This window comes from Pongo pygmaeus, chromosome 7, assembly GCF_028885625.2.
Source record: "Pongo pygmaeus isolate AG05252 chromosome 7, NHGRI_mPonPyg2-v2.0_pri, whole genome shotgun sequence".
In the NCBI taxonomy this organism is placed as follows: domain Eukaryota; kingdom Metazoa; phylum Chordata; class Mammalia; order Primates; family Hominidae; genus Pongo; species Pongo pygmaeus.
Genome location: NC_072380.2, coordinates 84,169,221 through 84,241,309, shown reverse-complemented (window position 1 = coordinate 84,241,309; position 72,089 = coordinate 84,169,221). Strand labels below are relative to the sequence as shown.

Below are 72,089 nucleotides of genomic sequence, written 5' to 3'. Positions count from 1 at the left end.
AAAATTGAGTCTTAAACCTTACAAGGTTGACATCCCCATTACAAAAACATCCATAGACCTTCTTGCTTTCCTTTCTTTCCATTCCTTCATGAGAACCCATGTTGCAATTTCTTCATTTCACCATCCTCTTTCCCGTCTGTGATCTGCACATGCTCTTCCATCTATGATGATCTTGCTCGCATTGGTTTTCCTTTGCTACTCCAATATTCTCCTGGTTAGTTCCCAAACACCAAAATCAACACAATATGGACGTCCCTTTCTTCAGAGAGCCTTCCCTGACCAACCCTCACCCATAGCTGTGGTCCCACAGCACCTGGAATATTGACAAATGTGTTTCCTCTTTCTCCTAGGAACTACACTTTCCAGCCTCCCTTGCAGTTATTGTAGCTACATGACCACAACAGACCTGATCCAAAACAATGTCCCCAGAACTGCTCTGTGCTCTTTCCCTTTCATGGTTCAGTACAAGTGAACATGACAACATAGAAAACCATGAATTGAAGATGAAAGAGGTACTCTGTGGTAGAATGCTTGGTCTCTGAACCACCAGTTGAAAAAAGTCTCTGGCTGATTAAGAATACTGTTTTGGACTTTGCATAATTGAGATACCAACCCTTATTGCCACAGTTAGTGTACATATTATACTCTGCACATTCTGCTGCAAATATCTACTTTCTTTTCTTTCTTATTAACCTGGGAGTTTCTTGGGAGATCCTAATATACCACGTCATATATAGTTACTAGTCAATAAATGTTTCTGAATTAATAATTAAGAGTAAATAAAAATGCTTAGGGACAGAAAATAGAGAATGCATTAGATGAGGCCTTTTCAATCGAGTTGTCATATTTGATGTCTAAAGTTAGCTTGATTTAGTAAAACATTACAGTTTTCACAAGATAATTTGTTAACTACTTTCTTTAGAAGTTTATGCTTCCTTGAGTCATATCTCTGGGAGACACAGATACATGTTGATGGTATGGGAATTTGCCATATTTTATTTTGGTACATTCTCTTGGATAGTTCAGGTTTGTCTTCAATTTACTGACGCATAGCAGATTTTAAGGAGTAAATGACAATGCTGCAATTCTTCATTTTCTTTTCTTGATAATCTCTCTTTTATTCAGTAGGAGGATGGCAATTAGTTTTCCACAAAGGCTATGTAATTCTCCTATGACTACTACTGTTAACTATAGTAGTCATCCTTTTTCTGAGATTTCACTTTCTGCAGCTTCAATTACTGTGGTCAACTGCAGCCCAAGCATAGGTGAGTACAATGAATAAGATATTTTAAGAAAAAGCACATTCACATAAATTTTCTTATACTATGTGTTGGTAATTGTTCCTTTTATTATTTTTGTTGTTAATTTCTTGCTGTGTCTAATTGATAAATTAAATTTTATCATATGTACATATTTATAAGGAAAAGATAGTATATATAGGGTTCAGTACTATCTGAGTTTCAGGCATCCAGTGGGGGGTCTTGGAAAGTATCTCCCATGGATAAGGGGAAACTACTGGACTTTGGTTTGTGGTTTTGCATTACAAAGGAGCCATGGTAGGTGAAACAAACTTGTAAGCAATAATTAAATTAAGTGATTGGTTTCAAGTAGACAGTAATCAAATTTCAAAGTTCAAATTATGAATACATAGTGATCACCCACCATGTAGTCTAATAAAAAGGCATAATATTGACTCTTAGAATGAACCACCCCTTATATAATTATATGGGACCATAAAAGTGGGTGCAACCTATTGCCTGTGTGAGGAAGGGAACACTTCTACACTTGATTATTTATGCCTGCGTAACATCAGAAACAGGATGTCAATTTCCATGAAGAAAGGTAAGCATACCTTTTCTTCAATATCTTGTAACTTTCCCATTTTTAAATGATAAGGCATGTATTTCACAAGATGAGTACAGGTTTCTGATATATAAAATACATATAATTATTATACTAACATATACATCTGAATGCCAGTTCAGATTTTAACTGTAAAAAGAAAGTTCTCATTTTATACTTAATATTATTTTGTTTCAGTCTGACATAGTTACCACCATGAACTAGATGAGGTAAAAACTTTTATACATCTAATTTTGTTTGAATTTTTTGAGCTATGGTTGTCTAGAATTCACTGAGAAGCTTATGTCTTAGAATCCTAAAAAGGTTTCCTCTAGACTGGGATAAATTAATATATTTTTGAAACAGTCAAAGAAGAATGTCTTTATAGACTGAAGACAAACTTTGAACTAAAGATATTGTGTTAGCTGCTTAAGATAAATACAATAAAATATTTTTATATAATAAAGTAGCTCAGTATTCTAAAGGTTCCACATATAATAAAAGTATTAAAATAAATAGCAAAGATTCTTCATGAGACAAGAGCTTTTTTTGTGGTCTTACTGGTGTGGGTCGTGGTGTGAAATGATCTGGGTATAAATTAAGTGCATAGCAAGGAAAGTTGCACCATAGATTTTTATAATTAATAAGTACCTTAAATGGTACTTCCAAATCCTATAAAGTATTACTTGTATTTAGAGAAATCTACTATATCTCTCATTCACTGGCAGATATCACGGAAACATTTTACATTTTGGCAACTGTTTCAGGTTAAATAGTTAGAATTAAAAATTCACAACAGAAAGATTAAGTTCATCATCTGATTAAGTTAAGTAATAAAATATGTGCACAGTCACAAGAATTTAATACAAATAAGATACATGTATACATCTTATTCTATTCTAAAATTTGAAAAACGATTTGCTATAAAACAAATGACTTTTAGCAAGATTTCCTTTGTCTGGAGGCCAACTTAATTAGCTTTTTTTATATCTCACATTTTAAATAATCTTATCAGATTTGGCTTTTTATTAATTGCTTTAATAGTCACTGTAGATCATGGTTGCCAAGAGCCCTGGGAATGGTGCTGCTTTGGATAACCTGTGTATATCAGTTTGTCTTCTGGGGAGTAGAAAGAGCAAGATATGCTTAGGTTTCTCTATAACAAAGTACGTTAAGTTTCTCTGATTACCAGTAGAAAAGAGCATTTCATAGATGTCAAACTGGTGTGTGGGTGTGGGTGTGTAATTGATCTCATTACTTATCCATATTAAACAAAATTTTCCATCTGGAACTCAGTTGTCACCAAACTAAAGACACAGCTTAGTGAGTAGTAGACTCTCAATGAACATTAGTTTCTTCCTTCCTCCCTGACCCTATACTTTTCTGTCATTCAAATATTTCAAGACAGGCTATAAAGTTATTTTCTCCTTTCCATATGGTTTGGAAGAAACAGAATAGAATTTTTTAGTTACATAGAAACTAAAAGAAAGCAATTGGATTGAGATCGTTGTCTAAACATGCATATCTACCCTCCTTCCCATCTGAAATCCTATAAAACAGCAAAAAAAAAAAAAAAAAAAAAAAGTTTTCGAAGAAAAAGTAAATCCAAAACAGGGTGGAAAAAAAGAATGCCACCAACAGACTAGAAACGTTCAAGGATTCCGGAAAGATAGACAGTAGACAGGATTGAATATACAAAGTTGTTAAACTGAAGCAAAACATGAACTAAACATAGGCAAAAGAATGCTGTAATGGGAAGAGTGAAGGAGGAGACCTGAACACAAAGTCAATTGCCACAAGATACAAAGACAGCTTCAAGTATTCATCAGACAAGTTATTAATTGAGAAATGAAGGTGAGAGCTAGGCTAGCAAGCACCACTCCCCTCTCTGGTCTGTACTAAGCAACAGGCAGCAGAAGTGTTTGCCCATAGGCTAAGGCAGAGTGTGGGCAAGTGGGCCCTGAGGCAGAGCAATGCTCCAGGAAGGACAAGGAGCTCCTGTTCCCAGAATGGGAGCTGAAGCACATAGTGCTGCCCTCCTAGCGGCACAGCCAGCCTCTGTCATCAGAGACTGACCTTAGTGACTAGAGGAGGTAAGTGGACAGAGATACTAAAACACAAGAATGAGCAGAGAGATTATTGAACATTAGAAGGAACTAACATTATTATAATGAGAAAATGAGGTTAATAGGACAAGAAAAGCAGGGCTTTAGAATAAAATAAAATTTAAAATGTGAGAATATGTTACATTGATAGAGACTCAATTAGAGACTGAAATAAAACTTTCTTCATGCAATTAAAATATGTATATATATATATATTTGATAGATCCATATAACTGAAAAACAAAACAGTGAGCTGAAAGATCAACTCAAAGAATATTCCTATAATACAATATAAAAGGACAAAGAAAAAATGTTAATGATAAGCTTAAGATGCAAGGAAAATGGGTTAAGAAATTTTAATATGCACTCAGAAAAATCAAACAGAGAAAATGGAAAGTATAGGAACATCTATATGTTCAGCTAGAAATAGACACTCAACATCAATTCCTCCTTTTTTTGCCAACGGCATACTTCAGTTTCTCTTAGGGCAATGGAAACTATTCTTGTCTCATTCTCAATCCATTTGGAGTTTACTCAAATTCAATTTGGGTAAAGCTGGCTCCATGCCTGATTTCAACAGAGGGCATGAATCTCAGGTCTGCATTATCAGATTATTGTTTTTCTGGCTATGGTGACTAGCTAAGAAATTGAAATCATAACCCAATTACAGCCAGTAATACACCATGGAATTTTACAGAGCTGGTAGAAAATTCAGTGATCATACCACTGGACATAAAGTTGGAAGATTTCAGCCTGAGGCTGCCATAGATAAAGATGTGAGCCTTCAAAGAAGTAGTACGATTTCTTCCTATAAAAAAAATTAAAAGAAAGAGAAAATCAGCTTTAATGAGAGTGAGACTCTGGATAAAGTTGTGTCTTAAATAAGTACCAACATAGGCCATTTTAGTACTGGGATCAATTAGTTTATCTTTTTGTTAAGTCATTTTAGTTGTGTTTTTCTACCACTTGCCATGAAAAGATGACTGAGATATGCAGAAATAAATAATAATACCAATATAATTGAATAAAATTTCCCAAAGCCAAAGAAAGATAATTACTGGATTGAAATGATATTTCCCGATAATTGTTTTAGAGTACAGAACAAGGTAAACAATAGAAAATCTTTACTGAGTTGCATAGTGGTGATATTTCAGAACACCAAGAAGAAATATAACAATTCTAAAAGATTTTAAAGAGAAAATAAAATAACTTATAAACAAATGAATTAGAAACAGATTGATATGACACTTTATCTGCAAAATTGATATTAAGAAGTAACATCAAAATCTTCCAATTTCTGGAGAAAACAACTTTGAAAGAATTTTGTATTTATTTAAACAATTATTCAATAGGAAGCCAAAATAAGGACAGTTTCATTACAGTAAAAGTTAAAAGAAATTTTAGTACCAACATACCACCTCTGGAAGAATTATGTGTGTATAGAATGCAGAAAAACTAATTTGAATACAAGACGAAGAATGATAAAAAGTACAGAATGTATAAATATGGATGGGAGAAGTGATAAAGGAAGACCTAAACTTATTATACTCTAAATGAGGAAGATATAGATAATCATTAACTCTTGAGTTTGATAAAAATCTTAAGCTTAAGTGTGATTGTTAAAATTAAGGAAAATCATAAGAAAAAGTAGAATGTGCAAGGGCCTGGCACGGTGGCTCACGCCTGTAATCCTAGCACTTTGGGAGACTGAGGCGGGGGGATCACGAGATCAGGAGATCGAGACCATCCTGGCTAACACGGTGAAACCCCATCTCTACCAAAAATACAAAAAAATTAGCTGAGCGTGGTGGCCAATGCCTGTAATCCCAGCTACTCGGGAAGCTGAGGCAGGAGAATTGCTTGAACCCGGGAGGCAGAGGTTGCGGTGAGCCGAGATCATGCCATTGCACTCCAGCCTGGGCGACAGAGCAAGACTCTGTCTCAAAAAAAATAAAATAAAAAGTAGAATGTTCATTCCCCAAATCAGTAAAGGTTAAAAGAAAATGCACAAGGTGAACCTAACCAGGAAGAGGAAATAAAACAATAAAAAAGAAAACAGGAAAATTTTTAAGTCATATAAAAAGAACAAGTGCAAATGTATCCATGATCACAATCAATATAAATAAACTAAACTTCCCAATTAAAAAGAAGATTGGGTTAAAAACAAAATAAAACCAACTCTAAGCTGCTTGCATGCGACACATCTAAAGGGAAAAAAAGTACAGATAAATGTTGAAACTAAAAAATAGAAAAATACGTTAGAAAAATAGTAACAAAGAGAAAGATAGTAAGGCAGTGTTAATATCTAGTAAAAATGAAATTCAAGTATAAAAAAATTAAAGAAGATAAATATATATTTCATATTGATTAGAATTCAAGGTATAAATTTACCACCATTGTTATGAACATTTCTGTACTAAAAACATAGTTTATAAGTATATAAATAAATAACTGATTATATACATGACTAAACTGTCAATTCCACAACTGTGGTGGAATCCCTTACCATACACGTTTGCATATCAAGTAAATGAAAAATAATGAGGTAGAAGACTTGACGAACAATTGATAAGATTTAGTTAATGTATTTATATAAAATGTTATATTAAAACTACTACCTCAATGGAACTTCAGCCATATATTAGGCGATACAATCTCAACAAATGTTTAAAAAGTGTAGGCAATATAAGATAACTGAGCACTATCAATAAAATCACAAACTAACAAGAAAAAGTTGGTTTTAAAAAGTCCCTAGCCATTGAAAATTTAAAGCATTATTTTCAATGTTTGCATTGAAAAGGAAATTAGAATTCAAATGTTAGAGTTAGTAAGAAATAACTTTTAAAAGCATGCTTTTTCAACACTGATGAGACAACAAAAGTGATTCTCAAATAAAATTTTATCACTGGCCAGGCGCTGTTGTCACGCTTGTAATCAGCACTTTGGGAGGCTGAGGCGGGCAGATCACGAGGTCGGGAGTTCCAGACCAGCCTGGCCAACACAGTGAAACCCCGTCTGTCCTAAAAATACAAAAATCAGCTGGGTGTGGCGGCAGGTGACTGTAATCCCAGCTACTCAGAAGACTGAGGCAGGAGAATTGCTTGAACCAGGGAGGCAGAGGTTGCAGTGAGCCAAGATCGTGCCACTGCACTCCAGCCTGGGCGACAGAGCTAGACTCTGTCTCAAAAAAAAAAAAAAAAAATTATCATTTTAAGTGCACGTATAAAATAATTTAAAATGGACAAAATAAATAAACTAAGATAATTTTTAGAAAAACTTCAAAATCAATTCTCAAATAATTTCACATGAAAAAGAAGCTAAATAGGAAGGATAAAAGCAGAAAACATTTCATAAGAAACAAAAAAACAGAAAATATGATTGCTAAAACCAAAAGTTGTTTCTTTAAAAAATCAAATCTCTAAGAAATAAAAAAAATCTTATGAATTACAAATAAACATTAGAAGCAAGAGAGTGGGAACCACAGATATAGTGAAGATTTAGAAATTTATGAGGATACTATGAATCCCAATACATTTTTTAAAATGTTTATGAAATGGATTATTTTCAAGGAAATTAAAAATTGATAAATTTAACTCAAGAAGACAGAAAATCTAAATAGACAATAACTATACAAAAATAAAAAATACAGTCAAATGTTGGGCCCTAAAATACATCATATTTTAATAGTATCATAGGTGAGTACTTCCAAAACTAAAATATATTATAACATAAACAGTTCTGCAGCCTAATGAAATTCCAGATTGAAATAAAATTTAAAATGACTGAAAGAATAAGAAGCAGATATGTTCATCTATAGAAATTTGTCAACTTTCATCTCTGTGACTATGATTATATGTTCAGCTCTTTTAACTGGTACCCAGCTTTCAACTCACTGAACAACAATAAAAAAGCGATTATTTTACTTAAGAAATACACATTCATGTAGATAATGACCCTAAGAATTCAGGATAAAAACTAAAATTTAAATTAAAAATATCTGAATAGAAATAGGAGTAGATACAAACCACATGGGAAACAGATTCTACAGTTTAAGTCTGAGAAAGTTACAGAAGAATGTTTATTTATTTATTTATTTATTTTTTGAGACGGTCTCGCTCTGTCACCCCAGCTGGAGTGCAGTGGCACTATCTTGGCTCACTGCAAGCTCCACCTCCCAGGTTCATGCCATTCTCCTGCCTCAGCCTCCTGAGTAGCTGGAACTACAGGCGCCTGCCACCACGCCCAGCTAATTTTTTTTTTTTTTTTTGTATTTTTAGTAGAGATGGGGTTTTACCATGTTAGCCAGGATGGTCTCGATCTCCTGACCTCGTGATCCACCTGCCTCCACCTCCCAAGGTGCTGGGATTACAGGTGTGAGCCACCGGGCCCGGCCAGAAAAAATTTAAAAAAATTAATCAAAACCTAGAGTTGCTATGATATTCATCTAAAATGTCCACTTATAAACCAAAATGTTATAAGACAAGCAAAGAAACAAGTCAGTGTAGCCCATACTCAGAAAGAGGAAAAAAGCAACAAATAGAAACTAATTCTGTTTGAACATAGATGTTAGATTTAGCAGTTAAGAATTTCAAATCAGCTAATATAAAGATGTTGAATGTAAAGAAAACATTTTCAAAGAATTAAAGGAAAATATGTTGAGAATGATAAAACAACAAGGGAATTTTAATAAATATAAACTAAAACCAAAAAGAAACAAATGAACATTCTAGAGTTGAAAAGACAATAATATAAATGAAAAATTTATGAGTAGGCTTAATAGCAGATTTGGGAACAATGAAGAAGTAGTAAACTTGAAGACAGATCAATAAAAATTAATCTAAAGCAGAGATAAAAAAGACTAAAAATATTGAACAGAAACATGGACAACATTAAGTTTACCAGCATACACATAATGGAAGTCCCAAAAAGAAAAGAGGAAAAGAAAGGAGAAGAAAAATTATTTGAAGAAATTATGACTGAAAACTGTTCAAATTTGGAAAAGAAGTATTAATCTACAAATTCAAGAAGGTCCATGAACACTAAGGAAGTTAAAAACAAAGATGTCAATACGTGGATACCTTAGAGTCAAGTTGCTGAAAGACAGAGAAAAATCTTGAAATTAGGAAGAGAAAAACTACTTATCTCATTGAAAAAAAAAATAAGATAATTTGTTGACTTCTCATTGAAAACAATGGAGGCCAGAAGGCAGTGTAATAACACTCAAAGTGATGAAAGAAATGTATATCAAACAAAACTTCTATATCCAGCAAAAAGTATTCCTTATTTTCCAAGCAGACTTGCCTTATTAGATATTCTAAAAGAAATCCTTCTATTGAAAGAAAATAATAGCAGACAGTAACTCAAATCTATTAGAATAAATGAAGACCACTAGCTATGGTAAATAAATAGGCAAATATAAAAGTCTGTGTGTGTGTATGTGTATACTATTTTCTTTTTTTAATTTCTTTTAAAAATGTGAAATTGTTTTAAAAGAATTATTATAATACACCATTTTAGAGTATATACCATGCATAGATGTATAAATGTATTACATATGACAATAATAATATAAAATGGGAGAGGAAATTGTGATACATTGGAGGAACATTGCCATAGTTTACTGAATTAAACAAGTATTAACCTAAAGTAGACTGTAATAAGTTAAAGATGAACATTGTAATCACTATACTATGAAAATAACCTGAAAACATCTAAACAATCTACCAATGAATTAAAATGGTATGTTAAGACAATTGTTGGATACAAAAGAAGGCAGTAGAGAAAAAACAGAGTGAAAGAAAAATACATGATACAAACAAATATTAAAATGGCAGTTCCATATCAATAATCATATTAAATGTCAATGATATAATGAGTAAATATTGTAATTAAAATGGAGAGACTGTCAACCTGTATAAAAGAGAAAGATTCAACTATATGTTATTTATAAGAAACAGTTTAAAAACAAATAGATTAAAATTAACAGGATGGAAAAAGATCTGCCATATGAATGGTAAGCATAAGTGATCTGGCATGACAATATCAGATAAAATAGACTTTAAAATAAGAAATATTACTAAAGACCATAAAGGAAATTTCATAATGATAAAAAGGAAAATATAGTGGGAAGACAATAATTATAAGTATGCATGCATCTAAGAACAGAGACACTCACTCAATGGAGTATAATTCCTGACAGAATTGTGAGAAGAAATAGACAATTTAACAATTATAATTTGATATTTTAATATTCTCAGTAACTGATAATAAATAGAAAATCACTAAGAATATAGAAAACTTGAGCAACATGATCACCGAAGTATACCCAATAACATACTCAGAAACTTTGCCAAATGATAGCGGAATATACATTATTTTCAAGTGTATGTAGAACAGTCTACAAGATAGACCATATGCTAGGCATAAAATGTTTCAACAATTCTACATTTGAATTTACATGGATTGAAACAATACAAAGTATGTTCTCTGACCATAAACAGGGTGAAATGAATATCAACAACAGAAATAAATTTGGGAAAATCCCACATACTTGAAAATTAAGCAACAGAGTTCCAAAAGTAATTTGTGAGCCAAAGAAGAAACCAGAACTGAAAACATGCCAAATCAAAATTTATGAAATGCAGCTACTCTAAAGTTGAGCAAGTATTTTGTATCTTTAAATAATTATATTAGAAGAAAGATCCAAAATCAAAAACTGAATGTTCTACCTCAAAAAGGTAAAGGAAGAAGAGCAAATTGAACCCAAATAATTAGAAAGAAAAATTAAAGAGATAAAAAAATGAAACAAAAGTAGCGAAACAATAGAGAAAATCAATAAAATCAAAAGTTGGTTCTTTGAAAAACAATCAACAAAACTGATAAACTTTTAGCTAGGAAAGAGAGACTACATGAATGGCAAAACACAGGAATGAAAGAAGGGGCATTATTACACACCCTACAAGAAACTGATTGACTAAATTGATTGTAAGGAATTCTATGAACGACTTTGTGCCAATAAACACATAGACAACTTAGATTAAATGGATAAACTTCTCAACAAATTACCAAAATTTACTCAAGCAAAAATATTAAATCAAAATAGCTCTATAAAAGATAAAAATTGAATTAGTAATTAAATATCTTCCCAAAGGCCTGCACTGATGAATTCTATTAAACCTTTAAAAAGATAATACCAATATTATACAAACTACTTCAGAAAATAGAAGACAACAGTTTTAAACTTATTCAGGGAGGCGACTACTATACTGATAGCAAAGCTATACAAAGATATCACAAAAAGAGACAACTACAGATCAATATTCTTCACGAGCCTAAACACAGAATCTTTGACAAAATATTAGCAACCTGAACCTAGTAACATATGAAAAGGTTGGTTTAATATTAGAATATCTATCTATTAATATAAAATAATATAAGTGAGAAAAAACACATGATCATCTCAATAGTTGTCGAGACAGTATCAGACAAAATTCAACACCCACTCTTCATAAAAACAAAGAATAAAAATATTTTCCTCAACCTGATAATAGATATCTATGAAAATCCTACTTTAACGTCATATTTAACATTGAAAGATATTGCTTTCCCCCTAAGATTGGGAAAGAGGTAAGGATATCCACTCTCTCCTCTTCTATTCCACAATGTCCTAGAGCTTCTAATCAGTGATTGAGGTGGAAAAAAAATTAAAGGCATGCAATTGCAAAAGGAAGAAGCAAACTGTCTTTATTAGCATTGTCTTATATGTTTAAGATTCTAAAAAGTCTCTTAAAAATCTACTAGAATTAATAAGCAAAGTTAGTAATACTGTAGAAAACAAGATCATTTTGAAAATTCAATTGTATTTATATAAACAACAAATCATCTGATGGTAAAATTAAGAAAATCATTTCATTTAAAATAGCTTAAAATTAATAAAATCCTTAGGAATACATTTAACCAAAAATATGCATGAACTGTACATGGAAAACTACAAAGCACTGCTGAGAGAATCAAGACAGATCTATATAAATTGAAAATATACCATGTTTATGGATCAGAAGACTCAGTATTTTAAAAATGGCCCTTCCCACCAAATCAATCTATAGACTAAATGCAACAGGCATACCCAGAAACAATGCTTCATCAGCCATCAAGGCATCCTTCCATCTAGTCAAGTTGACACCTAATATTACCCATCTGACAAGAGATTAATAACCTGAATATAGAAGTCAAGACCATGTGGTATTGGCTTAAATATAGAGATATTAATCAATGGAAGAAGATAGGGGTCTAGAAACAAACTCTTAGATTTGTAGTCAATTGATTTTTGACAATGGTTTGAAGGCAATCCTATGAGGGATGTATAGTTTTTTAACAACTAGTAACAGCTGTATATCCATATGCAATAAAAATGAACTTAGACCTCTACCCCACAACCTGAACAAAAAATTAACTCAAAATTGATCTAGTTAAGGGCTAACACTTCTAGAAGAAAATACTGAAGAGAAGCTTTTTAATTTTGCGTTGGTAAAAGTTTCTATATATGGCACCCAAAACACAATATAGGAAATTAACAAATTAGTCTTTTATCAGAATTAAAAGTTTTGCTTTTCAAAAGGCACTATTAAGAAAATAAAGAGTAATAAGAGCTTCTGAAAAAACTTTGCAAATTATTTATCTGATTAAAGAGTCATATTTAGAATAAAGAACTCTTACAACTTAATAGTAAGAAGACAATGCAATTTAAAAAGAGGCAAAAGAATTTAATAAACATTTCATCAAGAAAATATATGAATGAATAATAAGACATGATAATATGGACAATATCATTAGCCATTAGGGAAATGCTAATTAGAGACTCAATGGTATATACCACTAGAATGACCATAATGAAAAAGCTTGACAATACTAAGTTTTGTGAGGCTATGGAGTAAGTAGAATCCTCATACACTGCTGGAGGCCATTTAAAATGGTACATCCACTTTGGAAGGCAATTTGGCAGTTTCATACAAAGCTAAACACATACTTATCACATTACTCAGCAAGTCCACTACTAGGTATCTATCGAAACAAGAGAAATAAAAATGTATGTCCACAGATTTGTACGAAAATGTTCAGAGCAGCATTATTTATAATGGACCCAAACTGGAAATAATTCAAATGTCTACCAACTGGTAAATGGGTAAAGAAAACATGGTATATCCATACAATGGAATACTATTGATCAATAAAAAGGAAGAAACTACTGATACATAGTACAATGTGGGTTAATCTCTAGTGTATTATACTAAGCAAAAGAAGCCAGATACTAAATATTACATAGTGTATGACTCCACGTATCTGAAATTTCTAGAGAAGGCTAAACTGTAGAGATAGAAAGTATGCTCCAAAGACAGATCGAAGGTTGCTTGGGGGTCTGGGTGGGGGAGGGAATTACTGCATCTGGGTCTAAGGAAACTTTTTGGACTGATGGAGATATTCTAAAACTGGATTGTGGAGATAGTTGTATAAATTTACTACAAGTCATCAAACTGTGCACTTTCCATGGGTGCATTTTATGTTTTTTTCATAAAAGATGCTATTTTCCTTAGCAGGTATATTGGGCCCCTTTTCATTAATAATATATCTGGATTAGTGACTTTAAAAATAAATGTTTTTATAATTAATTTATAAACAAAACATTTTTAAATTTAAGGAACAAAATAATTAAGGAGAATCTTGGTAATTTAGATTTTTTTCATAAAATGTTATTGAACAATATGTGCATATAACTATATTTTCCTTGATAATTTAAATAAAATTATTTATTATTATTACTTTTCATTTTCTTGAATAAGGTCCTGTGTAATGTCAAACTGTAATTTGATAATAAAAATTACCTTCAGAAAATTTCTAGGAAGGTTTCTTTTCTCTAATAATTATCATTTTAAAAGTATAATTGATATAAAAAGCTTGCACATTACTGCTATTCATCAATAAACTTCAAATGAAATAAGATCCTGATTGTAAATAGCTAGATACCATCTTGTTCCTGTTTACATTTTGCATTTTAAGACCAAGATTTGCAATTAATCTTGCAATTAGAGGAAGTTGCCCTGCCTGTCTATGAAAAAGATATTTTTGATGGGTAGGAAATAATTTAGTGATTAAGAAGAAACAGTCATGGGAATTCCTGAGAGGTCTTAGGAAGACACTGCCTGAAAAATGGCTAAAATGAACAAGACCCCCATAATATTTTTTAAAAATTAAACTATCTTTTAATCTCTTTGCTTTTATAAGCAGAAAGCAGGAAAAAATTCATATCTATAATATTAACCAACTGTATTTTTCAGTGTTAAAGACAGAGAAGAAAAATTAAAAAGAATACATGCTTTGGAGAATGTCAGTGGGGTAGAGAAGCAAGAATGCAGACTCCAGGGGATATTACAAAGGAGGGGTGCTGTTGGCCTGGAGCCACCCTTCTCCCAGAATTCCCCTCAACCATCCATTGCTGGAGTTCCCTGCACTGGCCCACGCGGCCCCCCCACCACCCCCATCACCCGGTCTCTTGGGGCCGACAGGGCCATCTGATGCTTGCTACCATGACATGCCCATTGCCCCAGCTTCCAAAATGACCACTTCGAACATCCTCTTTATTCAGTTTTTGCCTTAGTGACCCTTTCCAGCTAAGTGTTATGAGAAAAGCAATCGATCAAAATAATCAATGATAAAAAACAAAAAGTCTTAATATTCCTATGAGGCATTTCCATTTTAAAACATTAAACTGGTATATGGAAAATATCAGGTAGGCAGCAATGGCTCAATGAGAGTTATTCTTTTTACCCAACCCTTGGATTCTTTTCTTTATTGGTTTCTCCAAATGCATTACCTCCTTCAACTAAATCATAGCAAGCTGTGCAACTGATTCTTATCTTGCACACCCTGAACACAGATGCTGATGGGAAAAGAGTGCAAACGTGAAGTTGAACACCTGTATCCTCCAGCAAGCCATACTCATGGACTCATGATGTGGTTAAGTTCAATATTATCCTTCCAAGGAATTCCACTCCAGGGGTGGAATTGATGGCAACCTGCCATATCCATTGGAAGATTTAGGGGGACCTTTCATGGTTCCTCAACATCGTCATGTCCACTCTGCCTAGCCCTAAGCTCAGCCCACCATAGCCCCTAGGTCAGACAGTCCACAAACCGTTACTGAGTGTACCTCTATGCCAGGTCCTGGATCCACGGGGGTCTTGTGTTAAGTGCTGGAGATGAGCAGGTGAATATGACAATTCAGGGCTTTCAGGAAGCACAGTCTGTCAAAGCAAAAGACTGTCAAAGCTACATTCTGTCCTGTGCAAGGTATAATCAGCCTTAGAAAGGTTTCTTGCTTTCTAGCCTTGTAAACTTGAACTTACCGGCAACAGTTTCAGAGACTCCCTTGTCTGTACGTAAAAGTAGAACCAGCCTCTTCGATTGAGACACTTCGATTGACACTTAATGAAGAGCAGTCCTATAAATATAAGTCTCTCAAACAAAGCTGGGGGCAAACAAACTTGCACCAGTCAGCAGTGGCTTACGTTTAACCTGACCTTTTTATTAACTACCCTTAAACACCAAAGCGTGAGGGGGATCACTATTATTATCCACAGGAAATGAGACCTGATATTCACAGGGACTTAATGTAGTCCCTCAAACCAGTGCTAGGATGTAGCTATTGTCCCAAATGTTTGGAATGAGAAGTTTGGTTAAAAACTTTATTTCCAAATCAAAGAGGCCCCCAGAAGAAGGTGCACGTGGTGGGAAACACAGGTCAGTAGGATTTTAGTTAGAAAAAACTCCTGAAAACTAAAAATCTTTCCAATGTACCCAGTCATTCCCTCTCCCTCTCTCTTTACACCCCCCCCCCAACACACACACACACACACATACATACACACACTCACATACACGGTTGGGGGGCAGGGCAAGGGGGCTCTTAGTTTGTTTATTATAACAAATTCGCTGCATCCACCCCGACCTGACACGCTTGACTCTGTCAGTGCGCTGCTGCAGCTGCAGGACAGCGGGACGAGCGAGTCACTTTGTCCCTGAAGGGGCGAGTCCAAGGCAGACGCGTCGCCGCCTCCCTCTTTGCGAAGGAGGTCTGCGTTTCTACCTCCTCTCCGCGCCCCGCCTGCTTCCTGCTCTACAAAAGTAGCGCGGGCCTGAGAACTCCTTCCTGAAGTTCTCCAGGGCTCCTGCAGAGAGACTTTTTCGCTGCCTGTGAGCTGCAGCGCCGGAGAGCTCGGGGTCGCGCGGACCCCAGCGCCTGGCTGGCTGACAGCGCTCTCTCGCCCCAGGTGTCCGCGCTCGTGGTGAGCAGCTGCACCAGGTGACGTCCGGGGTGGGGTCAATGAAGCGCAGCCTGAGGAAAATGTGGCGCCCTGGAGAAAAGAAGGAGCCCCAAGGCGTTGTCTATGAGGATGTGCCGGACGACACGGAGGATTGCAAGGAATCGCTTAAGGTACCCTGGGGGATCGAGGGTCTGGAGGGGTTCCGACGTGCGGGCGGGGGTCGGCTGGAGGTTTCCTTGCGGGCAGCCCTTGGTTTGGAGAAAGCGTGGGGGTTGCAAGCTTTGGGGTGTGTGCACAATCCAAGAGGTGACCCTACTAATGACGCGCCCACACAGCGCCTGCTTTATCTATTTTGTTTGCTTGTTTGTCCAACCGAATTCTTGCTCCTGGACGGGCAACTGCAGTCCAGGGAAACCTACTCAAAAATACCTGTATCATCTGGCACAAGATCGGGCAGCTGCCTAAAATCAGGACAATTTGGAATGTGTGCCGTTTCACTTGGACCTTTTCGTAGATTTTGTTTAGAACCAAACAGCCGAATGACTGTATCTGGTAGTCGTTGGATAACTATTTAAGAGTTTTAGGGGTTGAGAAGCCTTCTGGTCTAACAGAGTGAAACAGATAAACCAATTGTCTGCACATAAAGCGTTGCAGAAAGTGTCCCAATAAAACGGAGGCAGGAGTGGCAAATTCCTTCTCCAGGGGGTAGGGGCTTCAGGAAACGCTGTGGAGGAGGTGACCTTTTGAAGATGGGTGGGTGACCTGAGGTTCTAGGATGGGCACTGCTCTTACTTATGCAGTTCTCGGACCTAAAGGCAGCACTAGCTACTACCTGATGGCGTTGTCTAAGGGATGAAGGCTGTTGGGTGCTCAGAGCCCACCACTGGATTTCATCAGATTGTCAGCAGGAGAAAGGGGCTCTTTTAAAATGTTGAGACATCATTAAAAAGGTCTCTCCAAACCCTCATCACAAATCTCTTTCGACGGTGGGACCATGTTAACAGTTTCTTAAGTATTTTCCAGGTTTAAAAAAATGCTTACACAAAAACACACATGCTAATAGATCTTGTTTTATTGCAAAGTTAAGAACTCACAGATTTCCACTCTGATTTACTCACAAAATGTATTTTAGAATACATTTCAAATTGGCACTTGTAGATTTACCTCACTGTTTTTACCAGCTTCATAATATTCCACTGTATGGCTAGATCATGATTTATTTAACCAGTCTTGCACTGATGGACACTTAAGCTGTTTTGTGTTTGCTTTGTTTTGCTGTTACACACCTGACAGAGTATGTCTGTGAGTGTAGATGTGACTTCTCTGTCTGTCTGTACCTTGATACCTTTATGGATATGTCTGTATGTCAAAGTCCTAGCAGGGTCAAGAGGTATGTACAGCTTTAATTTTGGTAGAAATTGACAAATTGCTCTCTAAACACGTTGCAGGAATTGGCACTATTGCCAATTGTGTGTGAGTCAGGCATGTATAGTTAATCACACACACCAAGTAGCCAGGCCTCCCAAAGTGAGTCTGTTGACATGTCAAGTTTGGCCACAGACATTTTTTGTCCTTCTTAATGTTAGCATGATAACTGTGGTCTTTTGGCTTACTCCAGAGAACTGAGTCATGAATAGATTTCAACCACTAGAATAGTATCTTTACAGTTAATATGGTACAGGAAGAAATTTTAAATTTCTAAAATCACCCATGTGGTTTTATTTTCTAGAGTTATTTGCGGAAGGATTTCTTAGCAGTGAGTGTCAAAATTGTCTTCATGTTTCTAATTGTCTTTATTTAGATTTATCGCCTACATAGAGCAACTTATGTTTTTTAAGCCTTTTAGAAGCTACATTCGAGTTTGTAGATTGAGGGATTATATATTTTATTTCATTTACTGTGGTACTTCCATATCATTTTGTAAAAGTCTCAGTGGTTGGACTCATGACAAACATATATAACACTGTGAAGGGTTTTTTAACCTCTAGAGGTTTTTTTGGTGGTTTCCTGATTTAAAGGTAAAGCTGTATAACATATTTTCTCCAGCACATACACAGCATGTCAGAAACACTAACAAAACTGAAGGATCACAGAAAACTTACAAGATGAGAAATGTGGACAAAGAACCATTGGACTGATGCTTTTAGCCTTTTCCAATTATTTTCTTTCAAGATAGTGAATAGTTTAGCATTTGACTTTCCATTTGTTTTCTCTCACCTTAGTTTCCAACCTTTTGGCCACATTGCTACTTATATGTATTTCATTAAAGCAACCTAAAACAGATGTATTTGATATCACTGTTTTAAAGGGTTTAGTTAGAATTAGCTTATCTAAAAGTGATCTAGTCTATTATGTTCTGAATCTAATCATATAGTTCAGATTCCAAAGGAATCTGAAGTGACCCTGTGACGACATGAAACTACATTAAATGAATATGTAACTCATCTAAATGACATCCTTGGCTTACTTTCAGAATTTTAAAAAATCTCTTCAAAGCCTGACAATGTCAGGTACTGATTGAGATGATCTAGTACATCTGATATGCTCATGTAAAGTATTTAGATGCTGTTTTGTCATTGTGAATTCAATAGTGCCTTGGGAGCATCTGAACCTAGTACTCCCTCTAAAGAGTGTGGAATTGGGTTTGTGTTGACAGCACATCACTGAACAGACATCCTAAACTGCTCTTTCTGGCACTAGGGAGTGGGCAGTATAATCCCTTTATTACGCGAAGAGCAAAGAGCATATCAAATTCAAGTACCAAAATGGTTCCAAATAGATTTAGGTCAACACTTTCTTTGATAGGATGAGACATGGAAAAAGACCCTATTTCTGCAAGAAGCCCATTTTAAATTTATTACTGAATATGTGTAAATTTGGAAGTGGTTGGATGCTCATTGTCATATCCTGTAGTCACTAAAGTTATATGTAGCTTATATGGAATTGAATTTTTTTTTAGTTAAAAAGTAACACATCTCAATTTAAGAGACTACCATAGAAGAGTGACTTGTTAGGTACTATTCTGTAATAACAGAAGCAAAAACTAAAGTTCAAAAATTTAAGAAATTAAGTTTTATTATTCTACCCTGACATTTGCTGAATAAATCCTAATATTCTAAATCCTTTCTTAGTTATATTAAAGATACATTAAATACCTTAATACTTCATTTTCATTGATAGCTTTTCTTTTCAATAGTGAGAAATGCTCTAGTTATCCTTAAAATAACAAACTGGAGTTTGGACATATATTATCATGTGACATATGTGACTAGTTTCAGTCAATGGTAGAATTAAAGCAAGTATCTGAATCATTTGTTCAGGGAAGATTTCTGCATTTCCTTCACAACAAGGAAGAACGGCCTTTATTTCTAAGCATATATGAACGAGTTCATGATAAAAAAATTTATTTCATATATTGATCAATCTTGGGGCATTTTCTCAAACCTTCTTTGTGTCCGTAAACATTTTGTGTATTTCAATAAAAATATTTACCTCATTATAAGCATGATAGATAGTTTTGGATGATAATAAGTTCTTTCAGGCTATAAAATGATTATAGCCATAAGTTTTGCGTATGCTTGTTTGGTATAACGGTGTTTAAATACCTCTAGGTGGTTTTTGAAGGAAGTGCATATGGATTACAAAACTTTAATAAGCAAAAGAAATTAAAAAGATGTGACGATATGGACACATTCTTCTTGCATTACGCTGCAGCAGAAGGCCAAATTGAGCTAATGGAGAAGATCACCAGAGATTCCTCTTTGGAAGGTAACAAAATATTACAACGTATCTTCCAGAAATCATTCATCCCATTCAATTAACTAGAAAGAATGGAATGAAGTGATTTTTAAGGGTAATTAGTGCCAATTATAAAGAGCCTATATATTTCACTTAGAATTGTGGGTTTTCCTACACACCAGCACTCCTCAACTTCTTCTACTACAATACTGCAAAGCATATTACAGAGATCTAGGACACCTCACAACAAGCACAGACTTCATTTGAATTTTTAGATAGATTGTAAGAATGCATGTACATTTTGTGTACTCTTTTATACTATTTCCACTGAGGTTATTTTACGTTTAAATTATCATCATTAAATAAAATTGACACCTCAAGAAGGTGTACCATACTCCCACAGTGATGTTTTCCAGATGCCAGCCTTGTACACTCTACCTTGTTTAAGAAATTCAACTGCAGGCAATGAAGGAGGTGGATACAACAGAGATGAAGGCAGTGAAGTGGTGTGATAAGACCTTTGCTATATAAGATAATTCTGACAATATTGTGGAAGATGGATTAGAAGTGGAAGCCGCTAAAAAGCTATTTTGGTAGTAAAGAGAGGATAAGAGTTCACCAGGGTTGTGAGGCTACAAAAAGGAGACAGCGAGAGGTTCAAGAGATATTGGTGTGTAAAGTCAATAGTGCTCGACAGCAGAATAAATGGGAAGAGAAAGGGGCAGGAAGTTAGAACTGACTTTGAAATTCTTAAATTTAGGAGATTAGGCTAATAATATAATCATCCCCCAAAAGGAGGAATATGAGAAAACAGAAAGGAAGTGAGTGTGAAGGTGTGAGATTTGGTCACAGTGAGTTTGAAAGGCCCAGGGGACATCCACTTGGAAATATCCAGCACACAACAGAAATGTAGAAGGAAAGGGGCTGTCCTACAGGAGCGTGATTGCATAGGAAGTCACTGAGACAGTGGAAATGTGTGAAAATCCTTTAGGGGATCACAAAATTGCTAGCAAAGGTAGCTAAGAGTAGAGTACAAACATCAAGAGACAGATGGAAGAGGAAAAGCCAGAAAAAGATGAAGATAGTGAAAATACACATGCCATGGGAGAAGTTATGGGGATAGAAGAGTTAGAAGGAGCCCTTGCCACAAAGAGAACAAGTAGGAAGGAGATCCCGATAAAGCCCCTACATTAGAAGGGTCCAGTGACCTCTATAAAAATAAAAATGATTTCTGAAAAGTGATGAGAATAAAAACCAAATTCAAGTTATTTAATTAGTGATTGGGAGTTTGTAAGTATAGATCCCTGTTTAAGTTTGGTGCCAAATGGAATGATGAATGGAGTGATTCTTCTTGATCAAACAGAATGGTCAAGAGATGTGTGTGTGTGGGTGTGTACATGCATGTGTGTGTGTATTGTTTAGAATGAAACACTTAGACGAATGAAAGGAAATAGTGGAGAGACACATTTTAAAAAGGAGAGAAACAGAAAACATGGCTATATGGTTCCAAGTACCATGTACCATAGATGGTCTCTAAATCATATTTATGAGCAAATACTTTTTCTCCTTTCCTGGACATAAAGATATACTGCCACCAATTTACAAGGTTGATAAAGCAGACAGCCGTGTCTATTTTAGAATAGCTATAGGACTTTGCATGATGAAAAGACATATTACTTATATGCTGAGCTCACAGGGTACATAGTACCATATATGCTATTGTAGAAATACATGGAAACCACTTGTGGCATTAGGGGCTCAAGCTCAAATTCTAGTCTTGTGGTTTATTAGTGGTGTGTCTTTTTTCTCATTAACATTTTTTGAACCATTGCTACAGGCCAGGCACTCTGCTGTGATCTTTAAAGACATGATTTAGTATTATTGTCCCAGAAACATTGCAACATCGCAAGGTCTCTCCCTCTCTCTCTCATTCTCTTCTCTCTCTCTCTCTCCGTGTGTGTGTGTGTAGGTGTATGAATATATGTTTTTTTAAATTTTTTTTTACCAAGTTTGAATACAAGAAAGCTGAGGTTCAGAGAAGTATGGTAACTTTCATACTTCCTTACTAGCTCTGTGATGTTGGCAAGACTTTTAACCTTTCTGGACCTCAATATCTTCCACCTTCTGTAAATCTGTCATGGTGTTACTTTGCAGGCTATTGGAGACTTGAATGAAATAATGGTCATGTGAACTTAGCAGAGTGCCTGGGATATAGTTCTTGCTTTTATATAATCCCAATATTTTATTACAATCCCAAAACTCATATAGATAAAAACATATGGCAATAGGAGGATCTATTTCTTATTAATGCTACCTATAGAAATTTAACTCAATTCATAAAGTCAGTCTCATGCTTCTATATATTCCCACTAGGTGCCCATTAAATGTTTCATTAGAACTGAAGCTGTGTTTTTAGTTTCCATAAAAAGATGCGGCTGATTTCATTCGCACTTGGCACTGAGTTTTATAGTGGATAGGCACTCAGGAGGTGTTGAATACAGTCTAAGCAAAATTTAATCCATATTTTGGTTTCTTTTTCTAGTGCTGCATGAAATGGATGATTATGGAAATACCCCTCTGCATTGTGCTGTAGAAAGAAACCAGATTGAAAGCGTTAAGTTTCTTCTCAGCAGAGGAGCAAACCCAAACCTCCGAAACTTCAACATGATGGCGCCTCTCCACATAGCTGTGCAGGGCATGAACAATGAAGTGATGAAGGTAAGGCTACTGGCCGGTTCCAAAGGGCCTGACCGGCGGTGCAGGTGCTGGGACCCAGATCCAGCTCTCTCTGCTTGAACCAGGATGAGTAACTTCTAAGCTTCCATGGCAAACAAAATGCAATTATTACATTTGCTTTACTTCTCATTAACTAATGATGATGATGATGATGAGTTTTGACTTTATTGAATAGTTCTTATTTACCGGGCATTTTCGTGAGAGCTTTGTGTGTGTTTGTTTATTAAATTCTCATCAAGCAAACCCACTATGAAGTAATTCTACTAGTATTCTTATTTCATAGCTGAGTACACTGAGGTGCCAAAAGAATTTGAATAACTTGCCTAACATCACACCACAAGTAAAAATGCTACACTAAGGAATTTATTTTCATCTTTATGTTTTCAGGTTTAGGCTTTATCACTTTTACCTGACTGATTTAATGACTAAAAAGAGGAAGGTAATGAGAGACTCAGTGAAAACAGAAAACATAATTATGATTCGCTATTTTTGTTAGAATGGATGGCCTGTCAGACAAATTAGTTAGCAGAAGACATAAGGATACCACTGGGAAACATCTTATTGGTTTTCAAGGTGTAAGAGTAAGTTCAGTCAAATAGAGGAAACACTGGAAAATTGCTAAAGGGTAAGAATTAGGCCATGGTTTTTAAACTACATCTCAGAGTCTCTCAAACACCCTAGAACACAAACATGCTTAAAGGATGAAGAATGCAATTTACAAAAGGAGCATGTTCCAGAAGTTCATTTCTAAGGTAGGCTATTTGGAACTTATAATAAGTTTTCTGGTAGAAACAATATCCAAAGAGTTCCATGAGTTTCAGGCTCCCTTTAGCCCAAAAATCTTTCTCTCAGCCCTCTGAGACTTTGGCTCCTTTAAGTCTGGCATAAAAGGTGTGAGAGGAGCCACTTTCTGCTTTCCTACTGTACCTTGTATGTGGCTCTATTAAAATTCTTAACACGTGATATTGGAATCAAATGTTCATGTGCTTTTCTTCCCCATTGGCTAATTATCCTTGAGGGAGGAGGTGTGTCTTACTAATTCAAGTATCTCTTATTCCTCTGCACTGTGCTGGTAAATGATGGCTGTTGAATGAATGAATGAATGAGTAAATGGGAGTTCTGGCTGACTGAGAAGGGGAGAGCTGAAGTCTCAGTACCTATGAAATGGGTCAGGGTGGCTCCCTGAAGAGGTTACTAGGAAGTCCTCTGGCAACAAGCTGTTATTTTTTTATTCATTATTCATGAGCCAAGTGCTATTTCTATATCATCTGGGTTGGGCCACTAGTGACTGCAGGGACTCCCGCAGAGATATCAAATATTTCCTCATGGAGCTCTGTGCTCCCTCTGAAGGCTCTTTTCAAGAACACATGCCTATTAACTTAATATTGGCCGTGAAAGTGTGGTTTGGGAATTGAAGGCAGGTAACTGTTGAAAGACTATTGTTAATTAGAAAGCAGAAATCTCCAGACCAACAAATACAGAAAGGTAGGTATCACATAGAAATAGAAAATAAAGCTCCTAACTGATTCATAAACTCAGCGATGGACATAAAACAAATTTTCCTGGTGACACCAGGACAAGCAGAAAAATAGAGTTCTAAGTAAAATTGACTCTCCTTTACTTGGTCTTACCAACCACAACTATGTGTAAAAATATTTTCAGACTCCTCTGGTTCACCAGAGATGACAGGAATAGAAGGAGGAGAAGGTGTTTTGGAATGTCTCCCCTTATGCTTGCAAACAGCAATCCTCTCTACCTGCCTCTCCCAGTTATGCCCATGGTCCAGCCTGTACCCACCCAGCCCCTGCCAGTTTAGAAGCTGCTCCATTGACTGCTCCACTGACCTTCCCTCAAATCTTCCTCTGCTGCCTATAATGGTTGTAAAGTAAAAAACTGTCATCCACACATCACTTCAAGTTCTTGCACAATGATTTATGGTATGCATAATATTCCCTGGGACACATTGGCCTAGGGATTAGAGGGTGGTTTTGTTTCTGAGTAGCCTGCAGACCTTAGTCCTTGGGGCTTTAATTCAAAGTATCCAGTTGTTTGAGGCTTTCCAGATTCTCAACCAAGGGACCTGTGGAGGGCTCATCTCCAAACCTTCCAGACTTGCCTGGTCATGACTGAATTTGAAGTAGGTGCACAGTTTAGTTGCTCTCTCTGGGATCCCTGCCACATATAATTTAACACAGCTATACATGTATGACCTATGATTCTAAGAGGGCAAAAAGAGAAAAGCCTCTTCTTGTAGACTTTGGTAGGCTATTTTCTATGTGAATCTAGAGTTTCTTAAGAACAGAATGCGATGATGCCTAAAGTCCATGGAAGGAATCTTATGTTCTTATTTCCCTTAATCCATCAATCATTTCTCCACCTATTCTTATATACTAAAGTCTGAGTTTAATTTTCTTTTATGAGCAGAGCTAATTAATAAACCTAATTCATTTGCTGACACTCACAAGGGATACGTTCTGTTAACAAGAGGCTCTGGTAGGAGGTTGCAAACTTTTTTCAAAGAAGTTAAGGTTTTTAAGAAACAGCTGATTTAATAAATTCTTTTAACATTATTTAATTATAAGGACATGTCATCATTTATCATAGTCTTTCTGCAAGAGGAAAAGCCTCCAGTAGGCCAATTCCAAGATTTGATGAGACATTTACATGAGATAATTTTGTTACATTGAATATAAAAGAAAGACTAGTCAAAGACCTATAGATGCTTGGGCAGTAATCAGATGGCAGTCAACCAGGTGAGGAGGTAACAGGTCTTCAATGAAATTCCATCAGAAAAATTACTTGATCATTTTATCAGGATGCTAATTTCTTACATTGTAGAGAAAGTTTCCATTCCAGGCCAAGTTTGAATTAATTGGGTTACACCACACAAAACTCTGAAGAGAATAGAGTGTCCACTGACATGTCCCAAAATTCTTGCAATCCAGGTAAAAGAAAAATAGCTGGAAGAGAAAAAAAATCCTTTCCTGCCTTTCTCCCTCCCTCCTTCTTTCTCTCTCTTTTACTCTCTTCCTTCTTCCCTACCTCTCTTCCCCCTCCACCATGAGCACTTTCTAATGGCTCCACAAATTTATTTTCCTGAAAATATTAGTTAACATAACTTCACTTAATACAAGTCGGAAGTATTAAGTGAAGCTATGATAACTAGTATCTATAATTCTTATTTTATTTATAATTCCAGAACTCAGTATTGCCTTGATTGTTGTGACGTTGAAATCATGATTATTTCATCTAATGGGGAAATTAATTAGTACCCACAATGTGCAAGATTTTGTGCCAGATTGTGTGAGAGAAGGATGAATAAAAGATAAATAGACATGGTCCCTGGCATTTGAAAACTTAAACTCTAGTGGAAGGCAAGTACCTTATTTGGAAATCTGCAAAAATTTTGACAATTATTCTCCCCTTTTTTTAGGTCTTGCTTGAGCATAGAACTATTGATGTTAATTTGGAAGGAGAAAATGGAAACACAGCTGTGATCATTGCATGCACCACAAATAATAGCGAAGCATTGCAGATTTTGGTCTGTATATTTGTCATATCTGTCTGCTTTCTTTATCTTTTCATGAATATAACATGGATTATTATTATTTACAAAAGCTCTTAAGTTTTTCTCCCTAGAAAAATATAAAATACAAAAACTATGTCAGAAAAAAAGTTGTTCTATGTGTTTTTGTGTATGTACTCCCCCCTTAAGAGGATCTGAGATTGCTTATAGAAGACTAACAGTAAAGCAGTAAAGAAAATTAAGAGAAAATCAAAGTGAAAAGAAAATACAGGCAGGAAAAGTTGAGATGAAGCTGGTGGTCAGGCTAGAATGCAAAATACAAAGTATAATGGCCTGGATGTTATAAAGATGGATCAAATGTATGATTCTGAGCTTCTGAATAGTCAAAGGAAAGATGAATACAGTCAGTTACAGACTTATTGGGCCGATAAGAGAAAAGTCAAAGGAAACACAGCTCCCAAGACCTGAAGAAATTATTGTCATTGGGTCTCAAAAACAGAGCCCTGTATGATGTAATGACAAAGGTTCTTAGCCACATGCCTGAGAGTAGAGCCAGCCTTGTCTCTGGTGAGGCTTCCTGGCGTGGTCCAGTGAAGTGATGGAGTTGCTTGTCTACATGACTTCCTCCTGCTTCTGGCAGTGATCCATCTGAGTGTGCTGTTAGAATGCCGGCAAATAGACTTTTTTCAAATATTCGTTAGTTACTTGTATGTTATCTAGGCCAGCATCTGTATTTTTACCACTTGATTTTGCCCCTTTACCATCTCAGAGAATAAGAAAATGCAATTAAATAATTTAAAAATATTTACCTAATGTTTAAATGTGCCATACAAACATGTTTTAGCACCTTTACTAGATGGACTTAGAGACAGGTACATACTCTAAGCTGTCATGATTGGACCACAAAGAGAATAAATGATAAAGAGAACAAAAATAAGTTAACTAACGCTCAAACCAAGAATTTAGGAAAAGAGCCTTAAATTAACCACAAGAAAATTGGAATAAAGAAAAGTATTGTTGAAAATACTACGGAAAACAATATTTTTTTTTCTTTTATTATTATTATTATTATTATTATACTTTAGGTTTTATGGTACATGTGCGCAATGTGCAGGTAAGTTACATATGTATACATGTGCCATGCTGGTGCGCTGCACCCACCAACTCGTCATCTAGCATTAGGTATATCTCCCAATGCTATCCCTCCCCCCTCCCCCCACCCCACAACAGTCCCCGAAGTGTGATGTTCCCCTTCCTGTGTCCATGTGTTCTCACTGTTCAATTCCCAGCTATGCTGCTATAAAGACACATGCACACGTATGTTTATTGCCGCATTATTCACAATAGCAAAGACTTGGAACCAACCCAAATGTCCAACAATGATAGACTGGATTAAGAAAATGTGGCACATATACACCATGGAATACTATGCAGCCATAAAAAATGATGAGTTCATGTCCTTTGTAGGGACATGGATGAAATTGGAAATCATCATTCTCAGTAAACTATCGCAAGAACAATATTTTTTAAAGTCTGGTTTCCTTGCAAGTTTAATTTATGTGTATACTGTACGATAATATTGTTCAAAAAAGCTTTTACTTAACAATATTCTTTAATAATATTATTTTACAAAGTACATCTTCAATTTCTGGACTCTCTACATATATATATTATACATATATAATTTCTGGACTATTATGTATAGAGTAAACTGATACCTCTAAAAGCTGAGATTACAGGTGGTATTGGCTTCTTCACACTTTTCTACTTTTTCAAAATAATTTTTTGTGGTAATTAGAGGTACTTAAAACTGAAGGCTAATGATTTACAGAGAATGGTAGTTTAAAATGATTGGATCACATAAAAAGGTAATATAACATTCAGTTCTTCTAACATCTTTTTAGTTAAGAAACTTCATTAGTGAAAATATTTGATTATCATGGCTTAACAAGAGTAGTGACACATTCATTTATTAATTTTGCATAAATAAAGGGAAAAGAATCTAGGATATATCACTTTATTTGCATAAGAAACTGAAAATGGTTATGGAAGTCATGATAATGTCTTCAAAAATCTCAATCCCATTGAAAAATGTGTTGACTTTATTGCTGTGGTATCAAGATAGATGTTGTGTCTACATTGTTACTTCTTTGGAAGATATAAAATATCTCTATTTCAGAATCTTAGTCTCCTTCAAATTACCTTCTTGCCTAGATTTCATAACATATGAAGCTCTCTATGTACTTTTACATAGACATATAATAGTAAAATGATATGGGAGAGGCACGTAAATTCTCATCCACCCTTGTGATTTGGGGTTTAACTGGTGTCATTTTTCATTCTGTCTTTTCTTCCAGCTTAACAAAGGAGCTAAGCCATGTAAATCAAATAAATGGGGATGTTTCCCTATTCACCAAGCTGCATTTTCAGGTTCCAAAGAATGCATGGAAATAATACTAAGGTTTGGTGAGTTGAGGCTTTTCTATGTTATATACTATAAATAAGTCTATTTTGGTGGATGCTATTAATTTGATTTTTTTTTCTTTTGAGATGGAGTCTCACTCTGTCACCCAGGCTGGAGTGCAGTGGTGTGATCTCAGCTCACTGCAACTTCAGCCTTCCAGGTTCAAGTGATTCTCCTGCCTCAGCCTCCTGAGTAACGGGACTATAGGTGCATGCCACCATGCCCATCTAATTTTTTGTATTTTTAGTAGGGATGGGGTTTCACCATGTTAGCCAGGCTGGTCTCGATCTCCTGACCTCGTGATCCTCCCACCATGGCCTCTCAAAGTGCTGGGATTACAGGTGTGAGCCACCGCGCCCAGCCTAATTTGAAAAATATTTAACAGAATTAAACACAAGCTTTTATGTGTCGCAGTGCCCTTTCATTGTTTTTTTACCTTTGTTCATATTTTTAATAAAAAACCTCCCTATTATTTATTTTATATATTTGTTATGTTGAATATTATTTTCTTCTCAAGGTGAAGAGCATGGGTACAGTAGACAGTTGCACATTAACTTTATGAATAATGGGAAAGCCACCCCTCTCCACCTGGCTGTGCAAAATGGTGACTTGGAAATGATCAAAATGTGCCTGGACAATGGTGCACAAATAGACCCAGTGGAGGTAACTCTTCGTATTCTATATGACACTTCTATCTTAGAGTTGTCATAAGCATATAAAATGCTTTATAGCTCTTTTACCATTAATTTAGATTGAAATACATACAAGAAATACATATTTCCTTCTGCTTCTGCAGAAGCGGAACAAGAGGATACCCCAAGTTTCAATCTATGTAAAGAATTTTCAGAGCTCCCCAAAACAATTGCAGACACAAATATAGATACAACAAAGAATATATATCTAGTGCAGTTGCCATTAAAGAAGTTAAGGCCTACCCTCAGAAGACGATAATGTTCAGCCAGGAACAGTAAAGCCCAATCATGAATGTATTTGGCTTTAGTCCTACTCTGAAGAGTTATCATTTTTAAATTAAGGACCACTTAACTAATTTCTAAGCATATGTATATGAAAGTATGGACTGTGTTTCGGATCTGACCTTATGGCAGGCATCTCTGACCAAAAGTGGAGAGTTCTGGCCCTTTTTCCTTCAATGTCTGAGTTTTGGGTGAAAACAAGCTCCACTCCAAGATACTGCAAAGGCCTGTATTTTCTGTAGGAAGAAAAGATTGGATATTAATCTCATGTGGCTTCTGGAAACTTCATAAAAACTCAGAAAAGCTAACACTGCCTTTTAACTTTTTCTATATTGTCCCTTCAATGTAGAAATGAAGAGCTGCCAATGGTGGTATGGGGTCTGAAGTCACTTCATACACTGAATGCTTACAGCAGTGAATGGGACATTGTTCTCATGTTCCCTGGGGGAAAGAATAGCACCCAGACAATAATGGTGGAAGTGTATGCCAAGAGTTGTTATATTAGAAGGAAGCACAATTGTCAGCTACAATTTGTTTTTGGATGCTTTTCTTGGCAGCTCCATAAAATCAAGGAATATCTATTACATTTCAGATGATTAATGGTGATCAGCCTGATAGATATTCCTTGATTTTATGAACCTGGGAAGAAAAAGCTCACAGCTGAATATAAGTTATATTCTTTCATTGAGATTTAAACATTGATTCTAGCATTAAAACCCTTTACAGAAGGGAAGGTGCACAGCCATTCATTTTGCTGCCACCCAGGGAGCCACTGAGATTGTTAAATTGATGATATCGTCCTATTCTGGTAGCGTGGATATTGTTAACACAACCGATGGATGTCATGAGACCATGCTTCACAGGCAAGTTTCCTACCTATCATTCTGTATACAGATTTTTCGTCTTCATGCGTGAAATTAGACATTGCAAGGAGCAGTTAGCACTAATGCTAGCAAAGATTTTGTGGTTCAAAAGAAAAGGGCAAAGATAACAAAGACCCTGTGGATCAACTGGAATCGCGTATGTTCCTTGGGAATGGTAGTAGAATGTTAAAGAAATTTCACAAAATAAAATCACCTGTGGCATATTCTGATTCAAGCCCAGTGGATATAGGCTCAAGATTAATTTTCTACGTGCTAAAGAAGTCTATACACACGGTCTTCCAAGCCATTTCTAATCTGTTCCAATTTCTCATATTTATTTTATCCCCATTTTTAGTGATAAAAATGGAGCAGTTACATATGGATATGTCACCCCCACCCTAATCTCTCCTGCTCACCAACAATTATAGATAAATAGTTTCAAAAGATATAGTTTTAGGAAATTATAACCAAGTTTCCAAAAACAATAACAAATTTATTTGAAGTTTAACTGAAATACACATCAGGCAAAGTGTATTAAACCATAGGCTTACTTGAAGACTGGAAATTCAATTCTTTTGGAAAGACAAGTATCAGATGCTACTCATGTAAGTGAAAGAGGTATCTGAGATGAGCTTTCACTCTCTCGGTCTCTTACACACACACGTGCGTGCACACACACACACACACACAGTCAGAGCTGCCAATATATTTTCAATAGGCAACTGGACCTGGAATTCTACAATATCTCTTAGAAAAAAAAAAAAGAAACTCTAGCTACCAATATAAGATCTGTTTCTAATAAATGTACACAGCAAAACCACCAGGCACAATAGGATATGTGTGAATAGAAAGGAACTCCCACTTAGGATGAATTTGCAACCCAAAATTTTATAGCATAAAACTAATAAAAAATTACAATGTTGACCAAAGACCAATTTATTTCCAAGAAAATAGAAATAATAGGGCATTCCAAAAAGAATTTAAAAAAATATATTTGAGACCTTCAAAAATTTAAAGGACAGAATAATCAGTTACATAAAACTAAATATATGAAGATAACATAAGATTGTGAAAAACAGATTGTCATATATGAATACAGGATTGGTGATATGAAAATGATTCGGTAAAAAAGAAGTTAAAAAAGCCATTGAAATAAAATGAAAACTCAATAGATAGACTGACTTCTAGACCAGAAATTCTCAAACTACTGCACATTAGAATCACGTGGGTAGCTCACAAAATCCCAGTGCCAATTTATAACCTAGAATATATCAAAATCTTTAAGATGAGTCTCAGGAATTAAAGAAAAAACTCTTTGATTCCAATGTTTCACCAATTTACAAACCCAATAATTTTGTTATTGTTAAAATGTATCTTTAGAACACAGCCTTAATATATTAATATGCATAACGAGAAATTATCTTAGGAAAATGGGGCTTTAATGTTAGAATTTATTCCCTTATAATTACTAAATATAATTAATATATTTTAAATATAATGCAACCTCTTGTCAGTCAAATTAAGCTGATTCTGAAATTTATGTATAAAAGGCCAAAAATTGCTGAGAGAACCTTGAAACAAAGAAATGAGATTTGCAATAGGAAACACAAAGCTTTAAATCATTAGTATTAACATTTGTTATGGTGTTGCTTATGACTGCCTGTGAGATGATACCAAAATGTTTTCAATTCTCTCCATAATTATTTTTGGCTTTATAAAAACTCAGAAAAACTAACACTGCCTTTTAGCTTTTGCCAAAGAGAAGCCCCCCAAAGAGGGGCTTTTGAACCCTGCAAGTGAATTTGAGGGACACCTTACATGTAGCTGTTGCTATTCCCCATGATCATAGCAATACCAGTGATTTCCTTGTCTTTTCTATCTTGGGATAGATGTTACTACTCACTTCAGAACATCTTTGTGGTGATTTTACAGGATAAAATAGGTTTCTTAAAGGATGAGGAAGAAAATATTATGATGTATTTGGTGTTCTATTATTATTACTTTGAAAATGCTACCCTAATCAGAATCAAATTATAAATTTTGAAAGCTTACTAATTCTCTAACATTCTATCATGTTATTTTATTATTAGTTAAATTCACTTTCTGAATATAGTAGCTTTATTAAATACATTTGTATTTACATCAATAGTATTTTAATTATAATGTTTATAATTCTGTTTTTTCAGAGCTTCATTATTTGATCACCATGAACTAGCAGACTATTTAATTTCAGCGGTAACTATTCCTTTTACTGGTTTATTTTTATTACTATTTATAATTGAAGAAATCATATAATTACATAATATGGATTTTCAAAAATGAATCAAATTTTAATTTCTTGCTTATCAGCAAAAACAGTGTACAAAAGGATGATTGACATACTTGGAAGCAGAGTACATTGTGTATGAATACGTAATGGCCAAACTATTACTGTAAAGTTAGAAGTGTCAAAGTATAACTTGGATATCCATATCAGTGTTTTTAGTGCACGAAATTGGCAGGTACATTGCAAGGAAAGTTGTTCTCATGGCTTCTAAGAAGGTCTTACGGGAGAGTGAGCTTGGGTGGTGACCCTTTTTCAGCCCTGGTGGCTTTGAGGTGGAGGCAAGACAGGCAGCACGTGGGGAAGCTCCTACCCCAGCTGCTTCAGCACCACCTTTAAAAACTGAGGAGTTGAAAAATATTGTCAAAGATTTATTACAAGTGAAAGCATGAAGCATGAGATCTTTTTCACTCTGGGAAGTGGAATCAGTCAGCTTTTGAGTTGAATTTTAATAAGTCCTTTATATGGATTAATGTATGGTGAATTTATTCAAGCTGCACCATATCAGCAATGACGGATTTTCATTTGTAGTACTGAACATGTGTATGTTGTCAGTCATAACTATTGAAATTATGATAATTGCACAGAAGAGTCCTGGGGAGACTCATTATATGCCATAAACTATGCATTATGTGCCATAAACCATAAACCATAGTCATGCATGGTTTCCTGCAAAGGCTGCCATCTCTTCACCAGGCAAGAGAACTGTGGCAGAGCCTCACTGACCATGGAGCTTGCCAAGGGGATGCTGCCCCCATTGTCATCTATATTCAATGGACCCCAAAAGAACAAAGAAATATTCATGTTTGGATTTTAAGCTATTTTTTATTACCCTATCTATATAAAATACAGGATTATTTCCATGAAATTTTAAAAGGCCTTTGATTTCTTGTCATATCAAATATTATAATATGTAATGTTAACACTGACTTATTCATTTAAAAATATATATTTAATGTGATTTTAAATATAAATTTTCTTAAATGATTAAAATTTTACTTTAGAATTTGAGTGATTTCAATTCAATTATTTTAGTTCATCTATTTCAGATAAAATAGGATTTTTTTAAAAAATGAATGATGTTTTGTAAATGTTTCTTAAATTACATATGTAATGAATTTGGAAGACTTTTAAAATTATAGACATTAAAAAATTATTTCTTGCAGTGGAAACTAAACTATTGATCAAAGTATAAGCATATTATTTTTATGGTTCAAGTAGTAACTAAAGCTATTGCCAGGTGTCAGTAAAAAGCCTAATATGTGAGAATAATTTCTTGTTGAAATTATAAATGAATTCCTTGGTTTATGATGATACAACACATGAACTATGGGAAACTTTCAAATAATTATATAACTAGTTATATGGTTCAGTGCTAGCCATAATATAGACACTCTATATCAATGAATTACCATTAGTTAGAGATTACAATATATGATGATTTATCTGTTTCTAAGCTCTTTGTTGAATGGTTTGTTTGATTTTTAGGGAGCAGATATTAATAAGACCGATTCTGAAGGACGCTCTCCACTTATATTAGCAACTGCCTCTGCATCTTGGAATATTGTAAATTTGCTACTCTCTAAAGGTACCAAGAGGGACCAAGCCAAGTCTTTTGAAGTACTACTCAGTTTGGTTAGATGAACATTCATTGTGTGCCAAATGAACATTCATTGTGTGCCACCATCTATTGTGTGCCAGGCCCTGGGCCAGGTGTTATGAATTCAACGATAAACAGAACACTTTCCATGTCTAGAATAATTTCCTGTCCAGTAAGGGAGCATACTTAAAAAGATAATTTCAGAACAATAGTAGACAACATTTATAAAGTAATTGTTATATCCCAGGCATTTGCTGAACATTTAATTAACTGTCTTTCAATGTATCAGTCCTATGTAGGGCTGATAGTAGGGCTGTAGGGTGTAGGTACTATAACTTTCCCTGTTTTAGATTCTAACCCGGGCCTCTGATAACAAAGAAGTGAGGTGGCCTTCTTTGCTATCCTCTTCTTTCTTGATCTCTAATATGTCTATACTTATATTTTATGCTTTAAAGGGTAAGGCTTCACGTATTTATGTAATGCATCACATATTTTCTACCCCATTTACACACACAGACACACACACACACACAGAGTAGGGTAAACCTGATTTTAAATATGTTTAGTTTTCTCATCTAAACACAATTTCCTGTAAACTAAAGGTCAATAATATTTTAAGTCAAATTTTTTTTGCTAAGATGAAAATCCACATAAACAATGCTTTAAATAAATGAATAGACTTTATATTTACATAGTGTTTTTTTTAGGTGCCCAAGTAGACATAAAAGATAATTTTGGACGTAATTTTCTGCATTTAACTGTACAGCAACCTTATGGATTAAAAAATCTGCGACCTGAATTTATGCAGGTAATGTATATCTATGGATTTCCATTAACTGAGTTGGGTTCAACAGAAAATAAACTAATTTTGTTTATTATAATTTTTGTTATTATATAAACTGATTCTGGAATTTTAAAAATGTTTTAAAATAAAGATGAGATATTTGAATATTTAGTTACAACATGGTGATGGTGGTGATGATGATGACAATGATAATTAATTGTAGTGAGACTGAGTTTTTTAACTTACAAAGAAACTTCATATGCAATCATCTATGATAAAGATAACATCTTTAATTAGTTTGATTTTCTTCATTCTTTGACCATTATGATTTGCATATCAGTGGAAAAGCCAAGTATAAGAATGAATTATCAATACTCCACCATCAATTAAGAAAAATTACTCAGCATACTTGACTTGCTGAGGAGAGGTTGAAAGCATTATTTTTATATTTATATTCACCAGCTAATACTGAGTGACTAGCACATGTATGTGAAATACACCATATTTTTATCGTCAATAGATTTCAATATTGCCACTGTCTTTAATAATCAAAATATATATGTATTTGAACATTTAAAAAATAACAAAATATTCATTGACAGGCTTAAGCTTCTCATTTACCATTCATTTTTTATTTACTGTACATATAAAACATAAAGTAAACCTAATGTTAACATCCCATCCATTTTACCTAACAGACCACATTAACATGAAGCTGTTGGGTGTTATTTGGGCATGGGAGGAAATAAGGGGAGGGGCAGAGGGAAGGGCCGTGATCAAATATATTTGAAAAATGCTGAGTTAAAAATGTTAAGTACATTTTCCTATTGGCACGATCTCTCAGATCCTCTAATATGGTAATGTATATTAATATGGTAATGTACATTACATGAAGACAGAGCATTCAACTTCATTCATATTTATTTTACTCTCAAATCCTTTAGGTTGTTTACAATTTTGGCCCTAAGGAATACATATTGACCCTTGTTGGAAAATATTTTCCTACAGAATAGTTTGAAAACCATCATTTTAGCATAATAGCAGAGTTATTTGTATGATATTAATTTTTTCCTATAGATGCAACAGATCAAAGAGCTGGTAATGGATGAAGACAATGATGGGTGTACTCCTCTACATTATGCATGTAGACAGGGGGGCCCTGGTTCTGTAAATAACCTGCTTGGCTTTAATGTGTCCATTCATTCCAAAAGCAAAGATAAGAAATCACCTCTGCATTTTGCAGCCAGGTAAGGGTCAGTCTAGCAATGTATGAACATGTCTTCTTTCTGTTTAATATTTGCCTTGAAAATATGAAACCTAATTTTTTGCAAGTTATGGGCGTATCAATACCTGTCAGAGGCTCCTACAAGACATAAGTGATACAAGGCTTCTGAATGAAGGTGACCTTCATGGAATGACTCCTCTCCATCTGGCAGCAAAGAATGGACATGACAAAGTAGTTCAGCTTCTTCTGAAAAAAGGTGCATTGTTTCTCAGGTGAGGATATATGATTGGAGTGTTTATATAGTTTCTTTAATTAGCCATTTTCAGGCTATCTTCTCATTGTATTTTGAATTATGAGGTCGAACTTTATATCTCACTAAGTACTTTTATCCATTTTATTTTATCATCAAAACATATGTAACTTCTAAAAATACTGAAAGGGAAGTCAGTATTATTTCCAACTGACAAAGACTTTGAAGATTATAGCGTTGAAGAACATTGTTCGAGGTCACAGAATAAGTGGCTTTGTGCAGTCTTTCTCAGAACCTTTCTTTGAAATACAGTTTCTCATATTTTACATCATGCTGCCATATTCCTATATAGATACAAAACCATGGTTGTATATGTGTGTATGCACGTACACACACACACAAAACATACAAGTTCAAATACTCTACTTTTCATTCAATCTGATGAATGGTAGACATAAAAAGTTCCCTTTAAGTGACAACAGGAGACGGTAAAAATTTCTGAATTTTATTATACTTAAATGAACTCAAGTACAAGAAACAAAACAAAGTTAAAATATGTAAGTATAATAAAATATGTGGCATAATAAATTATATTGTGATAAGAAAGAAAAAACCTGGAAACGTTTTACAGAGGTTTTTCATTTGATATCTTACCATAGCAGTAGCAAAGAGCTTATTAGGCTAGTGTTCAAAAACACATTTCCTTACCATAATATTGATGCCAGCAAATTGGTGCTACAGTTACAAGAATGAATGTTTTGCTCAGTTTCTTCTGGTTTACAAAGAAACACCAAGCAACTGACCTGCAAAGGGGACCCAAGTAGACCCAGGCCAGACAGTTGTTGCCCTAGAACATCTGCTCACTAGCACTGAAATTAAATAGTGTCAGGATTTTTTTTCTGTCTAATTTGAAAAAAGAACTAATATGACAAGGCTTTGTTGTATTTACATCCTGAATTTCTGTGGAAAAGGATAAACATTTTTCGAGGCAATTGAGTAAGCATTTTTCAGAGCACAAGAGGGTAGCTTTTCAGATTTAAACTCTTAGAATAATAACTGACACTAAGCTAAGTATCTTATAGCCATGTACTATATTATTAGTAGTATTACCAATAACTGTTGACCACAGAGACTAACATTACTTCAAAAAAAATTTTTGATACAATGTTCATTGAAAGAATAAAACAAGATTTAAATTGATGTGTATCAGTTCATTATAGCTTTAAAAAAATTATGTATGACACAGACATGCTAAGCGTACTTCTCCTACCCCAAAGTGTTTGGTAATGTGTTTATATACTTTCATATTTTAAACCACTAAGTAATGTGTGAATCCCATTAGAAATAGGTCATTTAAGATCATTGAGCTTGGAATTAGCTCATTTATTATAAATGTTTTATAAATATTTAGTTGCCAGATCTCAATTATGCTTTTTGCTGTCATCAGATTTACCTAGAATAAGCCAAGTGGCATCCCATCCCGCATTTCATCTGTTAAGTGTATGCACACACCTTTTCTTAACTCTTTACCAGTGACCACAATGGCTGGACGGCTTTGCATCATGCGTCCATGGGCGGGTACACTCAGACCATGAAGGTCATTCTTGATACTAATTTGAAGTGCACAGATCGCCTGGATGAAGATGGGGTATGTACATGCTTACCCAAAATCTTGATATAGCAGAAACTTCCAACATTGCCAGAAAACTCTCCTAGACACCTTTTACCTTCCTTGCTCTATTCCCAGCCATTTGTTGGGTGTTTAGCAAGTGGATTCTTGAGGTGAAGTATGAATCAAAAGGCAACAGAATTGGGAGAATACCAAGGGGTGGGTGAATGTTGGGGAAACCTCCAGTCTCACAGATCAGCAAGGTCCACAGGCCATTGAAATTTGATGGTAAAGCGTTTACTCCCTGGTAGTTCCAGAGAAATGAAGGCAGGGGTGAGTTTTCATTAAGCTAAGTGTTATTTTGAAGTGTCTTGATTTGAAATACTGCCCTTTATTATGCTATTATGTCTTTCCTTCCTTTGGGGAGAGTAACTTTTGAAATGTACGTTTGTTCATAAAATGATGGGGATAGAAGATTGTTGTGGCCTTTTTAAAAAAAAAAAAAAAAAGTCTTTATATGGGGAAACTAAAAATGGGCAAACTTATAACAGTCTCTGATTTTAAAAAACATTTACAAGCTTTTGAATCCCCAAATCTGTAAGCCACTGTTCTACAAATGATCAATCTCAGGAGGATTTTCTTCCGTGTTCAACCCAACATCTTTACCCTGAAAGCTTGTCCTTTGTCCTTGTGGAATCATCCCATTGCAAAAGCAACACAAAACAAACGCCTTAGAATTCATTCTCTCTCTCTCTATCTATCACACACACACACACACACACACACAGATCCACTTCCCACACATGCACACACAGCATGCTTGAACTATAAACTCATTATTTTGAAGCTTGATTCTGAACACCTGTTTTAAATGCTATGTATTTTGGTATTAAATAGTGTTGCTAATGTCTTTTAAGCAGTTAAGCAGTGAAATAAGACAGATTAGACACTGTCACCACATTTTCTGTGTCTGTTTTTCTTCAAAAGAACACTGCACTTCACTTTGCTGCGAGGGAAGGCCACGCCAAAGCCGTTGCGCTTCTTCTGAGCCACAATGCTGACATAGTCCTGAACAAGCAGCAGGCCTCCTTTTTGCACCTTGCACTTCACAATAAGAGGAAGGAGGTGGTTCTTACGATCATCAGGAGCAAAAGGTACACTGTCTTTCTGTCCACTGTCATGTAGTGTTCTCTGGTGTTGGGAGGATTTGAAGTCTGAGAGAAAATAAGAGAAAAGAAATGATTTTCAACCATTAATCAAAATTTAAAATATCAGTTGTTTACATCAATTTTTTATTTTTATTTATTTATTTTTAGAAAAGGTCTAGCTCTGTTGCACAGGCTGGAATGCAGTGGTGTGATCTCTGTTCACTGCAACCTCCGCCTCCCGGGCTTCAGTAATTCTCATGCCTCAGCCTCCTGAGTAGCTGGGACTATAGGCATGAGCCAGCATGCCCAGCTAATTTTTGTATTTTTCATTGAGACGTGGTTTCACCATGTTAGCCAAGCTGGTCTCAAACTCCTGGGCTCAAGTGATTCGCCCACCTCGGCCTCCCAAAGTGCTGGCATTACAGACATGAGCCACTGTGCCTGGCCGTTTTGATTTTTAATTTGTGTGGGTAAATAGTAGGTGTGTATATGTATCAGGTACATGAGATGCTTTGATACAGCCATGCAATGCATGATAATCACATCATGGAGCATTTATCCTTTGTGTTACAAACAATCCAATTATACTCCTTTAGTTATTTCTAAATGTCCACCTAAATTTATAAGTGAATTTTTTTGGATGACAACAGGCACATTGCTTAACCTCTCTGATCTTCAGTTTGTATTTCTTAAAAAATAAAATGTGGGCACATAAAACCAAGCTTCACATCACTCTTGTGAGACTCCAGGGGTTCAGGTGTTGGTGGGTTTCTAAACCATACTCCAAGGAATTTTAGTGATGAAGTTAGAGGATTGTTAGTCTCACTTCTCATAATATCTTTATAATATCACTTTCTATAATAATCACAGATAGATATGCACAAGGGCCCAGTGTCACCTAGTAGTGGACACAGAGCGAACAATCTCCTATTCAAGGCACATCAAGCCTGTGTTTTTGATCATGGGCAATCTAAAAAATCTCCTACTGATCATCCCTTTAAAGCACTTTTAATGAAAGTGTTCAACCAGAACTTTTCTTTTGATGATGTAGGTATATTAGATGGGTTTTACTGATAGAGTTTAACAGAAAATTGGATAAGACCTTGGAGATAAATGGGCCATTCTTTGCCTCCTGCCATAGATTTAGTTCCTCCTTGGTATGGTAAGCACCGTCTTACCCTGTTCAGTTGGATGGTGATGAAGAAAATGGGCAAAATCTGGAATGTTCTGGCAGAGGCTATGCTTATCAATGCATTTTACATGTGTTAATTTGTAGTTTAACTCAATACAGAATGTACACATGTATTAGTTATTAAATATGGGACCAGTACTACACTGATGGTGTAGGTATGTAAATGTGGAATCTCTACCCAACGTGGTCAGCTCTTTAAGTACTGACCATTTCATAAATTCAGGGGAAAAAGAAGATATAGTCCCAGCTTCTTTGAATGGCATTTAGATAAAGAGACAGAACAATGATTATAACAGCCATCCTGAAATTTGCCCACACTCCTAATGTCCATTAATGGACAAGGATCCTATTACTGAGTTGATCTTGGTTTACCTGTTGGTTCCATTGGAACCAAGGGTGAGCACTGCATTTCATGAATACGCTTAAGTTTAGGTTTCCCCTAAAGAAATAATCTTGAGTTTCAGCTGTTGTACAGAACAGAAGGATGAAGACCTGTGCTTATCTTACTTATTTATTTTTTACAGATGGGATGAATGTCTTAAGGTTTTTAGTCATAATTCTCCAGGCAATAAATGTCCAATTACAGAAATGATAGAATACCTCCCTGAATGCATGAAGGTAAACTCTCTAAAACAAAATTCTTCCTGGGTTTATGCTTGACATATATGATCTGAGGATTTATTGTTGTAATCACCACCTAATAATAATAATTTCCAGCTTTAAACAAAGCTTTTCATTTTCCATAGGCTGTAAGGGAAATGAGACAATAACTATTTAAGGAAGGCCTTCTTGGATTAAAGAATCCTATTAGTTATTACATGTAATAGAGAATAATATGGTAAAATATTTTTTATTTAAATAATCTATGCCTATAACAGAGACTACAAACTGGTGTTTGTTGGCTGATAAAGCTTTTGTATATGTTTCGCTTGGCATGCATGCTATTGCTGTTTCAAATTTGCATGAATTGCTAGTGTTTGAAACCAGGATGCTTTCCTTAAGGCATCTGGTTTCCTCCAGTTACATTTTCCTCCAAATATCTAGCTTCTCATAAGAATGAGATCTTGTACCTGGGCCTGCCTTCTCACAAGGCAGGAATTGCTAGGCTGAGCACCAGCTGCTTCCCATGGATGGGACAATCACTCTCCTATTTAAAAACATGGATGAAGCTGGAAACCATCATTCTGAGCAAACTGTTGCAAGGACAGAAAACCAAACACCTCATGTTCTCACTTATAGGTGGGAATTGAACAATGAGAACACTTGGACGCAGGGTGGGGAACATCACACACCAGGGGCCTGTCGTGGGGTGGGGGAAGGGGGGAGTGATAGCATTAGGAGAAATACCTAATGTAAATGACGAGTTAATGGCTGCAGCAAACCAACATGGCTCATGTATACATGTAACAAACCTTCACGTTGTGCACAGGTACACTAGAACTGTAATAAAAAAATAAAATAAAATAAAATGCCCCACCTCTCCCTTTTGTATATTGGGCTCCACTGCCTAGTTATCACATATTGTCATTCTTATGTAATTGCTTTCCTTATAGTAGAGAAGTATTGAATTATGACTTTATCCAAACTGTGAAGATAAAAGCTTGCCCAAGGATAGCCAACATCTCAAGGACAATGAGAAAAAGCTCTTATGCCTGGCATGATTCTTTCATTTACATTACTTGCCTGGCCTCTGTGAGTTTTTAAACATGTGACTCCTTCTGCTACCTTAAATATACACCAGCATATGACCGGACACCCCATACAAGGCAAACATGCACAAATTGTTGAGCAGATGAATATTAAAGGATGCAAATAAGCAAGCTGGGAAAGTTGGGATTTGAGGGTTGGGACAGACATAAAATAATCAAGAAAGGCAGAATGACTTCAGATGTCATGCAAAGGAAAACTATCCAAATGCTGGAGGTGGCAGTAAGATATAGTGACACAGGGAATAGATGACCAGATTTGGAGCCTTCTGGAGGTCCTGGGATTTAATCCTGGTGCTGCCTTTTGCTGTGTTGTTTTAGGCAAGTCATTTCACCTCTCTGAGCATTATTTTCTATTTTCTCTGTTTCTAAAATAATAGTGCTAATACTGACCTTACAAAGTGATTACAAAAGTGGGGGTAAAATATATAAAGTGCTAAGGATAATGGTTTGTACATAACATAACTCCTACTATTTTTGTACTGCCTATGTGGTTATTAGTACTACTAGCACTTATTGTTTTTTATTTATTGAACAAGGACTTCCTGTGCACTAAATATTTTGGGCGATTTTTTTATGATACGTAATGAAAATTGGAGCCAGTCCAGTACACAAATGGCATACAGATTAACTTTGTAGGTGCCTACATCTCATCAAAGGACACATAAATACTCAATCTCAAACTTTCTTATTCTGTAGTTACAGTTGTTGAAATCTGTCTTAATGAATAATCAGAGATACAGATTTTTACAGAATGTTTCCTGCAACATTATTTATAATTGTAAAACAATGTTGAAATATTCACATGTGGAAACATAGTAAACAGTTGAAATTATACCAAAATGTTAATAAGAATTATCTGCTATAGGATTAGGATTAGTTTTTAATTTCTTCTTTATGCTACTATATTTTCTAGGTAATTTTCTATAACGACTTTATTACTTTTGTATTGTAACTACTTTTCAGCAAAATAAATGAATTTAAATGTCTTAATTTGGCCGGACCTAATGCATTTGAAATACTTACACAACATTTCTGAAAAGTTGCTCTTGAAATCTCCCCAGCCCCCACCCAAGACAGCCCATCCTTTATTTTGCACACGTTTATTATTAGCCAGTTTTCAAACTGTAACAACCAGACCTGCTTGTTTCTGCCTTGCACAGCACTACTGGCTAGTCTTGTCTTTATTTTTCATGATGGTTGTTGTGACCTCCAGTACTGCTATCCAGTCACCAACAGAGCCTTCCTTGTAATTTTCTTAGTCCCTTTGGTACCTGAGACCAGCCAGGGCCCTGTTTCTTTCCTTCTGGATATAGTCTGACCCTCTACCCTCAAGTTCTACAGGTGCACCAGATGCCCCAGGAGGTCCCAGATTCATTGATGGGGACATATGGGGTATTCTATCTAGTCCTGGTTCCAAGAGGGCAGCCTGGCTAGGTGGTATTTCTTTCTCAGGACCATAAATTTTGACCACTAGATTTGGGGTGTCTCAAATTGTTTATGCAGCCTCACAAAAACAATTGTTCCCACACACCATAGGGGTGGCTCTAATGACCCCATAAGTGTTCCTTCCCTGAGTTAAGTATCTAGAGAGTCTTCACCTATTTCTCATTACAACATCTATCCGCCACCATACTGTCAACCCCCCTCTAAACACATACTCTGTCCGTGTTGCTTGGCACATGAGGTATAGAAGCAAACACATTACTCCAGACTGGGGCAATTCAGAAGATGGGACCTAAACCATAGAAAGATTCCATTGCTGGGATGAAAAATCTTGATTAGGAACAATAAGTTGTCACAGTAAGGTACTCAGCAAAGGAATCAGATTGTCTGTCCTTTATCCCAACTTCTTGGGACCAGAAATGATTTGGATTTCAGAATATTTGCCTATATATAATGAGGCTTCATAAGGATGGGATCCAAGTGCAGATGCAAAATTCATTTGTGTTTCATACGCTCCTTAAAAGCATAGCCTGAAGGTAATTTTATATCATATTTTTAATAATTTTGTGCATGAAACAAAGTTTGTATTAAGTACTCATATGTGGAATTTTCTACTTGTGGAAATATGTGGGTGCTCAAAACATTTTGGATTTTAGAGCATTTAGAATTTCACATTTTCAGATTCAGATTGCTCAACCTGTAATCTATATATCCTCTAAAAGCCCAGAAAGACATCAAATCTTAGGCACAACTAGTGGAATATCTCTTACCTAGATTTTAGTACATGCAATTTTATTCTCAAGCACATGGTATTTTTCTGAATCACTGGTATTTCTGAGGCATGCAGAGGTATTTGTAACGTTTTGTATTTTAAACTTTGTTCCTGAATGACATAGGTTATAATTTATTCTTGAGATGCAAGAAACTAAGGAAAGGAAAGGAAATGTCTTGTGTATTATTTCAGAAATAGGATAAAATCTTTCCTAATATGTAGTGTACTGCCCCAATATCTTAGCTGGTTTTTCTCTTTCAAAGGTACTTTTAGATTTCTGCATGTTGCATTCCACAGAAGACAAGTCCTGCCGAGACTACTACGTAAGTTTATTTTATCATCATTATCTGAAATTTATTTTGTTATAATTTTTGAAAAATATTAAAAATATTGTTACTATTGATCTGTAATATACTGTAGATGGTATTGATCTAATTTGTCATATTATTGTATTATCTACTTGTGAGAGAATTTTTCCCTTACATTCTCAGTTTTCGCCTAGTATTTTAATAGTTTCTAATAGCATCATTTAGTGTTGTTTCTAGTCTTTATATTTTCTTAAGTAGTTGTGCCTTAATAATGAAGATCTAAAAGATCTAAATGATCTTTTGAGAACTCCTCTCTTTCCATGCCTATGAGATATAAAGCAATTGAATAACAGCCTTCCAGGATATTTATTTTTAGAATTAATATGCAATAACTTAATTTCTTTTCCCACTTGAAATAACTCAACTTTGTTCAAATCACTTAATTTTCAGCAGAATTGTAAATTTGTGTATTTGATTTTTTCAAGAATTACTTTGGGGATTCTATACTTGACTAACTGTACTTTTTTTAAAAAAAATTCTGTCTTCTACAGATTGAGTATAATTTCAAATATCTTCAATGTCCATTAGAATTTACCAAAAAAACGCCTACACAGGATGTTATATATGAACCTCTTACAGCCCTCAATGTAAGTTCAATGTTTTCATTATCTAAATAGTTTCTAGTTGGGTTCTAAAATGTTTTGATACAATAGTCTAAAATGTTTTAATACTTAATGGATGGAGAGAATTCCAGTTTTATAGTTCTACGTCTGTGCCTGCCATGTGACTCAAACCTTTATTTTTTAATAAAGAAAGCAATCCTTTTTTTCAATTGCTATAAAGTTCTACACTTCATTTCTAATGGTCACATAAGACCTGCTCCAATCCAGAATCAAATAAACCATGGACAACACAGGTAACAATTGCTTGCCACCTCTATCCACCTGCATATTCAAGAGTTTTCTCCAGTGTAAACCGCAGGAAAATGCAAGGAGTGATATTTCACAGCCACAGCTTCTAAGTTTAACTAGCCACTGGGCTCTAAGGTAAACTCTGACCATTCAGAGGTTCTTAGATCTTAGATTCCAGACGAATGAACCCAGTTGGAAGCAGGCTTTTAAGACATGGCATGGACTTAAATTTCCCAAGAAACTTTTAAAAAAGTAGCTATTATTTAAAAAGGTGCTTTTATGTATCTAGCCAATGCAGCGATGAAAATAAAGCATTTGATCCCCTTTAGTCTAAATCAGAGGTCTCAAACTGAAATAACTACAGAGAAAACAGTAACAGCCAAGTAACTTAGGCTTCTGGTTAAAAGGACAGTGGCTACTAGTTTCAACAAATCATTGCCATGTGGCAATAGCAGCCCACAATTGTGTAAATATTGGCAACAAATTAAAATTGTGTGCATGTAAAACAAAACATATTTGAGGACTGGAGTTGCAAATTTTCGTCTAGATTTGGGCTAATATGGGAACCACTAGTTGCATGTGGCTTCCGAACTTAAAAACCAGTTTAAATTACATAAAGTTAAAAATTTATTTTTCAGTCACACTAGCCACATTTTAAATGCTCAGTAGCCCATTTGGCTTGCAGCTCTCATATTACACTGCACAGGTAGAAGACATTTTCATCATTGCAGAAAGTTGTATTAGGCAACACTGCTCTAGGCCAATGAAAAATTTTTATTTACCTTCAATGAGTTCATTTTCCTACATTGAAGACTTTGGTACAGACCATGGTAGCAGCCATCACCCAAAGTTAAACCTACAAGGCTTACTGAGCACTTGGAGTGTGGAGAATGCAGACTCGTGGGGATTTTATGCCCTTAACACTGGTGATGGCAACTGACTCACCATTGCTGTAAGCACTTTAGCTCTCCTTGAGTATGTTATGTTTTGCTATTAGTATAGTTCATAATTGATAGCCCAGTGATCTAACAGTATCTACACTATAGTTATACTTAGAAAATTTGTTGCATATGTATGTGTTTTTTATCATAATTTTAAAAATAGGCAATACTTCTATCAGAAAAAAAATGTATCTATTTTTGTCTCCATTATCAGAATAAGAATAGGAAGAAATAACATCTAAGTAGCATCTAAAAAGAAATAGACAATATATAACAATGGGCAAAGTGTAATTTAAACAAATACGTTCACTTAGATAAATGCAATGTACTAGGTATCAAATGAGCACCTGATTGATTCTACAATGCCTTAATAGCTTAGGAAACCTTGCTTTAGTTGTAAGTGAGCTGAATGGGGCTCTTTAGGAAGGTAACTGGCCTGATGGGAAATTATTATGCACAGAAAATTTGAAAGTCTAGATGGACCAAATGGAGAACATAAGAAATCAGATACTCAGCTTAAGACAAACTGGAGCCAGTGAGAGGCTATTTTCATTAATGGTGCATGCAAGAGTAGAGCTACTGTGGAAAATCCATTAGCATAGCTACAAATGCATTGGAATACTTTAAGTCTTATTTACACTTTATTTGGGTGATATTTAAACTTACAATGTACTTGCATGCCTCAAGGGGTAGGTTTGCTGTATTTGTTATTAGTTTAAAAGCAGAGTTACAAGATTTCAGAAACATAAGAGGATTGTTTTAATGAAAGCACATTGAAAACAAATATCTGTGTGTGTTTCTAGCATGGTGTTTTAAAAATATTAATAGTAACATTTTGAATTACTCTCACAAATATTTTTCCATATTTTTTACTTTAGCTTGAAGAAACCATTAATTTTAAATGGAAAAAATGTCAAATCTACATGGAAGTTTAAATAAGGTCTCAAAAACAATAGTTAGATCCTGCCAGTTTTTTTTTTCCAAGAATAGCTAGATATATAGCTTTATGGGCTCCACTGGGCATCCAATTGATAATGGATATTTGCAAGGGATTCTTTTATTCCCCCCAGAATATTGTATATAAATATATCTCAATTATTTTTCAAATGGTTGGGATAAAAATAAATAGAAAAGAAAAATGGTGAACCTGGAAATATTCCATTGTTGGTGTCACAGTAGTACTTTTTAAACTGGAATCTCTGGCTGCTTGAATCAGAATTATTGTGGTTCTTGTTAAAATGAAGGTTCCTAATGCCCATCTTAGACCTACAAACCCAAAATGCTTGTGGGTAGACCTCATAGTCAAAATTTTAAATAAGCTTCTAAAAGATTTTTATGAACACTAAAATTGAAAAAATCTAATAGAGTGCTGATGAAAATTATAGTATAGGCTTTTTCAAAATGTAAGTGGGTATTTAGTGCAAAAACCTAGAAGTTGTTTGGTAGAATAATTTTGGAAAGTACAATCAAATCAAAGTTAATAGAAGGAAGCTAAAAATAGAAATTCCAACTTCTATCTAAATGTTATTTCAGAAAGATGGACATTTTTAAAAAGAGATAGAAAGGGAGAAAATTGAAAGGATAATGTCTGAGAATTTTCTAGAAATGAAATCTATAACTCATCAAATTAAAATAAAAAACTTCCCCAAGGGCTAAGAAGACCATTCTGGCTGCATCATTTTTAATTATAAAATGTGAAACAATAATAATATCTATAAATAAGGGAAGGTCTCAATAAACTACTATATCCAAATAATGAAATATTAAGCAATATTTAAAAACAATGTTCTTGATGAATCTTTATATAACATTGATATGTTTCTAGGCTGTGTTGAATAAATAAGCAAATTGAAGACATAATTTGATTAAAAACATAAATAGAAAATAATTATCCTTTTTTTCTATAACTACATGTGAGTTTTTGAACATGGGTGTTTCTGTGTAGAAATATAGAAAAGGATTTGGAAGGATGTACAAGTTATCAATGATGATACTACTGAGGAAATGGAGTCCTGCCTAGAATTGAGGCTTAGGTGTGGTGAGAACTATGGCCTTATCCCAATGTTCCAGTATTTTAAAGGAGAATTTGTCTGGGTATTTCTTTTCTTTTTTACTTGTGGTAAAAAGCATAAAGTTAAATTTACTGTCTTAACTCTTTTTAAATGCATAGTTCAGTAGTGTTAAGTATTTTCACATTGTTACTCAAGAGATGTCTAAAATTATTTCATGTTGCAAAACTGAAACTCTATACTTTTTAAACAGTAACTTCCCTCATCTTTCCCCCAGCCCTTGGCAACCACCCTTCTGTTTTTTGTTTCTGTGATTTTTCTCCACCTTAGGTACTTCATATAAAGTGGAATCTTACAGTATTTGTACTTTTGTGACTGGCTTATTTCAATTACTATAATCTCCTCAAGGTTCATCCATGTTAGAGCATGTGACAAGACTTCCTTCTTTTTAAGGCTGAATAATATTCCATTGTATGTATATACCATATTTTCCTCAACTGTTTGTTGAAGACATTGGGTTGCTTTCCCTTTTTGGCTATTGTGAATAATGCTATAGCAATCATGGGTATACAAATATCTCTTCGAAATCCTGCTTTAAACTCTTCATATACACATTTAGAAGTAGGCTTGCTGGATCCTGTGGTGATTCTATTTTTAATTTCTTGAGGAACCCCAATACTGTTTTCCATAATGACTGTTCCATTTTACACAATAGTGCACAATGATTCCAGTTTCTCAGCATAGTCACCAATACTTGTTATTTTTTGTTCTTTTGATAGTGGCCAACCTAACGGATGTGAAGTGTATCTTATTGTGGTTTTAAAATGCATTTCCCTAATAATGAATGATGTTGAGCATCTTCCCATTCAATAGTCATAAACAATAGTGCTCATTGACTATTCATGTATCTTCTTTGGAGAAATGCCTATTTACAGCCTTGACCCATTTGTCAATTGGGTTATTTATTGTCTTGTTGAGTTGTAGGAGTTCCTCAAATATTCTGGATATTAACTCCATATAAGATACATGATTTACAAATATTTATTCCCATTCCTTAGGTTGCCTTTTCACTTTGGTCATTGCTTCCTTTGACTTGAAGAAATTTTTAACTGTATATAGTCCTGTTTGTCTGTTTTTGCTTTAGTTGCCTGTCCTGTTGGTGTCATAGTCAATAAATCACCTCTCCTTTGTCCGTAATTAGTCTAGTAAAATTTTGTTAATTTTGTTTATCTTTTCAAAAAAAAATTCTAGCTTTCAATGATTTTTTCTATTGTTTTTCTATTCTCTATTTCACTTATCTCTGCTAATCATTTTCTTCATTTTGCTTATCTTAGGTTTAGTTTGTTCTTCTTTCTTTATTTCCTTGAGTTTTAAGTTAAATTATGGATTTAAAATCTTTCTTCTTTTATAACTTAAGTATTTACCATTATAAACTTGCCTCTTAGTATTGCTTTAGTTGTACCCCATGCATTTTGGTATATTATGTTTTCATTTCATTTGTCTCCAGATATACTTTAAATTTCTGTTTTATTTTTTCTTTGACCTATTTGCTGTTTAAGAGTGAGTTGTTAAGCTTCCACAGGTTTTTTCATTTTCCTATTTTCCTTCTACTTTTGATTTCTAGTTTTATTCCACTGTAGTTAGGAAGATTTTTTATATGACTTCAATCTTTTGAAATGTTTTAATACTTAGTGGCCTAATATGTGGTCTATCTTAAAGAATGTTCTATGTGTGCTTGAGAAGAATGTCTATTCTTCTGTTGCGTCATAGGGTGAACTGTTCTGTATATGTCTGTTAGGTAAAGTGATCTATGCTGTGGTTCATGTCTTCTGTTTCCTTATTGAACTTCTGTCTGGTTGTTCTATCCATAACTGAAAGTCAGATAGTGAAATTGCCTACCATTATTGTGTTGCTGTTTATTTCTCCCCTCAGTTCTAAGTTTGCTCCATATTTTTGGGAGCTCTAATGTGAGGTGGGTATATATTTGTGAGTGTTGTATCTTCCTGGTGAGTTGACCTTGTTATCATTATATATTGTCCTTCTTTGTTTCTTGTCACAGTTTTTGTCTTAAAGTCTATTTTGTCTGATGTAAATATAGCTGTTTCTTTTCACTTCAGGTTCTCATTTGCATGGAATATCTTCTTCCATCCGTTCACTTTCAGCCTGCGTTGTTATATCTAAAGTGAGTCTCATGTAGAGAGCATATAGTTGAATCCTGTGTTTTATCCATTCAATCAACCTTTGTATTTTAATAGGAGAGTTTAACCAGTTTGCCTTTAAAATAATTATTGACAAGAAAGGACTTACTATTGCCATTTTGTTAATTGTTTTCAGTATGTAGTAGACTTTTTGTCTCTTTTTCCCTGTATCTTTGATGCTGTAGCAAGTCGTGATACTGGGACACTGCTAGGATCTGTCTGTTGACACTGTATCTTCTCTGGTGCTAGACTAAGACCCAGTGATCTACTTTGTTATCAGTGATCCCCTCCTGGCACCCATTCGTGTCAGAGCTTAGATTCAGGCAAGATAAAAATCATTCCCTTGGGCAGCCCCTTAGAAGTCAGAAGTCGGTGGATATGTTCCACTCTTTTCTTTCTCTTTCCAGGGAGAAGGCAGGAGTTGGGCGTTTTCTCCCAATGGCACTGTGCTTTGCCAGAGGGAGGAGCCGTGGCAAGTAAAGGCCATGTATTTCCCTACTGTCTTTGATATGGTTCTTTTTGGCTACATGCCCACGTTGGGTACAGAAACACGTTAACTAAGTTCTGGATTGCTCACAAAGAAAATGGTTTGTGTATGGTTTTCAATTCCATATCTCTATGGAGGAAGGGGAGCCTGGGACTTCCTATTTTGCTACCTTGTTGGCATCAATCCCTCTATTTATGTATTTCTTGAATAATTAAAAACTAATTTTTTAAATAAATACTAGTAGTCACAAATAACTCTAATGAAAACTTATGATCTAGATTAATTTAATAACTATGTATGTATATTCTACTGCATAAAATCCTTCTAGAAAGATAAGCCTGGATTTCTTCAGGGAGAGAATGAGGGTATAACTCTTGCTAATTTATCTTTAATGTCCTTTCCTGTTGTAATCCTATATAAGATTAAAAAGCTTATGCTAGGTTAATTAGTCAGAAATCTAAAGAAACAGACTGAATCAAACAATTTTACCTGTACAAAATGGTTCTAATTTGTTTTTTAAAATCTTGATCTAATTTTTATTTTTTTCAAATGTTCTAAAATAGATGTTACTTTTACAATATCAAAACAATTATAAAACCAGACAATAAATAAATTAGTTTATACTCAGTAGTTGATTATAATTGTGTTTTTATTACACTTTTTTTTATTTCGCAGGCAATGGTACAAAATAACCGCATAGAGCTTCTCAATCATCCTGTGTGTAAAGAATATTTACTCATGAAATGGTAGGTATTAAGTAGGATTTCTTGTTTAATGCTGTGTCTATTGGATCTATTACAAAGCCTTCAAGACAATTATATTGTAATGGTATTTTAATGTTTTAGCTTTTGTTATTTTAATGTTTTTACTTTGAAGAAATAAGTAAGGCAAATGCTCTAGAACTTAAAGTATAATAATAATAAAATAAAGTGAAAAAGACCAAATAAAAAGAAGTTAAGGTTAAAAAAAAATGCTGGCATTGTTTATCTTTATCATTAAATAAAATATTTGGAGGGTGGGAGGGAATTATTATATAAGACATGAAGAAGCTCTTTAGAGTCTAAAATTTATCTTTAACATTAAATGAAATATTTGGGGGCATCGAAAAGATCATTATATAGAACATGTAGAAATATCCTGGACCCTGAAACTTAGTTTACAATGAAGAAAGAGGTGTGTTCTAGGAAGAGCACTCATATTGCCGATAGATTATATGGGTTAACATCCCAGCTCTTTCATTAATTTGTTAAGTCATAATTTGCTTAAAACTTGAGATTCCTTCTCTGAAAATGAAAAAGGTGAATTAGAAGATTTACTTAATCCTAAGCTTCAGTGAATTTACCAACAAGGTTTCTGAAAGAGGTTATAACCACTTTTTCCCCAGGTATCTTAAGTAAATATTTTTGTTTGAAATGACTCAATTCTGGTTTGCTTATATTTTTGTAGGTTGGCTTATGGATTTAGAGCTCATATGATGAATTTAGGATCTTACTGTCTTGGTCTCATACCTATGACCATTCTCGTTGTCAATATAAAACCAGGAATGGCTTTCAACTCAACTGGAATCATCAATGAAACTAGTGATCATTCAGAAATACTAGATACCACGGTAATTTCAAATTTTAACTTTCTAAAATAAAGGATTATAAAAAATATATTTTTTCTTAAGACTACTAAACCCATAATAAATCTGACATATCAGGACTTTATTATAAATAGCCTGTAAGAATTTGTATATGGTACTAATTTCTCCTAAAATCCTTTGTGAAAGGAGAGGGAATATAAACAAACAGGTCAACTAATGAGTTTGTAAGCTAATTTAAAAGGAATTGCCGTATGTTAGATGCTAGCTTAAATACTGAAGTGTAAAACTTTAAAATAGGTGTACAAGAAAGCAGATTTGTAGGTGCCAGGGACTGTGGGACATGGGAAATGGGGAGAGATGCTTTATGGACATGTGGTTTCCATCCAAGATGATGAAAAAGTTATGGAACTAGATAACGATGATGGTGGTATAACACTGTGAATATACTTAATGCCACTGAATTATATATTTTAAAATGTACATGTAAAATGCAACACTTTTAAAATGGCAAGTTTTGTTATATGTATTTTGCCACAATAAACAATGTTATATTGGCCTACAGATTCATATTCTTTTTTAATTCAATTAGCAATTTTTGAACTTTGCTTAATAAGGACATTCTGAAATGAGGGTGTGTTCATCTCTGGTAAACGATATGAGTATTGGTGTCAGTTAAATTTTCTGTTTAACTCAAAGTGGACAGTATATAGAAATTAAGCAAAAAAAAAGAAAAAATAAATTTAATAGTGAAAATTATGGAAATGTTAAAGTGTTTTATATCTCTCATAACTATGTGTCTTATCCTTTTTTGTTTTAGAATTCATATCTAATAAAAACTTGTATGATTTTAGTGTTTTTATCAAGTATATTTGGGTATTGCAAAGAAGCGGGGCAAATTTTCCAACAGGTATGTAATACATTTTGTATCTCTAAAGTTGCACATATTTTAATATGCAGAATATAAGTTAACTGATAAGTTATTACTTGAGATAATATTATGTCATAATAAATACATAGCTTGACTACCATATAGATTAGAAACACCAAGCATAAATGTTTCAAAATGTAGAAATCACATGATTTTAGGTAAGGTCCCTGCCTATTTGATATATCTATGAAAGAGATGTTCCGCTTTTACTGGTCCTTAAACATCTAACTACAAATGGTCATTATGAGTGAACTTTCTTTTCTCTTACATAGTTTTAAAGATTTTGCTAACCTAATGGTTAAATTCTGAACTTGATAATTTTAAATGTAAATGTTTATAAAGAAGTTATCTGGCCCAAGACTCCATTTCAAATGGGTCTTTCTTTGAATTCCTTTTCTAACAGAAACACTTTTTTGATTAAATAAAATTCCAAGTTTTAATACAATTTTGGAACTTTTTACAGCAAAATTTTTACTTTCTATTCTACTTTTTAAATGAGTGAGCCAAGTTCAGATCAGAACCAAGTGTATAAATTATCTGCAGCTCCTACCTTTGGTTGATAAATGGCAAAGGTTGATCCTTCTTTTCTCAGTATGGAGGTTGAAAGTCTTTATAATTTTCTGTATATTTTCATGAAATTTATTTTTATAACTCATATGTCTTTTATACAACACCTTACTTTCTGTGAAAATTTTCTTTGTTGCATCATGTAAGCACATAGATATTTGCATTTTTAAATTTGATAATAATGGTTTGCATTTTTTAAATATTATACATTGCAAGTACTTTCATATAGATACTTTAAGAAATTTGTCACAATTCTGATAGACTCTAATGTTGCATTTTACCTTAAATGATTTAAGGCACATTACTTAATCTTTCTTGCCATTATTTTCATTTTCCAGAAATGAAAATTGCAGATTATAGTTTAAATTGGGCTATAAAGTTATATGAATTCTCTATCAGATTTGATCTCCACATTTTCTTATTGATATTTAAATGATCTACTCTATTGGAAATTTAATGCCCAATACATAAAAAGTTTGAAAATACCATTATTATTTGTTTTTATTTCCTAATTAAGTCTCAGTGCATGTCCCAAACCTTTTTAGAAACAACTTTAGTTCATAAAGAGAGCTCCACATTCATATTGTTATATGGGTAGAAAGGCCCCGGGGATTACTAAACCAACTTGCAGTTCCCAAGAAGTTTTCTTAAGATGGAGTGGACTCCACAGGGAAAGCCCAGCAAGTTGTAGGATTTCCTTAGGCGTCGGACTCCCATAACACCAGGTTAACAGAGGACTCTGGGCCATCTCCAACACCGATTCATACCCCGGGGACTCTGAAGTCAGTCCAGGATGGCATGAGGTTACTCCTTGGTCCTAAACTTCTCCCCAGCTGGCTGCAAAGCGAGAAAAATTTTATTACTGGGTGCGTGTATATAACCATCCGTAGATGCTAGGTCTCTATATGTGGTAATTTTTTATTCTTTTCTATCCCAGAAAAGGAATTATTTTATGGATATGAGCAATGTTTTTGAATGGATTATCTACACGACGGGCATCATTTTTGTGCTGCCCTTGTTTGTTGAAATACCAGCTCATCTGCAGTGGCAATGTGGAGCAATTGCTGTTTACTTCTACTGGATGAATTTCTTACTGTATCTTCAAAGGTAAAACAAGCTTGAATTATTTCCACATCTCTTAAGCATTTTTAATATCAAAAGAAAAACTATTGTACCTGGTGTAAATTTAAAACTGGCTTATTCCTTTTCCAGTTGTTTCTAAATATGAAGAATTTTGTATACCCTATTAAGGAAAGGCTGGAGCATGGTTCCAGAGTTCAGAATGAAGATCAGGGTTTCTCAAACTTGGCACTATTGAACTTTGTGGCCAGATAATTCTTTTTTCTTCTTCTTCTTTTTTTTTTTTGTGGAGGGGGACTGTCTTGTATATTGTAAAATACTTAGCAGCATTCTTGGCTCCTGGCTTCTACCCACTAGATACCAGTAGCATCCACCCCACTCCAGTTATGACAACCAAAAATGAATGCAGACAATGCCAGATGTTCCCTGTCTGCCAAATGAGCCCAGGTCAAGAACACTGGTCTAGACAAATCTAGATTAAATAGGGGGAGTAAATAGGAAAAGTATTGGCTATTCTTGTTTTACCTGATATTATTTTGTAAGCATTTACTTTGAATTAAAACACTCAAAATGAACTGATGGATAGTATGGGAAATCGAAGTGGTATAAAAGAAGAAATAAGCCCAAAGAATCTAATTCTAGAGAGGGAAAAAAGCCTGAGTTCCTGGGCCTCTGACAGTGGGTAATGTTGAGTTTCATGTTATTTCACATAATATTTCCAATGACAAGGCCAATGTTATTATCTGCATTCTCTAAAAGAAGAAGCTGAAGCACTGATTTCAGTAACTTGCTGAAGATCTCAGCTAGTCAGTCAGGATACAGGTATTTAACCAAAGTCTTTCTGACTCCAGGGAGCATGTTTTTTTCACCATATCTTCTGCATTGCTGTGTCATGAGCACAGTGATAGAGAGTTGAGTGCCGCCCCTTGGAGAGTACATGGTATGGTGAGAAAGGCAGTGGCCCAGAAATAGGATTTAAGACAGGTTCAGGCACTGTCACACCCTTGGCTCTGTCATTATTAGTGGCCTTGGTGAGTCACTATATGTGTCTCTGTGAATTTAGCTGAAGTCCCTTTCAGCTTTAGAATCTTGTAAGTTCCTCATTTAACAAGTAATCTTTGCAAAGACAGAGTACAAGTTAGAGGCCAGATGACACACCCATTATCTATCCAAACATTTCACAATATAGGATGCAGGGGGTAGAAAAGAAAACCGAAGGAGATGGTGAGGATAAAATGCAAATCATGTGGTGTGTGCCCTGCATTAGGTGCCTTCTAGTTCACAAACTCAATCTCTGCATGATGCAGCACACAATTTATCTCTCTAATTTCTTTATTAAGCATTTGGCAGCATTTTCTTTGATATTGAGAAGCTATTATTTTTCTCTCCTACTTCAGTTGAAATAATGTCCAGTCATCAAGTGGTAAAATGATTTAAGGTAACGTTAGGGCCGGGCACAGTGATTCACGCCTATAATCCTAGCACTTTGGGAAGCCAAGGCAGGCTGATGCTTGAGCCCAGCAGTTCACGACCAGCCTGGGGGTGATGCCTGCCTGTGGTCCCAGCTACTCCGGAAGCTAAGGCAGGAGGATCACCTGAGCCTGGGAAGTCAAGGCTGCAGTGAGCAATGATTGCCCCACTGCACTCCAGCTTGGGTGACAAAGCAAGACCCTGTATCCAAAAAATAGATAACATTAATAATGAGAATAAAAGCAAAAGTAATTTGACTAACAGCTTGAAAATTAAGACATGATTATTCAATTAACTCTTATGTTTTCTTTTTCAAAATAACTGGCCTCGATGATCTCATCTGTGAAATCTAATACCTGATTTAATACATGATAAATATTGTCACTGAATGAATACACTTTGACTGTAAAAGTGAGTAAATGTTTTTTTTTTTTTTTCTTACTTTTCTAGATTTGAAAATTGTGGAATTTTTATTGTTATGTTGGAGGTAATTTTGAAAACTTTGTTGAGGTCTACAGTTGTATTTGTCTTCCTTCTTCTGGCTTTTGGACTCAGCTTTTACATCCTCCTGAATTTACAGGTAAGACAGTTACATCAGTAGTTGATTTTGTCTCTGTGAATTATGGAAATATATATTTATACTTAAATCTAAATAGTCTAGAAAATTCATAATTACATAACAACAGTATTCAAATACTTTAGTTTTTATCTGCTATATCTTTGAAATGACTTTTATTGCAGAAAAAAAGTATAGTCGTGTTAAGCAACTTTGTCCATTGTCAAAAAGTTTATGTACAACACAGATGATTTATTATTTATGCAGGTAACATATTTTTGGTGACTTTACCATGTTTACTAATATTTTATCCCTGCATTTCAATAGCTATATACCTATGACTTTAAAAAAGTATTCTGAATATAGTTTTTATCATTCTACCTCCAGGAAACACTTTTTCATTGTAGAAACGTTGCATTTCATTTGTACCTCACCGTCTGTTTTCAGGATCCCTTCAGCTCTCCATTGCTTTCTATAATCCAGACCTTCAGCATGATGCTAGGAGATATCAATTATCGAGAGTCCTTCCTAGAACCATATCTGAGAAATGAGTTGGCACATCCAGTTCTGTCCTTTGCACAACTTGTTTCCTTCACAATATTTGTCCCAATTGTCCTCATGAATTTACTTGTAAGTAGTTTTTTTCTTATATTTTGTTTGTTGATCATTTGAAACATTTTATAATGATAATTATTTTTAACTTATTTAATCTCCCTCCACTGGGGAGATGAGGAAGGATCTACTACAAAATCTATTTGTTCAACATTCATTTGGTGCCTGGGGAGCACCAGGCACATCAAGAGGCTCAGGGCATGAAAAGATGCATGCACTTGGCAAATACCAAGGATCTACCAAATGCCAGCAACTGTTACAAGTTCTAGGAACCAGTGATGAAGAAAGCAGACCAATATTCAGTCTCAGTGTGATTACAAACAGTCAGGAATTTAGGTAATAAACAAATAACTGTGTAGCATAATGTCATGGGGGTGATAAATGCTATGAAGAAATAAGAAGCAGGGAAAGGCAATAAAGATGAAGGTGTGTGATGTTTTGGAGTTGGAGAGGGGGTCAGAGTTTAGGCAGAGACCTTTATGGAACATATCTCTATGTTTGAACTTACCATTGACCAGAGATTCAAGTGGGGAAGTCTCTCACGCAGAGGGCATCTGCGACATTCAGATGCCACCTTGAACCCAGTCAAAGCCTAGACACTATCAGCAGACATGAGAGTGCCCTTCCACATGGAATTCTCTACAGAATCTGCTCAAGGCTTGAGCACGTTGGCTGATGCAGGCAAAGATGCATCCCATTCCAGGTCCATGGGGAGCCCTTATTGGCATCGTTGTGCCTGTTTTTCCTTTATCCATTTATGCAGACATGCACATATTCCACACACTTTCTCTGAGTCTGACTATGTACCAGAGACTGTACTAGGCAGTGTTTCTGGAAAGGAAAAAATTATGCAGATGTGTAAGTATTTTGATTCAATTATTTGATACAACTCCAGAGTTTTATTTTGGTGACCTAGAAAAACAAAGGATGGCAATAGGAATAACAGAGAATGACATAAAGCCCACATTCTTCTCCAATAATTGTTTATGCTTTGGAAGATAATTATCCAGAAGAGAATTGAGCTTAGCAGTAGTACAGGTTGGCCCCATTCTGAAGATCCAAACATCTGGCACCCACTGTGCATCTCTACCTGGATATCCTGGAGGAAAATCAAAACCAACAGAGCCAAGACTAATGTTATCTTTCCTTCAGAATCTCCACTGCCTCTCAGTACAATCTCCTAGTCATCCTACTAAGATCATTGGCAGATAGTCTCTATTTCACTCTCCCACGTTTTTCCTCAGTTCTTTCAATAATTCTTTGGCTTTCACATCTGCTTCCAGTTGGCTTGGACTGTCATGGTTCCTCATCCAAATTGCTGCAGCAGCCTCAAGAGCATCTCTACCTTATCACACTGCTTTGTCTAATTCTTCCTACAAATGGCCACCATAGTGATGCTCTGATAATGAAAAACTAAACCCATCAGTGGCTCTTTTAAATATTTTTCCATGCCTCTTCAAAAGCTTTAATCCAGTCCAAACCCATCAGCATAGCAAGCAAAGGTCCCTGTGAGCTGGATCTTACCAAGATCTTTCCCAACACCTCACTGTTCCCAGGATTTACCCAGAAATGCACACTCCCTGATTGTGCCACACTTTCCTTCATGCTGCCTAGACTCTGTACAGGCTTTCCTTTTACCTGGAAAATGTCCCACAATGGGTTAGCTCTAAGATTTCAAAACTCAGCTGAAGTATCATTTCTTCAGGGCAGACTTCCTTAACCACCACCCCTCTCCAATTAACTTACTCTATTGGATACTCTTTCCCTGTGTTACCATAGTTTTGAGGATATGAACTTGATAATAATAATAAAACCTACTTCCTAGATTATTGCAAAGATTAAATGAGCTAATACAAGGGACTTAAAACAGTACTTGGCACATGATAAGCATTTGATAAATGTTAGTGACCATTAAAAGTTAATAATTGATCTCTTCTATGGCTTGTAAGCTCAAATGTCTTCAGAGTCCAGGTACGTATCTAAAATATGTGAAGCAGCAGGTATGAAATGGTTAGTTTTTGGGTTAGTTTTTTTTTGTTTTTTTTTTTTTTTTTAGATAGGGTCTCATTCTGTGACCCAGGCTAGAGTGCAGTGGAGTGATCATGGCTCACTGCAGCCTCCACTTCCCAGTCTCAGCTGATCCTCCCACCTCAGCCTACCTGGAAGCTGTGACTGCACGTGCTCACCACCACACCCAGCTAATTTTTGTATATTTGTAGAGATGGGGTTTTGCCATTTTGCCCAGGCTGGTCTGGAAATTCTGGGCTCAAGTGATCCTCCCACCTCAGCTTCCCAAATTTCTGTGATTACAGATGTGAGATGCTGCGCCTGGCAAAGATGGTTGGTTTTGATTGGGGGTCAATGTAAATTGGAGAGAACACCCATCTGAAAACTTGCAAATTAAAAACCAAAACAATGTTATCCTGCCCAGTGAAACATATTTCCTGACTATATCCAGTTCTCAGTGCCAGTTTGCAAGCCCTAGAATATAGTCTCCCTCTCTTCATTCATTCTGTGACTGTTTTGTTTACCTATTATGTGCCCTGCTCTATACTGAGCACTGGGCATCCAGTGGTGACCTTGACAGATCCCTTGTCTCACAGAGTTTACTGGACTTTGAGCTCCTCAAGAGCAGTCACTGACTTTTCTTTCTGGTGCAGCATGCAAGATGCTGGCTCAGCAAAGGCAGCAACTAAGTACCAGAAAATAAATGAGTGAGTGAAATGAGCTAATTTCATCGGATTGAGTAGAACTGAGCTAACAGCTTCCCCCCACCTAATCCTATCTAGCCATAAATTTCTGGTTTCTCACCAGAGCCTCTCCTGCCCCTATAGTATATGTTTTGCTTCTGAACATACGTAAGATATAAAATGTATCATTCTCTCAGTTTAATATTTGTTTCCATATTGTTAAATCACTCTTGTCTACCTTAGTTACTAAACTCCTGGAGTTTCCCACAATGTTGTGTGGCTACACCCAATTGCATATGATATCACATCATCCCTGTCCTTTCAAAAAAAAACAGATTTTTATCTTAAATGAAATGAATTTCAGATTAATTTGTGTCTTAAATTTTTGTAACACTTAAGAGTACTGAACCTCTGAATGTGGCCATAATCGTTGCAGAGGTATATAGGCTTTGTAGTTTTCTGTAAGGTGTATTACCAAAGTATTCCAAAGCTACTACTAGTAGGTCATATGCCCAGTCTCCCAATTTAGCCACAGAGACCTTGCTATGGTTTCAATTTTTATCCCATCCAAAATGTATATATAGAAACCTAATCACCAAGAAGATGGCATTAGAAGGTGGGGCCTTTGGGAGGTGATTAGGCCATGAGAGGAGAGCCCTCATGAATGGAATTAGTTCCCTTATGAAAGAGCTGTGAGGGCGCTTATTAGCTCCTTTGCCCTTCTGCCATATGGGAACACATAGAAGGTGCCACCTATGAGGAATGGGCTCTCACCAGAAACCAGTTCTGCCCAAGTCTTGATTTTGGACTTCCCAGCCTGCAGAACTGTAAGCAATTAACTTATGCTATTTATACATTACCCAGACTAGAATATTTTGTCATAGCAGTCTGAATGGACTAAGACAGACCTTACATGCATTTTTAGGTGGACCGTTCAACTGTAGTGATTTAATTTTGTGTCATACTTCAGATTGGCTTGGCAGTTGGTGACATTGCTGAGGTCCAGAAACATGCATCATTGAAGAGGATAGCTATGCAGGTAAGTGCAGTGCCTCCCCACTTATGACAGTGTTATGTTCTGGTAAACCCACAATAAGTTAAAAATATTACAAGTCAAAAATGGGCATTTTGTAGGAATATGCCAGTTATAAATTTATACCACTTACACTGTAAAGTATGGGCTGTTTACCCTCCTGATCATGTGGCTGACTGGGTTCTGTGGCTCGCTGCCACTGTCCAGCATCCCAGGAGAGTACTACATACCGCTAGCCCAGAACAGATCAAAGTTTAAAATTTGAAGTATAGATTCTAATGAATATGCATCACTTTCACACCATCATAAAGTCAAAAATCATGAGTCAAACCATCCTAAGTTAGGTATTGTCTGCATCACGTTTATTTAAACTTACTGGAATTAACACCATTGTCGTTACTTCCTTTTTTAAGAGCACAGTTACTTAGCATGGATACTTTCTTAATCCTGAGGAGTCACATCCTGTGTCTGTTTGCATGTTACCTGGTATACCTGCTCTAATCAAAGTTGATGAAAAAAATGTCCGAGAACAATCTTAGCAGAGAAATTGAGAAATTGCCTGAGCATCTTTTGTTGTGTTAAAATGTGGCCACCCAGGTAGCTAGCTGCTTGATCAAGAGCATCACTGGCATCTTAGCCCCGCTGTTCAAAGGAGCTCCTTATATTTTGTGCAGGGAATCACAGGGTCCCCACAGCATGATTTATGTTGAAGTTTTTACTGCATCCATGAGGTTTTGTTCTCTTGTCACATCTCTCATTTTTATAGACAATTTGGACAATTTGATGTTAAAATTGGTGTCAAAGTTTCCTGGCTAGGTATTTGGCTATTGAATCTTGTGAGGTACCTTTCTGTCATACAACACAAAGTTATTTTTATGCTCTTCACTGGATTGTCTTTAAATTTCAAATTCAAATGGGCATTTTTGATGCTTCAAGGATATTTGGTGACCAGTTGACTATACGCATTCAGAAACCTTGGCCAGTTTGAGAGAGAGAAAAATTATGTTATGATATAACTTTCTATTCACTCTTGTCTCCTCTTCACTTTTACTTGTCCAAATTCTTTCTTCTCTGTAATTCATTCAGCCATATACTAACATTTATTTATTGAAAACAATGTTTCAATACATAGTGTATACAAAGTCCAGTACAACTTATCATGAGAGCCCAGAGGAAACAGAGGGATGTGATTCCTGACTATTAAGTCAACTACGTCTACTTAGCACACCAGCTAGGTATTCATAGAATTAAATATCAAAAATCAACTGAGAACCATTTGTAAATCCTATGCTCTATGACATCACTGTATATTATACAGAGATACAGAGTGATTGGAACACTTAGAGAACAAACACAAATGATGATCAAGTACAGGAAAAAATGCAAAAATAATTAAGGGAATGCAACATGGAGCGGGTGAGATGAGTCAGTGTTGAAAGATGGTTGGGATTTAACAGGACATCGATACCGCCCTGAAAGGAGGGGCCAGCAAGAGCAAAGGGCCACATCAGTACTGGGGAAAATGGCCAAGGCACTGGTCCAAGGCCCCATTGCCTGGAAGGATCATTCATGTTAGTGGGTGATTAGATTGCTCCAGATGATAGGAGGGTTTATTCAAAACCAGCAAAGAAAAACCTTAGCAAAGGGCACTAAATGATGAAGTGCTTCAAGTTATTTTGTAAGTTAGTGGAGAGTTATTATCAGCCCTTCCACAATGAAAATGGTGTTTATAGTGATCTGTTATTATCTTGGTTTAGTGAGGAAAGATTGAAGGCCGGAAAAGCTAATGGCAGATTATTATTGTCGCAAAGATGGTGTTTAGGACTCCAGGTGTATGGATATGGAGAGGAGATGTATAAACCTCTTGGCAGGTATGTCAGCAATACCTCATAACTGCCCTAACAGCTCTTTAACGGCTTTAAAATACCTTGAGGAATAGATAAAAACAATAATACAAGCAAAGTTGGGGAAGCTCACTCAACTACAGAGTCAGTGGGGTTGAGCTGAAAAGCACAAACCTATATTGTTTACTATGCTCCCTGAAAGTCAATGGCACAAATCCTAGTACCCCCCATATTATCTATACCTCGTTTTGGATCAAAAACAGCATCGCCTGGAAAACCAGGAAGCCATTCTCCTACTTCTCCTGAGTTGTTTCTTAAGCAACTCTCTGCATCCATTCTGAAACCTATGTCTGAGCCCACAGCAGAACTGTGAGCAGAACTGGACAAGTAACACACATTTCCGACAGGGCCATTTAGTTCTCTCATAGAATCATCTCGAAGGGAGGTGGAGACAGGCCTTGGGACAATGCATGCTGGGAGATGGGTTCTTTATGGGGACTTTCAGTTCCTCAGGGGCAGGTGTTATGAGTATTTTGAGGGGCTTGAAGCTGTTTGGGTATTTTTAAATGTTGGTATCTCCACTTTCCACGACAGTTTTGGAAGCTGCAGACAGTCCATAAACATTTATATCCCCACTGCAAATTAGAAAGGGAAATTCGCAGAGTGCATCTTACCCTTCAACATGGAAATCCCACCAGTTAGAGGAGGTAAAGATGCTCCCTGAGCCCAGTGGTGCCAGGCTCAGTGGGTCCCACCTGACCCACACTGGACTTGGGGCTTTGCTTGCCAACCTCCCCCAGGACCATCTTTGAGGGACCTATGTAGATAATGAACAGTGTAAGACACACTATGTATTTTATCTGTTGGCAAACATCGAGCTTGAGTAAATCTTTTTCAATCAAGTGTGAGGAAATAGTATGTGACCTCTCAAACTGTATGCATGGGAAGGGGAAAGTGATATAACCCTAAAGAGCAAAGGGGAAAAAAAAGGAACCCTAGAAATTATTATAGAAAATCAGTGAAAATATTTAACTGGTATTATTAATAAAATACAAGAAAACATAGCTTTTCTTGAAGCTGGAATTAATGCATAGTATGTTAAATGGTGGTAAGTGCTATAAAAATAGCAAGGAAGCCACATGGGGGAAAGTTATGTGGGGTACAGTGGGGGGGCCACAATTTTAAGCAGTGGTGTCAGGAAAGTTCTTACCATTTCACTATTTATGGCTATAAATCACTAATATTGGAAAATATTTGTTCTTAGAAAGCAAATCTCACTAGTAGTTACAAGTAGTTATGGTAAACATACCTATACATCAGATACAAAGGGGTATAAAAAAGCAGAGATAAATTTGGCAAAAATAAATGAAAAAAATTAAATGTGAGGAAATATCTCATTTGCCATCCCTGAAAATAGTAATTATACTTAAAATTCATCATGGAGAAACCATTTTTCACCTGATAGCACAGACATGAAAAATACATGACATACTCTTAAGGATGAGTTCTAATTCTTTTACTGCTTACCTTTGTCTTCCTCCAATTAAGCACTCCTTCTTCTCTCCTGCCCTAGGTGTGTATACATGTGTGCACGCACACATGCATTCACACTGTCCAGTTGTGCACATTTTGTAGTATTGCAACACCGCAAGAGTATGAACTACCCTTTTCTTCTTTAAATCTCCATCATTGAACAACAAAACATCGGGTGACTATCCCTGAACAATAAACAGCAAGTGACTAAAATTGAATTCCTTTTTTAAGCAACTTCCCCCTCTCCTTCTTCTCCCACTCCAAGGCAGATTGCTGCCCTGTCAGTGGGTGAGGTGAGAGGAAGGGGCAGGTGATTGTGAGCTAGGGGATAAGAAAGCCTGGCCAGCCCAGCTGTGGCACAGAAGTCAGGACATAGAAATCAGTTTTCATTTTGCTGTATTAATGATTGCCTGTGTGCCATATAAAAATTCCATATACTAACTAACAATTCTATCAATAAATCCAAAATGCACTTTAGGTGGAACTTCATACCAGCTTAGAGAAGAAGCTGCCACTTTGGTTTCTACGCAAAGTGGATCAGAAATCCACCATTGTGTATCCCAACAAACCCAGATCTGGTGGGATGTTATTCGTAAGTACACATAACAAATAACAACATCAGTAACATGACGCTGTTTGACATTCATTCATTGTGTTAACCCTAAAGGGGCCCTTTTATAGACTTTGAGTCTTCTCTGCCTGTGGGCAGAGGAGTTGTGCTTTTAAAAAAAGGATATGATTAACCCAAGACATGAAAGAGCTGGGTGAGAGGAGGGTGACATTTGCTCTCCCCTTTCAGGCGGCTCATCCATAGCATCTGTGTTAAATGCGTGCTGTCCCTGTGAGAGCAGATGGGCAGGGGACCAGCCACACCCTTTTAGTGTCTTTTTTACAGTACAGGTATACTTTATTTGCTTTTCCTAGTCACATGTCACTTACATTTATGTGTAGATATATATGTGAGTATATACAGCCAAGTGTTTAGAATACACAATAAAGAACACACATTTACACATACACACACTATACACACAATGTACTAATCCATTTTCACACTGCTATAAAGAACTGCCCGAGACTGGGTAGCTTATAAAGGAAAGAGGTTTAATTGACTCACAGTTCCCCATGGCTGGGGAGGCCTCAGGAAACTTGCAATCATGGCGGAAGGTGAAGGGGAAGCAAGGCACCTTCTTCACAGGCAGCAGGAAGGAGAACGAACGCATGAGGAACAACCAAACAATTATAAAACCACCAGATCTCGTGAGAACTCACTTACTATCACAAGAACAGCATGGGGGAAACCGCCCCCATGATACAATTACCTCCCCTTGACAAGTGGGGATTATGGGGATTATAATGCAAGATGAGATTTGGGTGGGGACACAAAGCCTAAACATATCTCACACACACACACACACACACACACACACATGAACACACACACAGAGCGTCCACTATAGAAAATGAGGTAATTACGTGATCAAAGACTAAGCAAGACCATTGCATTATAATGGAAGAAGGGCCATATGAAAAGCCGGAATAACTGGTTGCTAATCCTTAGTATGCCTGGGCTCCCTTCATCTCTACAACTGTTCTTCCTGAGTTCTTTTCAGGTTAGTTTCCCCTGTGTAGTCATAAAATAATAAAGTCGCCCTGAGTATCAGTCTAGGCTTTATTCTAATGCCACAGTATCTCTCCAACTGATTTCACACATGTCCATGGTTACAATTACTACCGAAACAGAATGCTCAGCAACTGATTTCTCAATCCTAGAGCTCACTCTTCAGTTTCTGGCCCCTACATCCAGCTGCCTACTTGACATCTCCACTTGCATGTTTTAAAGGTGCCTCACATTCAGCAGGTTCAAAACCAAACTTCAACGCTTTCACGTTTCACCCTCTCCTCACATATCCCCTACAGGAAAAAAGTGAAAAAGTCCTGGTTCCTCCTTGCAACAATGTCAGCACCATTCATTAGCCTGTGCAAGCCAGCCACCCACGAGTCATCCTTGATCTGTCCCCTCCCTTTCCTTCTCCCCTCAGTCTGGTCCATTTGACTTCCTGGGTGGCCTGTGCAAGTCACCATTTTCTCTTGCCTGGACTCCTAGAATTACCTCATTCTTGATCATTTCACATCTGCCCTTGACCCTCTCCAGTCAACCTATGGATTAAAAGATACTAAATTAAAATGAAATGTGTTAAAATAACATTTCTGAAATTTCTCCAGGTGAAACTTTGTCCACTGGTTGAGTTGTATTGGATAATGTGTAGTGCAGTTTTAGATAATTAACAATGAATCTCGTATAGAATACCACCTTCCGTAGTGGGCACTTCTCATGAAAATATATAGAACAATTCAGCTAAGCCCCATTCTAAACAATTTCTATCCTAATTTACTCCTCTTCTGTTTTATCTGTACATGTTCTATTTCTCTCTGATTATATGTATGACTTCCTTTCACAGCTCTTTCTTCACATGTCTCTTTCTCCTGGCAGACTGTGGGTTCCCTGAGGGCATAGCTATGCCTTATGCATATTTCTACCAGTGGTGGTTGAATTTTGGCACATGCTTAAGAAAAAGTTCCTGAATTGAATTCAATTTGAGTAACTACTATTTTTTATCTGACAGCATGTATTCTGTTTTTTATTTTGCACTGGAGAAATAAGACAAGAAATACCAAATGCTGATAAATCTTTAGAAATGGAAATATTAAAGCAGAAATACCGGTATGTATTTTTCCTTCTATCTGTACTTGAGATATTTAAAACTCATAAATAATAATGCACAATATAAGATTATATTTTATATTGGTGTTTATTTATTTTATATATTGTCATGCTTTATTGATAGCTGTAGCTAGTGTATTGAGAGTCATGAGACATTTTTTAGAACCAACAACATATTTGCCACTATTCACCAATCAGTTTGCCTTTCAATAATAAGTGAATAAAAATTAAAATGCTGATTTCCTTTCTCTTGGAGGTAGTATCATAAACTGTATTCTTCATCTGAATTCATAAAGCAAAGCTCTGAAAGCTTCTGAAGATCCCTGGAGTAACTATGTGGTGGGCAGTGGTTAAGCATGAGGGTTTTACAGTTAGTTAGTACCTGAGTTCAAACCCCTATTCAACTAGGTACTTAATAACTGTGACCCTGGGCAGTCTGCTTAACCTTTCTCTATAATAGTTTCTTACCTATAAACTGGGAACAAAAATAAACTAGCCATGAACTAACAGTGTAACTTTGGGAAAAATTGTTTAAACTTCAAAAATATGTGTTTCCTGGAAGGATTGTGACTACCGAGGTTAAAACCTACGCCTTCGTACATTCAGAAGGGACCGAGGTTAAAACCTATGCCTTCCTACATTCAGAAGGGCTAAAAGAAGAACTGAAAATAAATTCATGAAATGTGTATGTCCTTTTAGGCTGAAGGATCTTACTTTTCTCCTGGAAAAACAGCATGAGCTCATTAAACTGATCATTCAGAAGATGGAGATCATCTCTGAGACAGAGGATGAAGATAGCCATTGTTCTTTTCAAGACAGGTTTAAGAAAGAGCAGATGGAACAAAGGAATAGCAGATGGAATACTGTGTTGAGAGCAGTCAAGGCAAAAACGCACCATCTTGAGCCTTAGCTCCTCAGACCTTCAGTGAGGTTTCTAATGGGGGGTGCATGACTTGCTGGTTCTAACTTTCAATTTAAAAAGAGTGAGGAAGAAGCAGAAATCTGATTGATTTTACTACGTGTGAAATCATGGTTCCTGCATGCTATATAAAAGTAAACCATCTTTTATCCTCTATTCATATTTTCTACCAATCACTATGTATTGGGGATATCTTTGCAGATATGTTCAAATTGGACTTGACTTTGATGAGATATAATCTCATTATTTGAATAGGTAGAAAATGAATTTGCTAGAACACACATTTTTAATGAAAAGAATAAATGTAACTATTAAGCTAAAATGCAAATGTCAGTACTGAATTCCTGCTTGTTAATTACATAATATGTGATGCCCTAGAAAATAGTCACAAGTATTAATAATGCCATAGATGATAGTCTTAAATATTAGGTTGAGGTCTACCTAACCTAAGCTGCTTCTTGGAAAGCTTCATGTTGAAAGAACCTGTGGGTGGCACCATGTGGACTCTTCTGTTCCTACTGTGATGAATAGCCCCACCCTTCTTGCTGTCCCCAACACACCTGATGTCACTTCGAGCCATATAGTTGAAGTACAAATTAATAGGCCTTATGATATGTACGAATTTTACTATAGATAATATATGTTGTTTCTGTTTTTGTTTGCCAATGAGCATAATAAATGTAAAACCTATATAGTATCCCTGTGATTATTGTATGAGCCTTTGTTTGAGATTTGAAAAAAACATGCCTCCATCACATATTCCCTTTTTTATTTTGATGTCTATTCAAATCATGAATTAATCACATACTTCATCATTAATCTTTTCAAGGTCCTTCTATTGTTTTGTCTGATTTTCTCCATCATCCTGATTAGCATGTTTATTCCCTCACTACCCCCAGGAGATATGCACTGTAATGAATATGTTTTCGGCTACGTATGTGTCCTTGTGTTATGTTGTACAGTGTTGTTTAGAGTCTGTTATTATTTACACAGATGTTATTATGCTATAGCTTTTATTTCTGTTTTTGCTTCTTATTTCTCTTATAATTCTCACTTATTTCCTGTTTTTTTTACTCATTTCTGTTTCTCACTCCTTTTCACTGGACATGATGTTTACAAGATACAACTGTGTTACTGTATTCCATCTAGTACGGGGCCTTTGGTGTGGCTTACTATTTCATTGTGTGCACCCACCCACCCACTACACTGGACTTTTCTAGAGATGGACAGCTTGGTTACCGCCACCTTCCTGCACACATTCTCAAACATACTGATGTTCATACAAACCAGCAGAGTGCTGAGGGACAACATGTACTATTACAAAACCAGACATTTTACATTCATGGTCCAACAGAACACATGGCCTAGAGGCAATGTTGTATATGCCTTAATCTTTGATATGAATAATATCTTTGTTCTTTATATTTCTTAAAACAGAAAGCATGGAAAATCACAATATAGAAGCAATAACCAAAGATCTCCTGATCATAAAGACAAATGGTCTTTTCAGTCTTCCCTCTCCTCAAACCTTGTGTAGCATTGCACAATATAGATCTCAGTCAACATTCACTGAGTGCCAAGAATGTGAGAAACATTGTACCATGCCTGTCATGCGAAATATTTAAATAAACAGATTGTCTTACAACGTCACCAACCTGTACTCTCAAGAAGCTTACAATTTAATGGTCTTCATTTATTTCTGCAGTTCTTTCTCCTTTACCCCCAAACACAGAACCGCTTTTCCCCTGTTTCCACTGATTGCTTCTTCTCTCTTTCTCAACTGGCTTCTCTTTCCTGCCAACTAACTCCATGTGTACATCCCTGAGGTCTGTACCTGGCTCTGTTTCCTCTCTTTCCTCACTTCTGCTCCTTCTCCTAAAGTCCAGTCCAACATTTCTACAGTTCTTCAAATTAAATACATAGAAACCTGAATTTGGTGGTAAGAGAAGCAAACCAACTCCTCTGGACTTCCTATTTTCCATCAGTGGTACCAGGATTCTTTCAAGCTCCTAGACTCGAAAGGACTCAACATACTAAGTTGAGTTAATCTTCCTAAAGTGGAGCTCTAAGCCTTCACACCCATGCTAAAAAGCTTAAAGATTTTCTCTTTCTTCATAAGCAAACTAATCTTCTTAACCTGCCTTCTAAATCTAAATTAGCTTTATCTTCCAGCATTCTTCATTTCATCCAAATTGGAAGACCATTGTTTCATGAAGACACTATGTTTTCCCATCTCCCTACATCCAACTCTATTCTCTTCCAGCCAGAATGTCCCGTCTCTAACTGTTAAAGCTCAGTTTAAATGGCATCTCCACCTTGAAGTATTTTCCTAATGGTCCCCACTCATTATGCTTCCTTCCTTCTCGGAACTGGCACAGACTGCACTTCTCCTCTGCTACTGCAGCCTATTATGGCCACTATGACTTGCCACGTGTCCTCCCCTAACTGAAGGGTAGACTCCCCGAGCTTTATGGGTCATTATCACCAGTAGTCTCAAAGGAGGCAAAGAATTACATCCTATTTCATTTTTTTCATCTTGTGGAGCTTCCAGCACAGTGCCTTGCACATAACAGATGCTCAACAAATACAAATAAGCAAATAAGAAATCAGTGAAAATGATAAATACCATGGACCTGAAAGAGACTGCAAGAAAACTGGCTCAGTATGCCTCAGAAAAGTGGTTTAGTGTCCTTTTTCTGTTGATGCTGTGTCCTAGAGAAGTTGAATGACTTGCCTCTAAGTGGTAGAAGAAGCATTAAACACCACTTTCCTGCCTTTTTGTTCCCACCACTTCAATCTGGGCTGTTGTTTTAATGATTGTTAACTACGATTAGCATGGACAATTGAAAGGTTTGTGTTTTGCAAGAAGACAACTTGTGCCTTCGTACTGACTCTAATTCCTGTTGGTTGACTCTGGGCATATGTCCTCCTCTCTAAAATGGTGATGATAGAATATATTCTTTATGGTGTTGGTAGAATTGGACAACCACATGCATACAGAGTACCTAACTCAGTAAACGCTATTGCAATGTGTTCAAGAAAACTGATTTACCTGAGATAAAGGGGGTTACAA

At 35.7% G+C, this 72,089-nt stretch overlaps 1 protein-coding gene across 1 annotated transcript; it reads left to right on the top strand.

Moving 5' to 3' along the window:
- Positions 1 to 16,148: 16,148 nt before the first annotated feature.
- Positions 16,149 to 70,661, top strand: TRPA1 (transient receptor potential cation channel subfamily A member 1). The gene is made up of 27 exons (XM_054499126.1): positions 16,149 to 16,434; positions 19,876 to 20,032; positions 22,545 to 22,720; positions 26,172 to 26,279; positions 28,622 to 28,730; positions 29,246 to 29,391; positions 30,429 to 30,565; positions 32,752 to 32,800; positions 34,377 to 34,476; positions 35,196 to 35,296; positions 36,350 to 36,519; positions 36,605 to 36,769; positions 38,281 to 38,395; positions 39,344 to 39,510; positions 41,221 to 41,314; positions 44,884 to 44,943; positions 45,480 to 45,575; positions 52,150 to 52,220; positions 52,921 to 53,083; positions 53,877 to 53,966; positions 55,492 to 55,661; positions 57,555 to 57,684; positions 58,108 to 58,290; positions 61,933 to 62,001; positions 65,851 to 65,964; positions 68,000 to 68,097; positions 68,797 to 70,661. Exons 1-27 carry the CDS (start codon positions 16,324 to 16,326, stop codon positions 69,005 to 69,007), a joined length of 3,360 nt encoding a protein of 1,119 aa, XP_054355101.1. The 5' UTR covers positions 16,149 to 16,323; the 3' UTR covers positions 69,008 to 70,661.
- Positions 70,662 to 72,089: the final 1,428 nt, after the last annotated feature.

Coding starts and splice junctions, on each gene's coding strand:
- TRPA1 (XM_054499126.1), top strand. CDS start 16,324: ATGAAGCGCAGCCTGAGGAAAATGTGGCGCCCTGGAGAAAAGAAGGAG. Junction 36,520..36,604: donor CCTCTGCATTTTGCAGCCAG/GTAAGGGTCAGT, acceptor ATTTTTTGCAAG/TTATGGGCGTATCAATACCT. Junction 36,770..38,280: donor AAAGGTGCATTGTTTCTCAG/GTGAGGATATAT, acceptor ACTCTTTACCAG/TGACCACAATGGCTGGACGG.